This window comes from Mustela nigripes, chromosome 5 (assembly GCF_022355385.1).
Source record: "Mustela nigripes isolate SB6536 chromosome 5, MUSNIG.SB6536, whole genome shotgun sequence".
NCBI lineage: Eukaryota > Metazoa > Chordata > Mammalia > Carnivora > Mustelidae > Mustela > Mustela nigripes.
Genome location: NC_081561.1, coordinates 7,416,627 through 7,484,957, shown reverse-complemented (window position 1 = coordinate 7,484,957; position 68,331 = coordinate 7,416,627). Strand labels below are relative to the sequence as shown.

Sequence of the window (68,331 nt, the reverse complement as noted above, 5' to 3'; positions counted from 1 at the left end):
CCCTCTCAGTTCCTTGTGTCCCCTTACTTTAGCTCCCACCTTACAAACTTATCTGCCAGCTCAAGCTCGACTTGACAGGAACCCTTTGAGTGCAGGAATTATCTCATATTCATTTTGGTATTCCCAAGCACCTACCCCAGAATAGGTATGAAATAGGAGGGAGTGTTAGGCAGACTCAGGACCCATTACCAATGCTACCCATGCTGGAGTAATTCTTAATAGAAGTTACAGCCACTGTTGCCCTTGTCCCACCCTGGGTCGAGCGCATGTATTCATGAAAACCCATGATTTATATCTGGCATAGCTTTGTAGAAGAGGGTACAATCCAAGGGTATGTCTCTATATGCCCCCCTGAGCCCCAGCTGTTCTAATAGTTGAGTTATGAGAATACCTTAACACTACCAGCTCTCCGTTATATTGTACTGATGAGTCACTTCCTGAATCACATAGATTCTTGGTTCTGTTCCTTTGTCTTCGTTCTGCCAACTGGCAACCAAACTAAGGAAGAGGAAATTCAACCATCCTTGTTCCTTGTCATGTTCCTTAATGGAAAAAAGGTTGAAACAAACAAAAATCCTTATTAAAATATAGTATTGGTATTATCTGAGAAGTTCATCTATCTATAGGTTGTACCCCTTTTCCATGTGTTTAAGAATTAGCTGTTTATGGAATAAGAATTGTATGTATAATCAAGAGTTCCACATGGAATCAAGAATCAGCTGTTCTATCACTGAATGCCTGTGTTTCCTAAAAATTAAAGATATACTTTTTTCCTTTCATTTTTAGATGCCAGTTGTTTTAGAAGAAAATATAAATTATTTAGATTAAACAGGACTGAAGATTAAACATTAATCATTTTTGTCAACCAATCCAGGAACAGAGTCATTATTACCAAGTATAGAACCCAGGTCCATCATATAAATAATACATTAAAATCTACATAAATGATAAAAATTTTACATTCCAAAAAATGTGATTACTTTTCTTCTAATTTATTCCCATGAACAACAAAACATATTCTACTTTAGCACAAACAGGGGAATATGGTGGCTTCTTTTCCAAATGTCTATTTTCATTCACACAGAATAGCACTTCCATATTATCAATTCTCGGATGACACATAAAAATAGTAATTTATCTCATTTCAACTGTTTGTTTCCCCGTGGAGGAGATCCTTTTTCCCTCTAGGCAGGCAGGCTCTTCCTACTACCAACCAAATTTTAAGACACCAATCCTGAAATCCTCTGGAATTAAAACCCAGATGAAAGGAGAGGACTGGTCTAAGATGTAACCCTCATAATTCTCCTTTAACACAGTTTTTACGAATTAGTTCTGAATTTAAACAAAGGAACTAGCAGCAACTGATTTTGTGAGATGTATCAGAAAAACAAATATACATGCATGTGTATTATTCTTTTGATAAATCTTAAAGCCAGGATGGCGAGGTAGCTGTTGAATCAACTATTGGAAGGGAAGAGATGATTATAGCTTGCTGAAATTAGTTTTGCACTTAAATTACTCAGGTAAGTACAAGAGGAAAATATACAGAGAATATATATCTGGCCCTAAAGGAAGTACTGAATAAATAAAAGCTATTATTATTATTATTATCATTTTTGCTGAGGAATTCTGTAAGACAAATCTTAAATGTGAACTTCACAAAATTCAGCAAATTGCAACACCTTTTAAGATGAACGATGAGAAATGCATAGCCCATCTCAACTGCGACAGTGCTGTGTTTCAGAACATTAAGCACTGAAAGTTTTGGAAGTGATTCAAGTTTAAAAAAGATACACTATTGGGGCATCTGGGTGGCTCAGAGGGTTAAAGTCTCTGCCTTCAGCTTGGGTCATGATCCTGGGGTCCTGGAATCAAGCCCCACATTGGGCTCTCTGCTTGGTGGGGAGCCTGCTGCCCCCCCCCTCTCTGCCTGCCTCTCTGCCTACTTGTGATCTCTGCCTGTCAAATAAATAAATAAAATCTTTTTTAAAAAGATACATTATTATTAATAGTTTTAGGAGATCCTCTAAGAAAAATTAAAATACGATAGGAGAAGGGCAAATATTAACGTAAGGATGGCTAAGGCAGTTCTGGGATCCACACACAAATGTGATGAAGCACTTGGAAAGGAAGGATTAAGATCGGTCGTCTGCAAACGAGCGCATGCATAAGCTTTACATTTGCCGTGTACATTATTCGACATTTATGATCTTTTACCCACAGGTTGTCTCAACATGAATGTACCTCCTTTGGTACCTGACTGAAGGACACAGAGTCTAATTCTGTGCTTCTTTCAATAAACATTTAGAGACTTTCAATAAATGATGTGACAGCATCAGTGTTAGATGCCAAGGACACAACATAACCAGGCAAAGATACTCAAGGAGTACGTCATCTACTGAGGGAGACAGACTCTATTCTAGAGTGGGGTGCAGGCGTACCTGCCCAGGGTGCTCTAGAAGCATAAATGAAATGGCTCAGGACTATGTATGGGAAACTCAGAAAGATTTTCCAGAGAGGGTGACACATGAGCCAGATCTATCGTGACTGGATAGCCCCCAGTCACGAAGAGGAAAGCCACAGCACACTCAAAACACAGAGGCACACTCAGAGCACGCTGTGTTACATCCCCTGAACCACAAGTCGTGTCTAAAACCCAGGTTTGGGACACCTGGGTGGCTCAGTAGGTTAAGCGTCTGCCTTTGGCTCAGGTCATGATCCCGGGGTCTGGGGATGGAACCAAGCATCAGGGTCCCTACTCAGTGGGAGCCTGCTTCTCACACTTCCTCTGCCTGACGCTCCCCCTGTGTGTTCTTTCTCTCTCTCTGACAAGTAAATAAAATCTTAAAAAAATAACAAATAAAACTCACGTTCTTCATGTGGCAGGAGATGAAGATGATGATGAATAGCATTGTATGCCTTGCCAAGAAATGTGAACTTTATCCTTATGAGAAGCTCTGAAAGATTTTAAGTCAAGGAGTGATGTGGTCAGATATGCCTTTTGAAAGTTCACCCTAAAAGTGGGGTGAAGGGTAGGGTGGTGACGGATGATGCCAGAACCGGGAGCACCTGTTGAGAGACATCTACAGGGCTCCAGGCAAGGAAAACAGATACCAGAAACTAAACTCATGACGGTGAAAATCAAGAGGAATATATGGATGCCCGGTGATGTCAAAGGTAAAGTGAAAAGGATTTGGTAATTGGTAAGCTGCAGAGCTAACAGACAGAGGATCCTGGGAAGCCTAGCAGGGTTCTGGTTGTGTTGTCCTAACTGAAGTAGAGAACCCAAGAGGGACAGCTGATTTGCAGGGAAAGATAGCACGCGTGTGAGGTTGCCGTGAAACATGTAGGAGAAGGATCCAGAGGTCAGAGACGGGACTGAAGATAAAGGGGAGAGCAGGGTTAATTGAGTCAAGTTTTAGGAGCGGAAAGAGAGAGACTCAGTTCACCAGCACCTCAGAAACAGGGACATCTCTTCTGCTGAGCATGGAAGAAAGAAAATCAGGATAGGCATACGCAGGGCAGCCAGGGGCTGTGCTGTCGTTAAGTGGGAGCTCATGGCTGAAAGCTTCACTCTCTTCTTGCAGCTGGAGGCTCAAAAGAGGAGGCGAAGTTTTGAAATAGGCACAGCCTCTACCTTCACAGAGCACAGCTTTGGGTCTCATCACAGGATATGACAAGGAGGTACAATTTCCTCTCTGCCTGACAATTTCTGTTTTTCTCTCCACTTGGTTCTCCTTCCCTCTAGTTCCTTGTTCCTGTGATTTGGACCCATTGCATCTTCTTCAGGACTTGCCTCGTCCACTGTTTTGATTCTCTCCCACCTTTAGTTTGTAACTCGTCACTAAATTCTTGCTCTCACCTGAAAAACATCCTGCCTGCAGTCCTCTAACCATGTCGTGGTTGCTCTTTTCATGCCCTGTTATACCTTCTGAGAAATGATTGACAGTTTACAAGGCACCTGATTTTAGCCAACCAGGCATCTCGACTCATCGTGTTTCTGGATGAATGTTCTTTTATATTGGCTCTCTCAATATGCCAGTCTCAATTTTAAAGGCTGTATAATATTTCATGGAGTGTGTGTGTGTGTGTGTGTCGTGTGTACCATAATTTACTGAATTATATTTTAAGGACGCAGTTTCAAATTCTTACTTTGTAATCCCACACCTATTGCTTTACGTGCTCTTGCCCCATCCTCCTTGTGTGCCTTCGCCCATCTTGTTACCTTTTCTGGGAATGCCCTTCCCTGCCCTAACTCAGCGAAACTTCCTCCGTTCCCCACCCCCACCAACCAGTTCCTCGTAGTTAACACATTTGTACCCTTCAATGCCTAATTTAAATATCACCCTCATCCTTATCTGAAAGCAATCAGTGTATTTATTTGTTTGTTTATTAAAGGTTTTATTTTTAAGTAATCTCTACACCCAATGTAGGGCTCGAACTCACAACCCCAAGATCAAGAGTCGCATGCTCCACCGACTGAACCAGCCAGGTGCCTCTCCTCTATTTGATCTGAGACCCTCTTCTCTAAACCACAGCACATGGAAGACCGTGTGCTTCAGGAAAAAGAGCCCTCACCACGGAATCATAAGATCTAGTTTCAAGACCCAGCCTCCCCGTAATAGCTGTTGTAAGAAAGGAGTTCATAGTGACATTATGTTAAGAACAATTATAAGACTGTGTTAATATTATTGCAAAAATGTAAATATTTTGTATATTATATCTATCTTTAAAAGATATTGATATTTGCCTATAGAAACAAAACTCTGGGTAGGAGCCAGTGATGTGTGTAATTCAAACCTAGCAGCTCCACTCTGAAATACTTACAAAGGACTCTGAGAGTCAGTATGAATTCATGATGGTACCTCAGGTAAGCTGTGAAACTAAACACAGATCCTCTTGTATTTAGCAAGGCCAAGCTTGCACAAAGAACAATTAGAATATATATATTTTAAAGGTTTTTAAAAAAAGATTTCATTTGTTTATTTATTGAAGGGAGTGGGCTGGGACAGAGGGAGAGAGAGAATCCCAAGCAGAGTCTGGTCTGAGCACAGAACCCAACGAAAGAATATACAAAAGTTTCCGGTGCTTTCTGCCAGAAACCAGGGCAGAGGCCAGTATATATAGTCTCTATTATTTCACAAGTAAGTATAAAAACTACAGTGCATAAATGTACAAGGAATTACTACAACTAATAAATATATCTTTTCAAATATACTCTCCCTGGGATGCCTGGTTGGCTTAGTCCGTTAAGCATCTGCCTTCAGCTCAAGTCATGATCCCAGGGTCTGGGGATCAAGTCCTGCATCAGGCTCCTTGCTCTGTAGGAGCCTACTTCTCCCTCTGCTTGTGTTCTCTCACTGACAAATAAATAAAATCTTTAAATATACTCTTCCTTTTATTGAAGGATGATTTACATACTGTAAAAATTCTCTGTCGTTAAGTGTAAAATTCAGTGATTGACGAAGTAAATTTAAGGTCATGCAGTAAACACCATAAACTAGTTTTAGAATATTTCCATCACACGCCGCCCCCCCTCCACAAAGCTCCTCGAGCCTATTTGCAGTCAGTCACTGCTTATGGCTCCTTTTCCTCAGGATTCTGGTCAATCTTATTCTTGGGGAACATACAAGAGAAGGGTTAATAGGACAAACTATGATCAGCTGCGGAGCTAAAGCATGAGGCCCTGGGGCAGCTACTTGGTGACTTCTGTACTTCACTGTTACCTGCCACAATCCATCTAGTTCTCGGAGCGGCCAGCTGGCAAACTAAATTGGAACTTGACAGAGCCCACCACCACTATGGGAGTGGCACACACCTTCCCCTTCCCCTGGGATTGGATGTGCCTTTTTTTTTTAATATACATATGTGTTGTATATTTTCAATCAGTGTAACCACAGTTTAGCATAAACTTTTGCATTTTTACCTTGTTTCTATAATTATTTTTTTAAATTACATTTATTTTCAGCATAACTATTCATTATTTTTTCACCACATTGGGTGTGCTTTTAATTTACTATCTCTGTTGGAAAGGGAAGTGGTAGTGTCAGTTTGAGAAGCTTCCACTTAGCTTCTCCTACTCATTATACTCTTTTTTTTTCCTAAAAAAAAAAGATACAGCATGCATGAATGGGGGAGCAGCCAAGGGAGAGGGATCTCAAGCAGATTCCACACTCATCATGAGCTTGACTCGGGGCTCGAATTGATCTGAAACCAAGAGTCGGACAATTAACCGACTGAGCCACCCAGACACCTATCCCAATACTTTTGATGACTCCCCTAGGAACCAATGGAAGGGTTCTTTCAACCACTAAGTATGCCCATTCCATTTGTACTTTGAGGGACCAAATATGGGTGGGTCTGAGAACCTAAAGGACCCACTGTTGGCTGGACTCAGGCTGGGAATCCATTTACTGCCTGGCTCCCTTATACTTCTACCCTAAAATGGGGCTGTGTTGGTTCTAGATATAAGATCAGTTCAGACTGTATGTCCAACAATCCTCCAAAGGTCTGGGTGTTCCCCTTTACTCCATGCACGATTACTGTGAGCAAATGTCCATAGGCCCCCTTGAAGAAAGATGGCGCATTCACTAAATTGTGGTGTTTCAGGGCTCCTCATCATAGCACCCTGGCTTCTCTTCAGTTACAGGATTCTGGAACTGAAAATTGGCTCATGCCCTGGTGAGGAGGGGATCGTGACTTTACTGGGCAACTGCCCTCAGCCTCCTCTTTATCTTTCTTGATTTCTTCAATGGTATAAGTTAACATGAAGTTGGGTAGTATTATTGATCTTAGTAACCACTGTCTTTCTCCAGATTACTCCTCCTGCCTGTTCTCCACTCTTCTCCCCTGTTCAGACTTTGCAGCTCCTGGTGATTACTGAGCCCACCTTGTTTCTGATGGTCAAGGGGGGGTCCCACTTGGCCTCCATTCATTTTCATTCTCTCGTCCTCATTGTAATCAGCCCCATTCTGTAACAGCGTCTCTAACCCTCAGTTGGGCCCCAGAGGTCAGCCCACCACTCATCTCAGTGAGGCTGGAGCCCTTCTCACCTGTGCATTCCCTCTTTCTTTGGTAGACGGAGTGTCTTCCAGGCCCTCTCAGAGAATGGGAGCTGATAAGTTTTCCAGCCTTACACAGTATATCCGTTCCAACAAGCCTACATTTAGGGGGCAGGCAGAGGAGAAGGAGGGCCCGGTGAAGTGGGAAGAAAACTGGGGAGAGTAAGTTTGCACTGCACCTAGAAAAACAAGCGTGAAAGACGGCAGGGCTCAGATGAAGACTTTGGGGTTTAGCAAGATGGAGACGTTTTAGCGGTGAAAATAAAAGCCTAATTGGAAAAGTGGAGGAGAAGATTGAAAGGTGAGATAGTGATGTTTTACTGAAACAGAAAGCAGAGAAATGAGGCTGTTGCTGAAGGGGAACAGGGGCCACAGAGAGTTTTGTTTAAGATGGGTATGTTTGGATGTTGACCGGAACAATGAATTGGAGAAATAGAAATTTATTATGAGGTAAAGAAGAGAGAGCTAGTCTTAGAATCACACATTTCTGAGCAGGAGATAGGACAAAGACTACAGATGGTGGGTGCCCTTTGTGGGACTATAAACATTTCTAATCTTAACAGAATGGAGGTCAGAGGCCAAGTGTACAAATGGAGGTAAGTGGCGGGTTTTGTGGACGGTGATCAGGTGACTCAGCTTTTGTCCATCCGTTCTTTTCAAGGAAATCTGATCTGGGGAGGTCTGTGAATTGTGTAGAAAGAGAACCAGATGGGACGAATGCCTGAGAGGCCAGAGAGGGAATACAAGCCGGGCTGGAGAGCCAGGACTCCTTTGAAAGTCTTCCTTATTTTCTATTTCTTTTTCCTGTAGTGTCCTTTTTGCATGAGGATTTTCTTTCAGGGATAAAGGATAGCACAAAAAAGCCAATTCTTTTCTTCAGCCCTTGCTAGGTGAAAGAACACTTAAGTCTTTGCTACCATGCAATAAACATAACTTTTTTTTTCCTTGATTTTTTTTTTTTTCATTTCCTATTAAGCCTTCAACTAAACTCAGTTTGTAAATTTGTGGAGAAAAGATGTCACTTGTTGCAATACAACAAAGTCAACAAATATTTTCTGAGTTACTACAGAGAGAGCACTCTTCTGTAACATTGACTCAAAGGCACAAAGATCCCTGGTCTCAAGATGTTTACAAACAGGACACATAACCAACTGTATATATTGTGTGAGAAATTAACAAGTGCTATGAATGAAGGAGAATAGAAAGAAGGGAATAGAGAGTGTGGGGGAGGAAAGGTTGGAGAGCTGTGATTTTAAATTAGGCAGTGAAGGTAAGTCCCACTAACAAGGTAACAGATGAGCAGAAGTTTATGGGGCATGAGAAAGTTCCTCAGCTATGTGGTGATCTGGAGGAATATAACAGAACAAAAACTGGTGCTTAATGATCCATTTGCCAAAGATGCTGAGGGAAACTCTTAAGTAATCAGGGGAAAAGATGGCTCTGCTTCTACAAATTCCAAGGGAATAAAATGCCAAAACTGGAAAATCAACTGTAGATCTGCCTAAGCCATAGGAATGAGAATAACCAGGATGTGGTATATTCCCAGAAAATGAAGATCTTTAGAGAGGTAGGTGCAGAGGTGAAAGAGCGGGAGAGCATGGGAAAATATTTGGAAAGATCTAAATAACTTAGTAGAATTTTTTTAAATTTTATTTTTAATTAATCTCTATACCCAACATGGGGCTCAAACTCACAACCCTGAGATCAAGAGTCACATGCTCTACTGGCTGAGCCAGCCAGATGCCCCTTACATTAGTGGAGAGATTCTTAATTCCACGAATCAAGGATTGGAACCAACTAAGTGGGAGAGCTCTGGGTGGGTACCAAGGGAATGCTTATTATAGGGAGACTGAAGATCATAATACAAGGTTTTTGAGCATGCAGATAAGGGTATTTTACTTCCCTGATGCACAGGCAACTACTTTTTATTTTTATACCAATTGGATAGTCACATATGTTTGTTTTCTGTTTGTATGTTTTTATTTTCCTTAAATTCTGCATGTCTATCACATCCGGAATAGGCACATTTTATTTGTCCCTGATGATCATTTAGCAGATGGTTATCTAAAATTCAAGTCCCAAATGAAGTCCATTAGTAATCATTTAATACCTGGTGTGGCAGTCCCAGTTTAAGCCTGAACTGGATTATCCTTACGGGTTCGGGCTCTGTCTAAACACGTCCTGAGAACTGGGGAGACAGACCTACTAGGAATCTCGTTTTAATTATAATGAGAATCCTCCCCACTGGAAATAAGTCCACTGAAGGGAAAGGAGTCAGTGAGCTATCCTTGGTCCAGAAAGGAGAGAAGAGGTAATTCTGAGTACTGTATAATGTCTATTTTCTGGAGACAGCAGCAAGTTAAATAGAAGGCTGTCAGACATCAGGCACTCAGAAAAGGCCTGATCTGAAACTCATGAAACAGAAAGCTGAGGAGGGAGGGTCTTCCCTTGCCTGTTGAGTACTCGGCAAGGTTCAGCACAAAGTAATGGCCGAGGCCTTCGTGGCTTTGGCACAGAGTGGCAGCTTCGGCAGCCGAGCATAGAAATGGAAGCAGCAGCCGAGTTGGGAGGGTGCCCTCCGCTTCTGCCAGCTGCCTTAGCCATGTTAAAAAATCAAAGCTGAACTAAGGAAATTCGAAGATCTACTTGGCTTTATTGTGATTCATGAATTGGGCAGCATTCCATCTAGAAATAGAGGGTAGCTCTGAGGAGGAATTATTCAAAATGGAAGGTTTTTATAGGAAGGAGGGTGGAGCAAGAAGCTACTAGCAAAAGAAAAGAAAGGATTATTTCAGGCACAGTCTCTGGCTCCTTAGGGGGAAGGACAGGCCCTCTTATTAGGTTGATTATCTTCCCTTCTTTTGGAGGTTGGAGAAGGGCCCAGGTTGACAACATTCCTTATTGTTGCTGATCAGAAAATTCCTGACTGGTTAAGACTCCATTTCTGGGGGAAATTGAAACTGCAATTAAGTTGCTAATCAAATCTACATTTGGTGATTTGGCCTAAGTGATGCCATTTGGAGCCTGTGATTTTTTCTTTTTAACAGCAGCAGGGGCAGGTCAGTGGCACTGGTGGCCTGGTGGAGTGGCGTGGAGCTGAGTTGGTTCAGCCCAGCACGGTCAGGTTGTGGTTTTAGTCAACAGAATTAGTGGCAACAGCAGCCACAAGCTGCTTTTACAGGGTCCCCAGGCCAATGAGCAGAGCCCGTGCAGGAGAAGAACAGCAGATGGTTGTAGGCCACGCAGTAGGAATCTCGAACCAGACTGCTACATTCAAATCTTGCATCTGCCTTCGACTAGCCTTTAAGCTTGGATAAATTACAGTGTCTGTTTTCTTCTCAGCAAATAATATCCAGCTCATAGGGATTATATAGATTATACATGAAAGCACAGCTCTAAGAGTGATTGACAAGAGGAAGCATGCAATCAAGGTTTATTTATTCCATTATCCGTATGACATCTCACACTGGCACAGTCCAATAGTACTTGGTTCACATTGCTTAGTGGCATGAAATGCTAGAGTAGCAACCTAAGGCCCAACCAGATGAGAAGGAAAGTGAAGGACAATGAACAACCATTGTTACCTCTATTATATATTTGCCAAATGTTTACCATATGCCAGGCACTGTTCTAGGTGATTTATAGTTCTGGAATGTCAAGAATTTAAGTACTAACTGTTTAACTGTGGGTGTGAGTGTGGGCAGATAGGAGTCAAAATTTTCCTCTGTTTTTTATGCTTTCTGCGTTTTTTGAACAATTCTATATTACAAAACATTTTTGCTTTTCAATGTCACATACGGTAGTTCACGTTCCTCTTACCACTTGAAATTATACAAAGACTACCGCCGCCAGGAACCAGGCGCATCGTCATTCAAGTAAAGTAACGGGCAAGCGGGGTGGGCCAAGCAACAAACCTCAGGTTGCCAGCCCGCGTGTACCGCAGGAGGCGGACTTTCGGGGGAATGTCGGAAGAGCGCGGCGGCCGGTCACGTGACTCCTGGTGCCGCCCGCGCTCCCCACCCCTCCGACCAAGCAGCCACGTTGGCGGCGTTCCTCGGCCAGAGGAGGGGGCGTGGCAAGGACCCGTGCGTGATGCGTGCCCCGCCCCCTCCCGGAGCCCGGATGAAGAGTAACGCCATTACCGCCGGAGCCGCGGAGAGCACTGGCGGGCGGTGACTGGACACCGGACCGGCCGCGCCATGAGACTCCTCTCCCGCCTGCTTCTGCTGCTCTTGCTCGTATTCCCCGCTACGGTCCTGCTCCGCAGTGGCCCTGGAGGTAAGGCGAGGGGGGTGGGCAGCGGGTCTTGGCCGGGAAGAAGCCAGCGACAGCCAAGTTTGAAGCCGGAGGCGGCAACGGATCCTGGGTCCGTCATCCGCTCCGCCGGCCTCTCCCCACCCCTTCCCCGACCCCCGGCTTGCAGTTGGGGGGTCCCAGCGCGCGCGGGGCGAATCCCCGCTGGGGCCTCCGCCCCTTTCACGCGGAGCGCGGGGCAGTGCCGGGCGACCTTGCTTGGTGGCCGCCCGTAGCCTTGCGTTTCTCTGTCCCGGGACCCGCGCCTGCTGCTGTGGCCGGAGTTGGGGGGTCTTGGGCACAGGGAAGGAGGCGAGTGGGCAGTGGGCACAGCTGCACCCGTGCGCGCCGCAGCCGTTGTATTTCTTCTGGCCGCCTCCGCTCCACCCCCTCCGCTCTGGGCTGACGTGTCTTTAGCTTCCACGTTGGGAGCCCTCCTTCATTCATTTGCTGAACCCGTGGTTTCTACACACCTAAACTCCTAGAGCATCTCTTCCCGCTCCCCCTTCGTGGTCCTCTCCCTGCTTATCAGCCCCTGCACCCTGTGTGTTACCAGGAGGCTTCATTTCAGAAAAACTCCCCATCTTCGCCTGCACTGTCCACCCCTACTCCCAGGCCAACTGAGGAATTCCTGTTACTTGAGCCCTCGTTTTCCTCCCCCCGCCCTTTATTTCCTGTAACTGTTTTTTGTTTTGGGGAAGCATCACATTTCCCTGGGGAAGAAACGTCGAATTCGACATTATACGTTTGTTTGTTCTTTCCAGCAGTTAATCTGGTGTGAAAATAACTTAACCCGACGTTAAAGATGGGGAACCTTGTCTTTTTGTCCTGGTTCTGTTACGAACTTCAGCTTTCTAATCTGTAAAAGTCAGTCTGACTAAACGATCACTAGAATTCCTTTCAATCTGTAAGTTTAAGCAAACTGTGTGAGAATGATACGATATGAATGATCATGGCAGGTATCCACCAGTGCTTTTGCAAAGAAGAGTGAAGGGACTGGTTGCTCTTTAGTGGATAAAAAACCAAGTGAGAGAATTAATCAAATCTCTTAATGAATTCATTTGCAGGCTTAAAGAGGGATTCTTTTTCTTTATGAGTTGCTTGCTGGTTTGTTCTTATTGGCTTTTTAAAAAATACTGGGGGCTCTTGGGTGGCTCAGGTCATGATCCCAGGGTCCTGGGATTGAGCCCCGCATTGAGCTCCCTGTCTGGCAGGAAGTCTGCTTCTCCCTCTCCCACTCTCTCTGCTTGTGTTCCCTGTGTCTCTCTCTGTCAAATAAATAAATCAAATCTTTAAAAAAAAAAAAAAGTAAAGAAAATTTAACAATTGTACTTAGAATCTAGAATATGTTTTTTCAGTTTTGAAAACCTTTTTTTTTTTTTTTTTTAAGAAATGTCAATTGTATCTAAACCTAACTGGATAGCTTTAAACATTTTTTTGTGAGGAATGGTCTTTCTTTCAAAGGATATTTTTAATTTTTGAGAATTGCTAAACTTTCTAGGCACAGAATTGTTACTGATTAATATTAGTATCTACTGAAATGCAGGGTGAAAAGCCGTTGTACATATTGAGAACTCCTGAAATTTAAGTCCAACTTAAAATTATTATGTCAGGATAGGTATTTTTCTTATTGGTTTTACAAAGTGACTTGTAAATTATGAATGCGCTGTCTTTGTGCAGCAAACAGTAGAGGCTGTTTTTCAGTTCATGATGTGTGGTTCAGTGTTCTTTAATGTTTTACATAAATCTTAACAGCCGGTAAAAATTCAAGGAACTGGAAAAGGCTTAAAATGCAGAGTCCTTAATATATACTGTTTTTCCTGGGTATTGTAGCATGTACACATGCTTCCTTTCCCACATTTTTTTTCCCCATCTGAATTGCCACATCATCATTCTTTCTGAGAAATGTTGGAAGAGTTAGTAGAACTTTGAAATTTCTTTAAGTGACTCTCTTGTCTGAAATAGATTTAATATGACTTATTTAGAGAACTTGTGCCTATAAAATTGTTTCTTGGCCTTAATTATGCTTAATTTTTCAATGTAAGAGAAATTTTAAAAAGTACTTAAGACATGTTTGGGGGCACCTGCATGGCTCAGTGGGTTAAGCCTCTGCCTTGGGCTCAGGTCATGATCTCAGGGTCCTGGGATCGAGCCCCACATCAGGCTCTCTGCTCAGCAGGGAGCCTGCTTCCCCCCTCTCTCTCTGCCTGCCTCTCTGCCTACTTGTGATCTCTCTCTGTCAAATAACTAAATAAAATCTTAAAAAAAAAAAATGTTTGAAACCATATGCAAAAATAAGTGCATGCTTTCAGTGCTTTCAACCCTGAAGTTACCAGTATAGCTTTTATTTTACTAAATGTGCTTTATGCAAGCTAGTTTTTACCGTGGATGCCACACAAATATTTGTTCCTTGGACTTACATTGCTATCAAGTTCTAAGAGTTTGAGCTGTAGTTAACTTTAATAACAAATGTTTCTTGCCTAGTTACCGAGATTGCTGTTTTCCTTTAGACCCGAACAGGGTTTTGTTTCTTGTATGGTTAATAACAGGGATTAAATTCTGGAGCTTCTTTCTTTTATTTTTTTGTGAAATTTTATCTTTTGACAGAGAGCATGCCTGTGTGCACATACAGGCATGTGCGTCCAAGCAGATGGAGGGGCAGAGGGATTGGGAGAAATTAGGCTCCCCTCGCAGTAAGGAGCCTGCTCGGGGGAGGGGTAGCTAGGTACATGGATGTGGGCCTTGATCCCAGGACCCTAGGACCATGACCTGAGCTGAAGGCAGATTCTCAACCAGTTGAGCCAGCCAGGTGCCCCTGGAGTGTCTTAGTTTTAAAACAAACTTACTTGAGGCTTTTTATTCGAGCTTCAAGGCATTTTTAGTTTCAGCAGTTCATTTTCCCCAACAAGTAAGTGCTTTTGAAAATTAAACAGCATTTCCCATGAAAGTTAACATACAGTTTATAAGACTATTTTTTAAAAAAGTTTATTTATTTATTTGAGAGAGACAGAGAGAGAGAATACACACAAGCAGGGAGGGCAGAGGGTGAGGCAGGCTCCTTACTGAGCAGGGAGCCTGATGTGGGAGTTGAATCCAGGACCCTGAGATCAAGACCTGAGCTGAAGGCAGATGCTTAACTTAAGACTGAGCCACCCAGGTGTCCCTGGTAAGACTATTGCTAAGATAAAATCATGAATATTCTAGATGCATTGTAATTTGGCATCTTTCAAGGGAACTGGGAGATTGAATTACTCCAAGGGGAAAGGTGTATTGCCTATACCGGGGACTGAAAAACATCAGTATGCCAGCGGTAAAGCTTAACTTCTAATTTGTGTTTTATTGTTAGGCTCATTAGCTGCAGCTCAGGATCTCACAGAAGATGAAGAAACGGTAGAAGATTCAATAATTGAAGATGAGGATGATGAAGCAGAGGTGGAAGAAGATGAACCCACAGATTTGGTTAGTGTTCTATACAGTGTTCTATACAGTGTAATTCATGTTTATATCACTTCTACAATTTATCTTTTTTTTTAAAAAAAAAAAAAAGATTTTATATATTAGGGAGAGGGAGAAGCAGACTCCCTGCTAAGCAGGGAGCCTGATATGGGGCTTGATCCCAGGACGCAGGGACCATAACCTGAGCAGAAGGCAGGCGCTTAACCAACTGAGCCACCCAGATGCCCCTAGAATTTATCTTTTTATAGACCAATTTGGGATTAAAAGTCTTGCGTTTAGAGGTTTGTTACTGTGATCAGAGTGGATTGAAGTTGGGAGAAACAGGCCAGTGACTGAGGATGGATCATGAATATTTTCTTGCACAAGGAGGAAGGCATGATACAAAGAACAATTAAAGATCATATAGACATGAACGTGAGAGGGTAACAGTGGGAATGGCACTGAACCAGTGTTGATAGATTTGGGTAGCATGCTACTTAGTTTTTTTGAGTAGCTTCTCGCTCTAGATCTCATCTTCCTCCTCATTTTTTCCTTCATTCAGTAAGAATATATTTACTGGGTCCCTACTATGTGCTAGGCACTGTTCTTAGTTCTGCAGTAAACAAGCTAGGTATTCTCTCTGCTCTCATGAAGTTTCTGTTCTTAGGGCGGTATATATGTGTTTTGGTGGCAGACAGTGAGGAGCAAGGAGTAAACAGTGTATAAAATGTGCCCTGTGAAGAGGAAGGGGCTTAGAGAAGATCTCTTAAAAAGTCCAGTTCTGAAATTTTTACTATAAAATTACAGTAAAACAGTAAGAATGTTGGGCTAAAATCAAGATCATTGCAGCATGCTTCTAGCTCATTTTATTTCCTCTCTTGGACTACTATAATTTATCCTGCACAAATTTTTACTCCAGAATCAGTCCTCTTCATGGAATTAGCAACACATTGCCTTCAGTGTCCGAAAACGAAGGGCATCGAGTATGAACTGTATCAAATTTCTACTTCTGAATATATTATTCATTCATCCTTTTTACGTTTTCTTCTTTAAAAAAATAGTGAGTTGTCTGTCTTTACTCTTTCTAAGGCTAGGCCTACCACCTGTGTTCTTGTCCCCATCTCGTCCTGTGGGATTTTGTATTATTTCCTTCTGTAACTTTATTGTTCTTCTCAGTGACTTGATTCTGATAAGCTATGCGTGTATTTCCCTATGCCACTTCATATTCCTCCACTTTAAGTTGCTACACGTTTTTTCGTTACCAGCACGTTGAAAAGAATAAATTGTACCACTTCACATTTGTAGTGTGGTTTCATCTGATGTAACCAGTAAAACTGTTCTTGCTAAATCACCATTGACCTAATTGCGAAATTCCTGGCCTGTTTTTCGTTGTTATCTTGTTTGAGCTCTTGGTAGCATTTGCGGAGTACCCCTTCCTTGAGTTCCTTCGTGTTGGTTTCTGTCCCCCTGCCCCTTTAGTTTCCTCTGCCCAGTTGCTGCTGCGTGGTCTCGCTACCACCTTTTCTCCCTCTGCTTGGCTCCTTCATGTTAATGACACCGTGGTGTCAACCAGCACCACCTTTTCTCGATTACCTTCAGATCCTATCTCTCTAGGTATTTACCTTCCTGAGCTCCATACCTTTATTTCCAGCTCTCCGCCAAATAGCACCATCTGGATACTCCATTCGTACCTGAAATTTTATATGTTCAAAATGGAATTCAGCTTTTACCATCCATCCCACCTCCGTAACTATTTTCTGTTTTGATACGGCTCTAGTGATTCAAGCTCTTGCCTCATGACTTTCTTTTTATCCCACACCCCATTAATCAAATCTTCAGGGTGATTTCTCTGAACCATTTCTCAAGTGTACTCCTTTCTCCTTATTACAGTTTATGATTCCTGCCTTCTTGTCTCTGGTCTCTTTCTATTTGTGGGTCTCTTTTCTCAAAAGTAGAAATTCACTAACTCTTACTAAATGAATAGTATCATTAAGGATATTTAATATATAACATCAAACAATTGCCCAGTCATCAAACAAATGTTTGTGTGTCTTCTCTTAAGTATACGACCTGGGTTTGAAGAATGTTTAAAGTATAAGACAGTCTTTGCCCTTGAGAAGTCTGTCTATTGAGGGAGAGAGTGTTTTACATAAGTGAGAGAAGCAAAATGCCAGTAAACAGTGGTGCCCTTAAGCATCTCAATTTGTTAAAGACCCGAACACTTCAAGTATATGACTATCTCTGTAATCCTGATTGATGAGTAGAGAAGTGCTGCACCAAGGATTAAAATTTTAAAAAAATTTTAAGGTAATTTTTTTTTTTTAACATTTTATTTATTTGACAGAATGATTTGGGGAAAGAGGCAGAGGGAGGAGGGGAAGCAGGCTCCCCACTGAGCAAATAGCCAGATGCTGGTCTTGTAAGCAGGACCGTGGGATCATGACTAGAGCTGAAGGCAGACGCTTAACCAACTGAGCACCCAGGCGCCCTAAGGGTTAAATTTTACATTAAAGTTTGTTCATATTTTTTAACTACTGTATGAAGATAGAATTTACATATCATACCATTAACCTGTTTTAAACATAAAATTCAATCTACAGTAAATGTACCAAGTTGAGCAGCTCTGAATTTTAGGACCTTTCCATCATCCCAATGTGATCCTGCTCACTTTTTTTTTAAACCACTTCTTCCAGGGCGCCTGGATGGCTCAGTTGGTTAAGTGGCTGCCTTTGGCTCTGGTCATGATCCCAGGGTCTGGGATGGAGCCCCACATTGAGCTCCCTGCTCAGCGGAGAGCCTGCTTCTCCTTCTCCCTCTGCCTGTTGCTCTGCCTACTTGTGCTATCTCTCTGTCATCTAAATAAATAAAATCTTTAACAAAAAAATAATAATAATAAAACCACTTCTTCCAAGTTGTGACATCTTCTCACAGGAAAATTGTTTTATTAATTTGGGATGATGACAAGGTTGTCTAGAACAAAAGTCAGCAAAATGGCTGCAGGCTGTGTCTAGTTGTTCTTATTGTTGTACATACGGTCTGTGGTTGCTTTCATACTGAAGCCTCAGAGTTGACCAGAGGGACCTCGTGGTTCCCAGAGCCAAAAATATTTGATATCTGGGCCCTTGGGTTGGTGCTGCTTTCAGAGTCCTATTTCCTTCACCCTTGTGGGAAGATGGGGGGGGGGGGGGGGGGAGACTGAGTTTGAGACTTTTTCCTATGAGGAGCTATTCCTGGCATTTAAACTGAGAGGGAAAATAAATACTGTTTAACTTGTGAATTAAGTGTTCCTCTGAAAGATGCTGTTTTTAAAATTTTTTCAAACTTGACAGATAAAGTTTACCAACCCATGTTCAAGAACCTTATAGTTCTGAAGTGTGGTTTGAGTACCTGCAGCCTTGGTATTTCCTGGGTGCTTTTAGAAATAGGGTTTCAGGCTTTCCCTGGAACTGAATCAGAGCTGCATAAAAGCCCCAGGGGACTGGTATGCATATTATTCTTAGAAATGACGACTATGGAAGTTTTTATGCTAACTGATAAGATACACTGAAATCCATACCACTCCTAATCCCTAATCCCAGCAAAGCTTGGGAGAAGCAATATTTTGTCCCAAATCTAGTGAAGTCGTTACTTTTAAATGATGTATTTTCCTCCAAAATTATCTTTTTAATGTTGTTTTTGTTAGGCTGAAGATAAAGAGGAAGAAGATGTATCTGGTGAACCTGAAGCTTCACCAAGTGCAGATACAACTATCCTGTTTGTGAAAGGAGAAGGTAATAGGGAAATGTTAGTTTTAACTCAGACATGGGAATTTTTCAGATGACAAGCTCACTTTTTGGGGGAAGCATTAGTACTGTTTAAAATCTTTATTCATTTTCCTCTTTCTTACAAGTATGGTATAAATACATATTTGAAAAAAATCCTCTTACATGTGTGATTACCCATATCCATAAGGTAGTATTCCTGGCATTTAAACTAAGGGGGAAATTAAATAGTATCTCTTTTAATTAGAAGTTAAATATTCTTTTGGAAGATACTGTTTTTAAACTTTTTCAAACTGCCACAGTAAACTGACTCATATCTTGAGTGTATAAATATTAGTGAAATATTAAATCTGTATAGTTAGACCTGGATTAGAGCCTAGTTTCATTAAAAGAAAACATAATGTCTTATATTTTTGGGGAGCTATAAACCAATACTGTTCTCAATATTTTGTGTGCATTCACTTTATCTTAACAGAAACTGTATCAGGATAGTTACTGTTAAATTGAGATTTAGAGAGATGTAGAACAGGTCCAGAGTTACTGCTCTGTTAAATAGATTATAAAGATGGATTCAGATGTGTCTGTCCCAAAGCCTCTGCTAACTGGGTAAAACTCAGTTCTGTAGGCCACATATAATTATTGAAGAATTTTCTTTTTGATGTTATTATCTTGGTCTTCTCAAGTTTTGTTTTATTCCCACATATATTCAAATTTTATGCCTACAAAAAGTATGATTTGATTAAGAGATTTCCCCTCTTTTTTATAGCTTCCTCATTGGGTTGTTACTTCAAATTTTGTGTTTTGATTGATTGCTTAAAATGGTATGGGTTACCTGGTTAATTTTATTTTTTCAATATTTTAAAAGATACTACAGTTTTCAGGTGGACCTCTTAGACTTACCTTTCTGTCATTCTTTTCTTGTCTGCACAGATAACAGATATAAGTTGGAGGTGACTTCAAGACAAGTAGTCCCACTGCAAGTTAATCTGACTGCTAAAAATACACAGCTCTTTCTTTGACCACATAGCGTGGAAGTGATGTAGTCTAACATATAGATTCTGTGTTCAGTTATGAAGTTGGAGTGCTAGAGTACAGAGAAGCGTTCCAGTTTATACACCAACTGTAATCAGTTACTAGTTAGTAGGAAACTGGGGTGCTCTACTGAAAAGGTTCTGAAACCACGTCCATTTGTAGGAAAGTTTGCTCAGATCCTTAGTTATGTCTACTTATTTTGTGTGCTTTGAACGTTTTCTAATCTTCTGGTTTCCTTTTTTTGTTTCTTAGATTTTCCAGCAAATAACATTGTGAAGTTCCTAGTAGGCTTTACAAACAAGGGTACAGAAGATTTTATTGTTGAATCCTTAGATGCCTCATTCCGTTATCCTCAGGACTACCAGTTTTATATCCAGAATTTCACAGCTCTTCCTCTGAACACTGTAGTGCCACCCCAGAGACAGGCAACTTTTGAATACTCCTTCATTCCTGCAGAGCCCATGGGTGGACGACCCTTTGGTTTAGTCATCAATCTGAACTACAAAGATTTGAATGTAAGACCTGCTAAACATTTTTTTTTTTTTTTTAAGTTACAGATGGATGAGAACAATTGACATTGTTAAATGAATACTCTTATATTTATTCATTCAGGCACCTATTTATGGTTGGAGCTGAGATGGACAACAGGGAGGCAAAAATAATTTGGTCATAGTTGTCTGCAGGTCTAGAATTCAGCAAGGCAGATAGATATGAACAGGTGATAGCCCAGCATAACTGAATCAGACTAGAGATAGGTAGTAGCCTATAGTAGCAAAGAGGGTGTGACTTGAGCTTGAGCTTAACAGGACAGTAAGCCACGCAGTGGAGTCTACTTCTTACTAAGATGGTAAAATATATAGAGTAATTTGTTTTGTACCTCCGTTCATTGCTTCTATTTTTCCCATTTTACTGCTTTAATTTTAAGTCTTAAGGGCTTTCTGTAAATTTTTCCATCATTTTATATACTCGTAGATAAAAATATAATTAAATATTTTTAGGATAGAACAGTGAGGTTTATGGTTTATGAGAACCAAATAGTCTTATACAAGCTCTGTTGTCTTTTTTGTGGTTTTTAATATATATATAGTATGTCCAATGAATGAATGAGAGAATCCCACTAGAATTTTACTGCTGGGAGTTGACCTCTAGGTGCCAGCTATTACATCCTTCAGATGAGAGCACATTTAAACCATTCCCTTCTCAAAAAGTTCTCAGAGAAGGAAATTCATTCTCTCTTGGAAGTTTACTCAACCTTTTTCTTCACGTAGTGTTAACATGTCTAGTCATGTCTAAGGTAAATCTCTCATGTTGCAATTAAGTTTTCTTTTGTTTTTAAATTAGTGGGTTTTTCATCCTTCAAAATAATATATTATTCTTCCTCAACATTATAGTTATGCATTTGAATAATTATATATTTTATCTTGTTTTCAAGCAGAATTAAGCTTAATCCAACAGACACGTTGCAGTTTTAGTACCATTTTGAATGTTAGTTTATATCAATGTATTCTGATTCTTGGAATTGTCATTGGAGCAATGCAGGTAGAAAGATTTTGAAGTAAAACTTATATTATTACAGTTTAGCAGTAAGTGACAGTTCTGAAGAGTACTGCCTTTGTGTGAAGCATCAAACACTGGAAATAGCTATCTATGTATTATCCCACTGATTCTTGTATTTGAAAACAAGTTCTGCTGAACTGACAAATTGTTCCAAGACTGCCACAGAAAAATATTTTGATACTGAAAATTACATTTATTGTAAATTGATTTCCAGTCCATTATAAATTTAGAGCATGGATTTGACTTCTGTTCAAGTCTAGTTCTTAAAATCTGCTACTGCAGCTGCTACTATATACGTTTTCATACTCTTCCCTTCTTTTGTGGAGGATTATACTCAGCAGAAGTTATGGTTTCTAGTTTATGGGTATTTATGGGCTTTGTTTCTATCTGTGCATTTTATCCCCTTTTTATTTTAGTTCCCTGGTTTCACACACATTTCCCCTTTCCCACCTTCACAAAAGCAGAGGACAACTTTAGCAAAGAAGGAGGCATTTTTTATTTTGTGGAAGAAAGTAATATTATAATGTTGAGTCTGAATTACTTGTATAGTGCAATTACATGTGACTTTTGAGTCCTACTGACCTAAGTGATGAGAAGGCTGTTTTATATCTATTAGGGTAACAGTTTTCAGAAATCTTATAATCTTCTATTTTTTTTCAATGCCGTTGACATTTTTGTGATTTATTAATAGGGCAATGTATTCCAAGATGCTGTCTTCAATCAAACAGTTACAATTATTGAAAGAGAGGATGGGTTGGATGGAGAAACGTAAGTGAAATTTGCAGTTTGTAGATCTTGATCTCACAGGGCAGGCCTGGAAGGCTTGCTCCTATCAACTTTTGTTTTAATAATGAAAATAGACCAAACTAAGATTCCTGTGAAATCCTGCTTATGTAAATCTGTATTTTAGGATTTTATATTTTATAACTATTAATAATGAGTTAAGAAAGATAATAGAAAATGACCAAAATTGTTTTAAAAAGGTAGTTGGCTTTCTGAATGTCCCTTCTTTCTAAATTCCTATCTACCTCATGCTCATGAGCTGATCACCAGCATCATCTAAGTTACATACCTCTTCAATTGCTGTTAAAAATATAAACTAGATGTTCTCTTAGAAACTGTGTTCTTGAAGGATAATGAGTCATTTGTCACTGTATACCCAAATACGTAGTTGACCAAAAGCAGTTTTTTAAGTTAAATTATGCAAAATAATTTAATATTTGAGGGAGACAAAACCTAATGCAGTTATTTTAACTGAGCTTGAGCTTGAGTGTAATAAATTGTAATTTTATTTATTTTAGATCATATAATTGCTTTTTTTGACCAATTGTTCTTAAAGATAAATCTGTGAAACTTACTACCTAGACTTAAGTAGAATATAAAATATTTTTTTCCTTTGCTCTACAGTTATTTGGAAAGCATATATTGTGTTAGAATTTTAGTTGTGATTACAGCTATGGTATTGTTTGAGTTAAAGCAGGATTGTAGTTTTAATTAGTTGTGATGTTTCTTAAGAATTAAAGCCAGTTTGCTTTTTCCTTTTATATCAGAATCTTTATGTATATGTTCCTTGCTGGTCTTGGGCTCTTGGTTGTTGTTGGCCTTCATCAACTCCTGGAATCTAGAAAGGTAATTCTAGATGAGTGACTCTTACAGCCATACTTTAAAAGTTGTTACCATACTAAGTATAATCTGGTTATTTGTGGCTTTTTGCTCTCAACTGTGGGTTTGTGCATTTACAGGTTTATTGCACCTTTTTTAAAATAAAACCTAAATATGAGATCTTGGATATGTGACTTGTGTCTGTTCAGACTTCCATACACAAATGTATTAGGGTCTTTTGGCTACATCTTCCAGAATAATCTTTACTTTCATATTGTAATTCTAAATTATGTTAGAATTTTCATTCCTTAAACTCAGACATAAGATTTCATTGTTCTATTTGCTTTTTCATGGATGCTTCTATACCTTTAAGCAGCACAGCTTTTACATTTGCCTTAATACTATTAACTCTAGGAATAATTTCCAGTTAGCAATTAATTGAGGCTTTTCATTTGAAAAAGAAAGAATGAATTTGGCCGTATTCCATCAAACTTCTGCTTTCTTGTTAGGGTAGTAAAGTGGCAGCACTAATGGACCTGCCATAATCCTGGTTTCTCTTTCACTGTGTCTTTATCTGTCCTCCCTCTAAAGAAAACAGAATAGCCCATGTTCCTCTCAATGGAAACTATAACAAGATTTGTTTCAAAATTTGTATTAAGTACTTTAAAAGAGAAATACTTAGTGCTCAAGTATTACTTTCCATAACTTTCTTTACCTCATTTTCATAGTAGCATTTTTGCTATAAATTCGTGTTAGATACAAGGACATCTCCAGTTTTTTTGTTTGTTTGTTTGTTTTAGGGGGGTTTTTTGTTTGTTTTCATTTGAATGAAGCCAGTTTTTAGTTACTTTTCATGTATTCATGTAGTCCAGTTTTGGATGATATACCTAATACTCTTACATAAATGATTAGGTTTGTTGTTTAAGAGCAAGACTGAAGAAGGAATTGAATCACTTTCTCCCTAGTAGTTTTTTGTTTGTTTGTTTTTTTAAGTTTTATTTATTTATATGACAGCCAGAGATCACAGGTAGGCAAAGAGGGAAGCAGAGAGAGAGGGGAAAGCAGGCTCCCTGCTGAGCAGAGAGCCTGATGCGGGGCTCCATCCCAGGACCCTGGGATGCAGACCTGAGCCGAAGGCAGAGGCTTTAACCCACTGAGCCACCCAGGTGCCCCATCTCCCTAGTAGTTTTGATGCAAATACTCCAGGAACAAAGTTTGAGGTTGTTAGCTTAAATGAGATTTAAAATTTTTTTTTTATCTGTGCCAATTGTTTGTGTTTAGTTAGCTAACAGTGCAGAAATCTACCTGCCTGCGTGCAGCATTCCAGTAATTATCTTGAATTTTGTTGGATGTTAAGATAAATTTATGATTTGATTCCTAAAGGGAGAAAAAAATCACTGTATAAGTAGAAGTTCTTAGTCGGTCCACCAGCCCACAGACATACAAAGTTTTATAGCAGAGGAAATGTCCTTTAAAACCTGAAAATAAATCATTGTTATGAAGTTTTATTCCTTATCATCTATTCTTTATAATTGGAGTTAGGCATGAATTTATCCTTCTAATTAATAAAATACTTGACTAGGAATATGTTTTGAAGAGGACATATTTGTTAAGATATTTAAATTAGGTAACAATACACTTTCTTAAAAATTATAGTGACCATTATAATAGAACTCCTTTAAAATGTTTTTATGCTCTTTTAGCGCAAGAGACCCTTACAGAAGGTAGAGATGGGTACATCGAGTCAGAATGATGTTGACATGAGTTGGATTCCTCAGGAAACTTTGAATCAGATCAGTAAGTACTCAAAACTTAGCTGGAAAAATTTTCTCTTAAATGCAAATTAAGTATTTTAGGTATCAAAATGCTTGGTCAATGCTACTTAACACTCATCTTTTTCATTACTTGTGTAGAATCAAGTGTAATATTAATAAACACTTTAAAATTTTATTCTGAGTAGTATTTTTAAGCTTTAATTTAGAATGCTTCCAAATCAGCAGTTTTATATACAAATGTGTGAATTGTATGTATTCCTAATCCTTTCCTATCTCTTTTTTTCTGTTGCTTCAGTGCAGAGTAGAAGAGGTGAGGCAATTAAATTTTTTAATGGTGTTTGCTACGTATAGTACTGGATTTTGTAGAGCATATGAATACTTTACAGGACGTTTAATGAGTAATAGAAGAGTTTTCTAGCACTGTATTTATTAGAAAAACTAACTACTAACTGCCCACTGTAGTTTGAAAGAATAAAACTGAAACATAACTTGGTAGTTTATCTAACATATATTTCAGTTTCATTATGTATGTGATTACTTAAAATACTAATGTTTATGAAAGAATGAAAGACTTTTTTCCTCCAATTGTCAGTGGACTGTTGTTGTTTTATAAGATTTCTTTATTTACGTTAGAGAGTGAGCAAGTAAGCTAGTGCAAGAAGGGGCAGAGGGAGAGAGAATCTCAAGCCGACTCTGTGCTGACATGGAGCCTGATGTGGGGCTCAGTCTCACGACCCTGAGATCATGACCTGAGCTGAAACCAAGAGTCTGTTGCTCATCTGACGATGCCACCCAGGGGCCCTGTAAATGGACTTCTAAGAAACATTCATTATAAGAGTACTATGGCCTCGTATTAAAAACATTAATAAATAGTACAGAAATGAAAAACTGAGATCACCTCCTGTCTACACTAATTGCATTTTCTATAAATAATAGGTGTTCATTATTCTAAGTATTTTCTCTATACCAGTACGTATGTCCGTTGTTTGTGAATATTTTATACAAATGACATTGTATTGCAAACACTGTTCTACTTTCTGAGTTTTCATGTCTTGGATTTTTTTTTTTTTTTTTAAGATTTTATTTATTTATTAGACAGAGATCACAAGTAGGCAGAGGGGCATGCGGGGGGGGGTGGGGTCAGGCTCCCCGCTGAGCAGAGAGCCCAGTGCGTGGGGCTTAATCCCAGGATCCTGGGATCATGACCCAAGCCGAAGGCAGAGCTTTAACCCACTGAGCCACCCAGGCGCCCCTTGGATTTTTTTTTTTGGTAGTGCTTTATTTACCTCATTCTTTTTAATAACTGGATAGTATTCCTTTATCTAAATGTGTCATGATAAGTTAAACCTATTCTGTATTGAAGGATATTTAGTATTTCCAGTTTTTCTTTCTTAAATTAAAACTATAATGAACATTTTTATATAAAAATTTATGGGATAATTTATCATTTTTTAATTGAGTTGGTTGACATATAACAGATTCACATGCACAGTGTAATGATTCAGTATTTGTATATATTGTAAAATAATCACAGTAAGTCTGTTACCACACATAGTTAAAAAACTTTTTTTTTAGAATTTACTTGAATGCATGCTCACAGGCAGGGGGAGGGGCAGAGAGAGTGGGAGAAGCCGACTCACCACTGAACAGGGTCTCCAACTCGGGCCTCTATCACAGGATCTGGGATCATGACCCTTAACTGATTGAGCCACGTGGGCACCCCAAATCTTTTTTTTTTTTCTTGTAACAAGAACTTTTAAGATCTACCCTCTTAGCAAACTTTCAAATACATAGTGCAGTATTAAAAACTATAGACGTCATGATATCCATTACACCCCCATGACTTAGTTATTTTATAGCAGGAAGTTTTGTACCTTTTGACCTCCTTCTCCCCTTTCACCCACCCCTGTACCTGGGATACATAATTCCTTGAAAGTAAAATGGTTGGGTCTAAGGTTACATACATTTTTATTTTTATTTTAATGAAAAGTCCTATTTCCCTTTCAAAAGATAGTTTATATTCTCAGCAGTGCACAATATTGCCTGTTTCTTTTTCATTCTCACCAATCTTAAGTATTTGTTTTTAAAGATTTTATTTATTCATTTGAGGGAGAAAGTAAGAGGGGATAAGGTCAGAGGGAGAAGCAGACTCCCCGTGGAGCAGGGAGCCCAGTGCAGGACACGATCCCGGGATTCTGGGATCATGACCTGAGCCAAAGGCAGTCGATTGATCAACTGAGCCACCCAGTTGCCCACCAGGCTTAGGTATTAAGTATTATCAAATGTTTTAATTTGGCAGTATGGTATGGTACGAAATGTTGTCTTTCATACAGTTAATAAGGTTTGACTTCTTTACACATATATATTGGCCACTTAGTATCTGTTTTCTTGTGAATGGGCAGTTCATGTCCTCTCCAGGGTTATGAAGTGAATTGTTTTATTGTTCCTTTCAGGGAGCTTTCTCTGTTGAAACATAATTATGATATGGTAGTTCCTTTTTTAGAAGTGGGTACAAAACAGTAACAGCATAGGAGGGAGGGGCCTTCGTTCTCTAGGAGAGAGTAGGGGAGTCATTCATGAAAATGGACTTTTGACCAGAGTCTTAAGAAGTTAGGTGAGGGGCGCCTGGGTGGCTCAGTGGGTTAAGCCGCTGCCTTCGGCTCAGGTCATGATCTCAGAGTCCTGGGATCGAGTCCCACATCGGGCTCTCTGCTCAGCAGGGAGCCTGCTTCTCTCTCTCTCTCTCTCTGCCTGCCTCTCCATCTACTTGTGATTTCTCTCTGTCAAATTAATAAAAAAAAAAATCTTTAAAATAAAAAAAAAAAAAAAGAAGTTAGGTGAGAAGGAGTCTTCAGTTTTATGTACCAGGCTAAGGACTTGGCTTTTCTTCTTGATAAAAGGGAGCCATCAGATACTTTGAAGCAGAGAATTAAATTCATATTTTTTTAAAAAAATTATCATAGTTTTGTGGTGTATGGTTTAGCAAGCATAGCAAGCAGGAGCCACTAAAAGTTGGGATACCAGTTAGATGATTTCAATATAGCATCTGAGAAATCTTTAGGGCCTAAGCTAAAGCAGTAGTGATGTGGAGGAAAAGAAACTAGAAAGGTTTTTCAGGATTGGAGCAGATTGGGCTTTGGGTGGCTTTTTGGATGTTTGAGGGAGGAAGGAGGGAAGAGTTAGAGTTTTAGGCATCTGGATGGAAGATGATCCTGTTAGGGAATACAAGAAGAGTGGCACAGTGCATGAGGGGAGAGGAATTAGAACTAGGTCTTTTGATCGTGAGGAGCCCTGATAAGGATGTCCAGTAAGCATTTGAAAGTTGTATTTAGAGCAGAGGTGTATCAGGATTTGGAGACATTGATGGGGCACCTGGCTGGCTTAGTCTGTGGAGTGGGATTGTAAATTCAAACCCCGCTTTGGGTGTAGAGACTATTTAAAATTAAATTAAAAGATTTGGAGACATTGGGACATACAGCGTAAGTGGTAGCTGAGATCCCATGAAATAATTTATCTTCAAATTTAAATCTTTGCTGTTTAAGGACAAGTTTTCCATATTATCCTGATACGAATAGCAAAATATGGAATCGGGTTGTAGGGTAAACTGTGGTCTCTTTATAATGCATCAGAATTCCTTATGTAGTCTGGTATGTTTAAAATAAGGGTTCTTCATGAATAACTAAATTTTAAATATCTTACACAGAATTGTTTGAAATGTTGAAAAGCATTAAAAGTCACAATTGAAAAGTAAAGTCACTATAAGCTGTGGAGCCATCCCTCCCAAAGAATTTCTGCATGACAAATAGATTGTGGGTAGGGGAGTGGTTTTATAGTATCTTTCTCCCTGACATTGTTGTTCATGAACTTAAAGCTGAGAATTATTACACTTACAGAGTGTTTGTATTTATGATGGTATTTTCATTAGCAGGTATCAGGTGTTTAGTCTGTCATAATACTATGCTGTGTTCTCAGTGGGCATGTTGAAAAGAAGAATATTACTGTTTTTTTCAGAGTTTACATTTCCACCTGAGGAAAATAAAGCACATTTATGAAATATTTGAGTAATCAGAGATGGTATCTGATATGTGATAGAGTGAATTATATGGACAACTTCTAAGTTAGGAAAGGGGACCATACTAGGATCTAGGGAGGCCTTGTTGAAGGACTGTTTAGCACCTCCTTATACTGGGCATTCTAGAACACTCTGCAAGGTGAGGTGCTGTCTCTATTTACTGATGAGAAATTGCTACTGAGAAAAAATAACCTGCTAAGATCCTCAGCTGGATTGTCACATTCTGAAGCCCATGTGCTTTCCCAGGAAGACTTAAGACTCAAAGAAGGATAGCGTTAAAGTCCCTAAATGTTTTTTAATGGTACTGGTCTTTCTTGCTCAAAATCTGATTTTGTTTTAGGTCCATGTCTTAACCACCAAAGATACTTGTATTATTCCTTTTTCCATTTACATGAAACCCCTCATTTTGGAAAAACTTCATAAACAACAGTGAAACTTCTGAACAGCATTGATATAATCTGATTTTCCAGTTAGGAAGATGAAAGTTTTTATCAAAATCAGGGTTGTGATTCATTGCCGTCTACAGACTTATTGAGAGGCATGTTATCTATAAATTGTTACTAGAATTTGAAAATAGGTGGAAAGCATGTCACACTCTCATACATAATCAGTCCTTTTTCACCATTACTATTAGCAAAGCCTGGGAGCTAAGAGGTGCTAGTTGGAGCCTCATCCTGTGAAATCAAAGGAGTCCTGAGACCATTTCAGAAATTGGGTGCACAGTGACTCTTAATGATAAAAAACAAACGGAGGGTTGATGAAGGGCGGTGGTGAGGGACAGGTTAGATGGCAGATGGCCATTAAGGAGGGCACTTGTGATGAGCCCTGGGTGTTCTATGTAAGTAATGAATCACTGAACTCTACTCCAGGAGCCAGTATTGTTCTATATGTTAACTACCTAAAATTTAGGTTTAAAATATACATATATATTACTTTGAATAAAAGAAAAAAATCTTCAAAATTGGGAACACAAAAGTTAAGAAGGAAGAAGGGTATAAAAAAATACATGTGATTAATAAAAACATGATTATTTACCCCCCCTTTTAAAGTAGTCTCTACACCCAACATGGGGGTTGAACTCACAACCCTGAGATCAAGAGTCCAATGCCTTATTTATTTATTTATTTATTTGACAGAGCAGGCAGAGAAGCAGGCAGAGAGAGAGGAGGAAGCAGGCTCCCCACTGAGCAGAGAGCCCGATGCGGGACTCGATCCCAGGACCCTGGGATCCTGGCCTGAGCCACAGACAGAGGCCTTAACCCACCAAGCCACCCAGGCGCCCCGAGTCCAGTGCTCTTTTTGCTCAGTCAGTCAGGCATTCTAATTATTTGCTCTCTTAGAGTTAATTTTTTTTTTTTTTTTACAGTGCCACACTACTTCCAAAAAAATTCTGATTTGCAAAGAAATAACTCCCTTCCTGGTAGAAATAACATCACATTTAAAGAGTAATTAATTATTTTATATATTAATAAATAATCATGTCAAAATATCTTCAGTGGTTTCATAAATATCATTTACAATATGTAATTGTTTTTCCAATATGGGACAATGCATTGCACCTGGTAGCTCTGTCTTAAGTACCCCCCCCAACCTTTTTTTTAAGTCCCTTTTAATTTATAACAGTTCAAAAAGGTTGGCTTTTCGACCTGTGGAAAGTGGCTTTTCATACTTTAATATGTGTAAAGATCATTTGAAAATCCTGCTGTGATGCAGGTTCAGGTAAAGTTTCAGATTGGTGCAACACCGAATGGTGTTTCTAACAGGCTCCCAGATGGTGCCAGTGCTGCTGGACCCAGTTATCACCCTGAAGGATGAGACTCGAGAAAGTCCCATGTTCCCGATTTCTCTGATTGTTTTCTCTTGATGCCTTTTAGTTAAAATTTCTTTAACTTGGAAGATAAATCTATAGGTTTGATTAGATTGAATCATTTTTGTTTCATAGCATATATCATGAGTACTTCTCCCTGATCACATCAAGAGACAGTCTTTGATTGTTCCACCATTAATGATCCTGAATTGAGCACTAGATTAGGGTAGGAGCCACATGACGTTCCCATGTAACCAGGAAAGGGTAGTGGTTTTGCTTGTAACCTTGAAGTTTTCTCTGTGGCATTACTTTGGAATCACACAGATCCCCAGTTCAAACCATTCACCAGCTTAAATCCTTTCATGAATCAGTGTTTCAGAAGTTGTGTTGATTTTTTAATGAAATTTCTTTAATTTTTACTAACTGCCATTCTTTTGTGAAGTAGAGCTCTCCATCAACTGGGGCTTTTTGGTTACATTATAGAAAGTAATTACTGTTAGAAGAGGAGGATAAGTGCTTAATTTCCCTTTACTTTCCAATTTTCAAAGAGTTAACTTAAAAACCACCCAATGTGACAAAAGAGTTTTTCTAATTTTCTCTTGTTTTTTGATTATCATGTACCAACTCAGCTTTATACTTTTTTTCATGCTCAGATTGTTACAGTTTTGACTGCTGGCTGCCTTTCTATGCTTTATCTCAACCAAAGGGCTGAGATGGGTTTACCAGTTGCCTTTTTTGAACCACCTTCATTCTCACCCTTTGGATCTTTGAATGATCCCTTCCTTGCTGGCTCATCAAGATAATCCAGACATTTTGTGTTCCATGCTCTAGGCATGGAACAAGCTGTTTCTCCAAGGACTCCTAGATGATACTAGAAATGAAAATCTAGGCTTTAGGAATGTCACTGATACTGGGTGACATTTTTTCTAGGCCTGTTCTGTGAACTGAGCTAGAAAATACATATTTTTTCAAACCCTGAAATCATACTGATATTTGCAGTTCAACTTAAAAAATACTTTTACTTAATTTTGTATGCTTGTATTTTGTTTCTCTTAACACTTGATTCCTTACAGCAGTAGTTCTCAAAACTGTAGCACTCAAGAACCACCTGGCCAGCTTCTTACCCTTGCTAGGCCTCACCCCCTAGAATTTCCAGTCAAGTAGGTCTGGGTGAGGCCCAAGGATTTGCATATCTATTTTCTCAGGTGATTTTTGAGGCTGCTGGTCCAGACCATACTTTGAGAACCACCTTCGAACATGGTTTTCTCAGAGTAAAGGGGTTGAGCCAAATTAAAGATAATTTAGGAAAAAATAGCCCTATCTTTCAAAGATAAGACATGTGCTTTTCATATTTGAGGACAGAATGGAGAAAACCAAGAGAAAATTTAAAGATAATGAAACAGGAGGTGTGCATGGTAGTGGAAGTCTCTCAGGCTTCCAGGAATATTGGAGGGGGGCGGGTAGTGTGAGAACAGACAGGTTTCAGGGGCCAGTGTTTAATTTGGCAAGAGATTTTTCTCGTCTCCGTCTCACTCATCAGAATGTAAAGAAAGGAGGGGTGGTTTGAAACGATTTGAGCCTGCTACAAATACATTTTCTCCTGATATGTTGTGCATTTCAGATTAGGGTGCTTCTGTTTCCCTCAAGTCTTTTTAACTGTAAATGACAGGTTAGGTGCTATTAATAGAAAATTATAGGTCCTTTGTTTAATACTAGTGTTTTAAATGTATACGTAAGGCAACCTGATCAGAAACTTAGAAAGATGAAGTCTTTCATGTAATTTGACTTTCTTTTAATTTGGGGATCCATTAGAAAGCTTGTAATTTTTATATCATTAATTTAAGAAATTGATCTGACAGCTATTTATGTAATATGACTCCCCCAGGTGTAGTAGGAAATGGGATAGATTGTGCAGTCTGAGAAGGGGTTGGTGAGGGCAGGTTTAGGTTTCTGCTGACATTTTGCCTTTGTCTTTTTAAAAAAGAAAAAAGTTGCAGCTTTGCCACAATTAGGTGGTTTTCTATAACACCTTTCTTTTTAAATAAGGACAGCTGGGGCGTTTTCAGATCTGCCCCATTTACTGAATCTCATTAACATCATTTCCAGTGTTTTTTGTTCTTTCAGTTAAGTGATTTCTTATTTCATATAGTTTTAATCTTTGCTCTTAAAAGTTGAAGTATTTTGACCTTAAATAATATATTAGGTTTTTGGGTTTTTTAAGTATTTTTTTAAGGTTTTTGGTGGGGCAGGTGGTAAGAGGGGGTTGTTTTTTTTCTTGGGCTGAAAAGCATTACACACATCAGTTACTGTTTTTTGCTGAAGTAAGATAAAATGCTGCTTTCTAGGCCCTTGAGGAATTTGGAGCCATTATCCCAAAAGCCGAATGACTCTAGAATGCTGTCTTACTCTGTTGCTCATGTATCTGCTTCTTAACTTGGCTGTGCTGGGCTGGTGGAGGTTTTTAGATTTCTTGTTAAGGTAGGCAGAGTTGGCTGCCTTACTAGAGTCCAGTTGGGGTGTTGAAACAGGCATTAAAGGTCCTTTGTGGCACTTTTTCATGTGTTCTATTGAAAACCCTGCCGCAGATGGTTGAAATTGTTGTGAAGTGCTGATTACTGACTTAAGTTTGCATAGTAACCACTACATTCACACAGAGGGCTGTTTGATTCCAAAGTCCTTTTTTGGGGCATCTGGGTGTCTCAGTCAGTTAAGCATCCGCTTTTGACTTGGGTCATGATCTCAGGGTCCTGGGATCGAGCCCCACATCAGGCTTCCTGCTCACCGGGGAGTCTTGCTTCTCACTCTCCCTCTGCTGCTCCCCTGCTTGTGCTCTTGCTCTCTCAAAGACATAATTAATCTTAAAAAAATAAAGAACATTTTGAGGAGTGCCTGAGTTGGTTAAGCGTCCAGCTGTTGATCTCAGCTCAAGTCTTGATCTCAGGGTCCAGAGTTTGAGCCCCACATGGAGCCTACTTAAATAAATAAAGCTCAAAGATAATATTCAGCATATTGTTTATCTTAAAATATTATCTAATAATTGGTCAGTTGCATAAAGGCAGTAGTTTTAGTCTAATCTTTCTGAAATCTGATGAAAGTTGCAGGCTTTTTCCATCAGAAAAATGCTTCTGTGCTCAGTTTTGGGTGAGTTGAGACCGCCCCCAAACACTTCATTAACTAACCTATCTTAATAAAGTATCGGGGTCAGTTTTCCTATGATTTGCAGACTCAGTATTTCATAGTCATTAAAGCATATTTTTGAAAAGGAATTTAGCTGCTAAGTATTCTTGATAGACATTTACTATATATTTTTATATTACAGTTTTGGGATCTGGCAATTTTAGAAAAATTAAGATTCTCTAGGTAAATTTCTTTTCATACCATTGTTCATGAAATGCTTACAAAACAAACCCCATACTTTGGTGTTAAATATTTTTTCCAGCCCTTCATTTTTTTTTTTTTTTTAAGCTGGAAAAATAATTTTAGTTTGTAACTTGTACCACGAAGGGTCTTACTTCCTAATATATAAAGTGCTACTAGAAATTAAAAAAGTAGTGGTCAGAGAAGAAGATAGCCTTACTTAAAGAAACATACAGGTGACTCCTCTTACTGGATCAAAGTAAAAACTCACCACCAATTTTAGCTTTTGTTTAATAGAACCCACTAGGAAGATAATGTAAGGAGATAAAGAGAAAAAAGTGTATATACAAAGAAGGCTTACGTTTGCAGGATGGTTTTGATACTGATCTTCTAAAAATTTCCTTTAACCTGCTGTTTGTTGCAGCTAAATTTGTGGAATTGCCAAAAATTAGCAAACTGCATGGCTTAATTTGTAGGCAGTATAAGTGTTTTTAAGCTGCAAATTTCGTACCTTTGACACTATCTCTAAAGCACTTACTTACACATGTATAAACATTAAATTGTTGAATTTAAGATTTTGCTTGGTTGCTTAAATATTCCAGTAACCAAGAGGAGACCTTTTCCTACCCTGGTCACAAAAAAGTTTTGTTTGAATTGAGTTACTTCTTGAAGGATTATTTTAAAAGTTAGTTTAACAACCTGTACTACACAAGAGGCATTTATACTAGGGTGTTTTTGCATGTGTGTTCTTTTGTTTCTTTGTAAACTTAGTGGTAAAGTTGAAGGAAAATGCTTTTTAAAGGTCTTTTGCATCCATCATATTTACAATAAGCAAGTTAAAACTTTCTCTTTTCTTCCAGATAAAGCTTCACCAAGAAGGTTGCCCAGGAAACGGGCACAGAAGAGATCAGTGGGATCTGATGAGTAAATGTTCCTTTGTGCAACAATTCAGTCTTTACTTAACCTGCCCTAATGTTTTTCGGCCTGATGGGAATTAGTGCAGAGAAGCCATATCACCATAGAAGGCAACTACTACTTATGTGTGGACTGAGCAATCAGAGTCTGTGGCGATAATATTACTGAAAATGCACTGCATTCATTTTTCTAAAGTAACAAATTTGGTTTTTTTTAAGCCATTAAAATCTATGTGTGTGCGTGTGTATGTATGTGAGCAGTTGGTGTTACCAGAATCATTGTTGAACTACCTGAAGCCTGCCTTTAGAATACTAAATATAATGCTATTGTGTCTCTTTTTGACATTTTCTGGTACTCCCCCCCCCCCCGCCAAAACTCAATGAATATTTGTCCAATATGATTGTAAATGTCCTGCCTTAGATTGTTTTAAAGAAAATAGTTTGTTTCTCTTTGAGAATTGCTCAAATCCAGTTGATGGAGCAAATTAGTATTCTTGTTGTTGCTGTTTTACAACTAGTATTCTAAAGGCACAAACAGGAGTAGCTGCTTTTTAGCAATAGAATTGTTTTGGTATTTTGCTGCTGTTTACCATAATGCGCACCTTCAGAAAACTTCCCAAATGAGTCCAAGGAATTTGGGGATTTCTAGCAACAAAATTGTGAAGCATGAGAATTCTGCTGATTTTGATATATAAAATCCACCCCTTTTTCTTTTTTTACTTTTTTTTTTTTTTTAAGAAAATGGTACATTTGTGGGACCTGAGTTGTGTTATCCATTGTTTTTTTTTCTGATCCACTTAGGTTTTTTTTGTTTTTTTAAGAGATCATATTTTTCCCTTAATAGGAGTATCTTGCTTGAAAAAAAATTGCCTTGGTCTATAGACTAAGCAAAAAGTCAGTTTATAGGGGCAGAGATATATTACAAGTAATACTAATCTGTAAAAAAAAAAAAAAAAAAGGAATTGGATATTTTTTTAAGTAGTTAACCATTTGGTTTTTATCTAATATTTTTGGGTAATTTGTTCAGAAAACCTTTTTTAAATAAATCTGAAGAATTCCAAAATTTTAAGCACTTAAGATCTCAGTACCAAAATTAGATTGGACTTTGTAAAATCCTATTAGAGTCACTCTTGTCCCAGGTAGTAAATGAAGTTTGGCATTATTGTCAGACTGGATAAAGAGTAAAGTAAAATAGTGTGAACAGATAAGAGGCTTTTCCCCTCTGTCTTTAAGCCATATTCTCCCACATATATTTTGTAAAGAAATGGTAAATGAAATTCTAGTGGCTGTTTAATTCCTGATCTGTCTTTAATACAATGGATTTACCCCTCCTGCCCTCTTCTTTATAATCCCCGCCCATTCCCACACGAAACAACAGCAAAACAAGACACACAAACAAAAAAATCTTACCAAGTTCTTTAAGTATTTAAAAATCTGAGCCAAAGCCTATGACAATAGAATAGAAGTTATTGTTGTATAGTTGTTAATCACTTCGCAAGTAGGGGCTAAGGTGTCAAATTCTCTATATTGGCATTGCTGAACTATAAACTTTCTATATCTGTAATATAAAGTGTTTTGAGTTTTTAATTGGGCTGTATGATCAGTAGCTTATTTTGAAAAAGCTCTATGAGCTGTAAAAACTGCATGTTTTTTTGTTTAATGTAATATAGGAGACCCTCCACCTTCTCAAGGAATATATTTCAAAACATTGTTTTGTGAATTCCTAAGTTTTTGAAACTCCTAGAACCATAATGCAGTGAGGTGTAATTACAAAATTTAAATGGTTTCTGGACAGTTTCATTGACTACTTGGTGGTACTTAGGCAGTGGCAAAGCCACCGAGGTACAGGTGCCAGCCCTTCTGATTCCTAAGTAATTTGCCTTACATGCTAGCCTTTCCGCTGCTGAGGTTCAGATTAGTACCTCAGAAGTTATTTGTCATGTTGTTTCGTTTTTTAGCATTGATTGGGAACAGTTGAAAACTCTTAAATCCTCAGCTGCCAGGGTCTTCTATAGTATCAGTATGTGTTTAGCAGAAAACTAACTCCATAATGAATGGAATTCAATTCCACACATGGTTTGTTCAAGCACACTTAATAAGTAGCCTATTTTTTAAATGTCTTTTTTAAATGTAAATATTTGGATGAAGTTTTTAAAGTTTGTTTTGATATATTCATTTGCTACACCAACCATGGTTTCAGAACTTACCTTTTGAGCAAATTGGTTTCAGAATCTGTAAAATGAACCAAGAATCTTGTGTACCAAACCTGTCACTCAGACATGTGAGAATAATGTGTTCATAAAGCATGGATCTTGCTTTGGTTGTATAGCTTCATCATTCATTTCACGGTCTTACGTAGTGAGTGAGTTTTCAGAGCACCCCTGCCCTCTGAAGTGTTGTCTGAACAGTGGGGTGGAGCCGGAATGGGACCTGCGAGGTCCTGAGGAAGAGAGAAGTCAGAAGAAGAGGAAGGTGGGCTTGACTTTGGTAGTTTTTAATATTAAGTCAGTTTCAGGAAATAGTGACTTTGATAGGAGGGAAAGGCAGATTTAGCTCTTAAAAAAAGAACAACAACATTGAAATCCACTGCCTTAAAGGTATATTTGCAGTGCATTAGCCTCTAATTGTATTTGTCTCCGTTGAGGAGTAGTCAGTGGTGGTAATGTGACCTTGAAATCTTTATTTAATGACTTAACATTATTTTGGAGGTACAGTAATAGGTAAATGTAATATGTCAGTCTCATATAACATTCATCTTTTTTGGTAGAATGATTTCCATACCCTTGGTTGGAAGAAAAAAGAAACTTGGTTAGTGAATTTAAATAATGAAGTAATTTTTCTTTTTTTTTTTAAATCTTGAACTTGGCAATACACATCGTCTCTCACTGGGGTTTTGATCGGTTACAATTCTTGGTCTTTCATTTTTTATTTTAGTTCCAAAATTAGATGTTAGCTTAAATTTAAAAATTATAATCTGTATATCCAGCTACACTTGAAATATTCACCACATTTTTGGACGGCATGATTTATAGCTGTAACATCAATACATTTATTCTAGTTTTACTAAATAAAATCCTACTTTGAACTAATCTCTCCAGCTTAGTGAAGAGCAACCTTCAACTCCTCACTGCTAGCATAAGCAGCATTTTAGTGTAGTACGGGGCAAGAACAGAGCTGACCTGCAAACTTTCCAGCAATTTTAGGCCTCTTACAGAACTTTACCAGTTAATATTTGTATGCTTTTATTCTTTGTTTACACAAAAGCCTAGACTTTTATAGTAATTAATTCTATATATAACCTGAAGTTCTGGAGATTTTCCCTTTTTCAGACTTTGGATTTATTTAGGAGTATGGCTCTGAAGTTCAGGTACCAATAGCTGCCTTTTTAAAGGCAATAGAAAAGGAACTCATTTATTAAACATCAGCCGTGGACTGTTCTCTTGGGCCTCTCCTTTCATCATCTAATAAAGCTTCACAACAACTCCCTAAAGGAAGGTGATTCTCACTTTACAGAAGGGGAAAAAAAGGTTACAATTTGATTTTAGATTCAGAGCTTTTTCTAAAACTCCCACATTCTTTCCCCTGCACCATGTTTAAGATGGAAATTTTATAAAACCAAGCATTTGGGCAGCTTACTAATACTTGGTTTTCCAGAATTCAGCAGCCGAAAAGCTCTAATAAACTCAACATTACTATATCTCTACTTATACTATACAGTAGTATATAAATGCCACTCAACTCCAGAATACTAAAAAATAACCCCAAAGAGACTCTGAGCTATTACAAATTGATTTTTGTGTTAGTTTGTGGTGTATCCATGTAATTCAAAATTTATATATGATAATTGAGTCATCCACAGAAACCAACTTAATCTCAATAATGACACCTCTTTACACTTGATTAACAAAACATGGTCTTTAAAAACTTTTTTTTTAAGATTGATACACTAGTTTGGCTGGATTTTTAAGTTTTAAAAGGTTGAAGATTCATCTTCATGTTAAAAGAGGAATGTGAAGTCCAGGTGACCTCTGAACAATGGGTTTGAACTGCTTGGGTCCACTTATATGTGGATTTTTTTTTTTTTTTTTTTCAATAAACCCAGTTCTGTAAATGTATTACCTCTAACGATTTCAATCTTTTTTCTAGCTTTATTATGGGGGGTCGTATATAATACACATACAAAATATCTGTTGATCACCTGTATTATTGATGAGGGTTCTGGCCAGCAATAGGCTAGTAGTAGTGACATTTTTGAGAAGTCATAGGTAGTGGATTTTTGACTGCAGGAGAATCAGTACCCTGAAGCCTGCATTCGGGGGTCGGCTGTACTCGTGCTTTGGTTATACAACTACACAAAACTGGGATTGTAGGTTAAGCTTCTGTCTTCTTTCTGTTCAAGTGTGGATTTCCCTTAATGGGCACCATGGAGCATCAGAAAGAAAATCCAGTATTCTCTAGAAAACGTGAAGAACAACCATTACGTAGATTTTTCTAGTGCCTGTGATGATCTGTCCCTTCGGTTCTCTCTCTGTTTCTCTGCGGGCTGTGAATTCTGCATCTTATTTGACTTTTATCCCCGGTTTCTTGCTTGCAGTTTTCATGTGGAAACCTAATCACAAATGTTTAAAGAAAGAACGAGAAAATGTGGGCTGGTTTTCTTTTGTCATTCTTCCGTGGAATTGTGTTCAGAAGTGTTCTTAGTGATAACCCGGGATCATTGGCCATTCTGTGAGGCTGAACAGAGAGAGGTGGTTTGGTGTGCTAGCCTTTGAACTGGGACTGTAGTCCACCCTGGCCTCTAAGCCGTGTGAACCTGAGAAGGCAGCTCATCTGTGGAGTCTTAAAGTCTTTGTTCTTTTTAAATTGAGAGATACTTGAAGTGTCCAAATTGATTCTGTTACCTATAAACCCTTAATACAGTGTTACTAAATGATTCTTGAATTTAGTTAGCAAAACCAGAACTAAGGTATGGAATGGACTCCTCTATGGCTGCCTGGGTTCAAATTCAGCTCTTATTTAAACTCAAGTTACATCATCTCGTTGGCTTCCATTTTGGGTGCCTACCTTTTAGAGTTGGTAGCTGTTCAGAACTTTGCCTAGTGCCTCAGAAGCTACGTCAGTGATCGCTTCTGCTAGTATAAAGCGCCATATTGTAACATCCTGTGAAACGTGTCACTGGGAGGTGTACATGGTACTTTTTGGACTTCAACATGGACAGTAGTTAAATTCTACTGTAGAGGAAAGCTAAATAGTGGTATTTTCTTTCTTTCTTTCTTTCTTTCTTTCTTTCTTTTTTTTTTAAGCTAGAGAGCGAGCGTCTTAAGTTGGATGTGTAATGGAGCTCACGCTCTGGATGTAATGAGGAACCAGAGCAGTAGGGCCTCCAAGGGGAGTTTTATTATCATCTGTTAGAGCTTGCCCATCAAACTGAGAATTCTCTTTTTCAGAACACTTGGAGCAGCTGCCATGTTTTCCAGTGATGGCATTGCTGTTCAAAACACTTTATACATTCTCCTCATAATTTCTTTGAGCTTCACACAGAGCTACCCATAGAGAATCAGTCTTAGCTGTGTATTTTCAGAAATCTATTTGTCTGGTCATCTTACATTTGTCAAAATAGGCGCTGAGGTTCTAAAAGCATGTGAGAAAGGAGTATGAAATATTTTCATCAAGAATAGTGTTCAGATCGAGCAGGTGTATGTATATCAAACATGTGCTCTGTGTTCCACATACATTCCTATTCAGTCCTCACAACTGCCCTAGATAACTCCATTATCCATCAGGCAGCTGCTTCAGGGAGCCCAGAGGCATCCATGGTGCAGATCGGGTCCATTGCTGCCTCCAGCTTTGCTGGAACGGGACCTGTGACGACTCGGAGCACCTTCGCATTCACGCACAGAATCTACTTACCTATGCTCTAGCTGCTCAGAGTCTAGTTGGATTGCTCGATACTTCCCCTGAAGCAGATACCTTCTTCTGTCTTTCTGTGTTATCACAGCCAAAAGTCAAGGTAGATTTATCAATACTCTGGACAGTGGCTTTTTTAAAGAGGACCTGTTGCCATCATCCAAGGTAGAAAATGTAAAGTCGTCGGTCCTCAGTATGCATGAAAACAGGACTTCGTCCCTTGAACTCTCCTGGATGGTTTATTATTATTAGAGTCACGTGTGTTTTAAGGTCTTGTATTTAATACCTCAGACTGTTCATGATTGAGTGAGCTTTTCGTGGCTAAAAATATTGGTTATGTATTTCAGTTTACCCCTGCAAGTTGCTGGCATTCTGTGTCTCCACTCAGCAGGAAGCAGGATCTAGAGCAGGCTGTGGTCTGCCTGTCCTGAAGCCGCCTGCAGAGAAGGTAGTGGCCGAGGAAGGACTCCGAGGTGGTCTGAAAGTACTCTAGCTTGACGCATTAGTTGCATTCCACCTGGGTAACCCACATCTGGTTTAGACTGAAGCCCCTGCCTGGCAGTCATCTCATTTTGGGAACCACAGGTAATATCCTGTGACCCTGTGGTCCCTGTGGTGACTTCACATGCCTGATGGCCTGATACTGGTTTCAAGGAAAAATCCTGGTTGGGTGCCATCTTGGTCTGTGCAGTGAGACTGCAGTGAGACCAGCACCTTGTCTTGGTCTGAACAAGGTGTTCAGAGCTGTTACTGGGCCTTCTTCATTGTCACCAGTCCCGTCTTTCAGATTCCTGAGACCTTCTGACCCCAGATGTGCACCTCCTTTCCCTTCGTCCTCACCGTCTATGACTTTTTCCCTTTTGTGCACACCTATACGAAAACCCTCCTGTCTTTTGCATGATTCTCTTGTCCCTCTAACTGCGTTCCTGTTTTGTTTTCTCTCTTTGTCCAAGTATCTCTTAAACTACTGGATTATTTTTCTTCACTAGGCTTTCAGGCTCTTAAATTTCTTTTGATTTAGCTTCTGCCCAAAAAAAACCCCTTCTCAGGATCTCATGGTTCCCTATTTACCAGCCTTCTGCACTCTGAATTCTCTGGCCTCAGCTTGTGTGATTAAGCCGCTGACCACCAGCGTACCCCCAACCCCTGGCCCCGCGCCAAATTTCCTCTTCGCTTCTGTGATGCTCTTGCCTCCTTTTCTTATCTCTAACCCCAAACTCAACCTCATTGTCCTTCTCTCTGTACTAGGTCTGGAGAGCTTTATCAACTGTTCATTACCTCAGTCCTTGCTGCTTTTCCTGGTGCCATTCTAACCACCTGTGATTGGTTTTCACTTAAACTTTCTATTCTAACCTGGAACAAACAAGTCACAGATGTTCTTTCCTTCTGTGAATCTCCCCATCTGACTTCTCACCAGTCTCCAGTAACATGGCTCCCATTTGTCCAACATGAAATCTAAGTACAGTCATTTGCACATAAGCATTTAACAAATTCTTACTAATTTTAGCTCTGCTATGAAGTAAATTAGATTGTAATTCTCTCTACTTCATAATCTAACAATTTCAGAACTTCAAAGACATCTGAACTCATTCATTATAGGCAAAATACCTCTCGTTCCAAATATTTCTTTTTTTATTTCCTAATTCATTGCAGGAGGTCTTGAGTTTGCTCTTTTAATTCTAGTGCTTTCAGACTCAGAATGTGATTCCTGGCATATTTTCATCAGATTACTTAGGACAGCTTTCTTCTTCAGGTTTTATTTGATGACTGTCGGGGATGTTCTCTGGCTGTCACTCAGGACTGCTTAATGAAAGTGGGCCTGATTAACCCATAACTTCCTTGTGCGCCTTTGAGAAATGTTGCTGCTCCATGAGTATCTGGAAATCACAGTTTTTCAGTTTGGTAAACCCAAGAGCAGCCGTTTTCTTTGCTATTTCCAGTGGTCTAGCCTGCCACCTAAATGGGTCTGCTGTCCTGTAAAATGCATTTTAAAATACACATACACCTCAATTAAAACTGGTCTTGAAAGTATTTGTACGCAGTACAGAATGTTTCCAGAATTGCTACTGCGTATTAAAGATGAGAAGCTCAAAGTGAATCTGAAATGCTAAGCAAAAAAAAGAGAAGTACAATATTGATATTAATTTCCCCCTGGAATTTGTAAAAAGAAAAAAAGCCTCCCACATTTTCTGCTTTTAAAATTCTGACGTTTTAAGCAACAGAGTCTTGCTTTAGAATAAAAACAATTTAGGATCACTTTCACTTGTGCTGTTTGTCAGCTAGTTGACTTTTCACTTGATGGTCCTAAGTCACGCCCCCATCCCAACCCCCACCCCTGTCCAGTACACATTGAGAGTTTGGGTTCCCAGTAGTTGTACAGACTGCATATCCTGAGCTCGTGAACATTTTTAAGCAAGCAGAGAGGCATCTTTCAAATTCCTCATCTATGTTGATGAGTCCGTACCTAGAATTTACTTTTCAAGGTTTTTTTTTTTTTTTTTAAGATTTTATTTATTCATTTGACAGAGATCACAAGCAGGCACAGAGAGAGGGGGAAGCAGGCTCCCCGCTGAGCAGAGAGCCCGATGCCGGGCTCAATCTCAGGACCCTGGGATCATGACCTGAGCCGAAGGCAGAGGCTTTAACCCACTGAGCCACCCAGGCACCCCTACTTTTCAAGGTTTTATGGTAAGCAATAGAGCTGAATGAATGTGTTCTTCATAGAAAAAGTATGGAGGTCTCCAAAAAACTTTGAAGATGCAGTGTTTATAGCTATGTAACATTTTTAGTCTTTCCTAAAGGAAAAAATGAGGTATCAAAAAGTATTAGGACAAAAAAAAAAGTATTAGGACAGTAAGAACCAGCATTTTAAAATTTCTTGTCCACAGTGCTTAAAACACTCAGTATTAAGTAAATGTCGGATTAGTCCAAAGTCCGAAGACCAGTATACATACAAGATGCTAAAGCAGTTTTTGTGGTAGGGTGTTAGATTTTTTTTTGTCCCTTTTCAAAATGTTTTAAAAATGCTTCTATTTTATAATGGAAGAAATAAGTGTTAAATTTATCTGAGCCTCCTACAATGAATATAATAATCACAATAGTTGTGGGCAGCTTTGCTGTAGCTCAGAAAATGAGCCAATTTAAGAAACTTGGATGTATTGTCACTTTACATATTCAGAGAAAATTAAGATTATTGGTGGAAAATCCTTGAGAGTATTTTTCCTTTTTTCCTTAAAGGAACTCCAGCTCCCCCTGCATTGTTTTTTTAAATTAATAAACTACATCTGCAGCTGGCTTTGTGCCAGGCCCTGTGTTGCGTGCTGCCCCTCCTGCCCCACTCTGCCTCCCAGTCCCTGTGCCCACGTTGACCCAGTGAGTCCAGTCCTGCCCCTCTGGCCACTAGTCACACTCCAGTGATCATGGAGACCACTGTCATCCACGGGCGATCTGGTCCTCCCCGACTTGCTCCCCTCGTCCGAGCCATCAAGGTGGCATCTGCATCCCAGCACTGTTTCTGATTGTCTGTCCACCCTCACCACTACCTGAAACTACCTTGTCCTTCCATTATCTGTCACCCCTTTATGAGGAATTGTATTTACCAGATCACCAAGGCTTAAAATAGTATTGTTTAGTATACAAAATACACAAAATAGTATACAAAATACAAATAGGATACAAAATACAAAATAGTATACAAAACATGGTAAATGTTTTAATAAATATGAATTACTATCCCAGCCATACAGTGAAGTATGTATATCCTCATTTAGAAAATGAGGAACCTGAGTACACAAGTAACTTGGTAAAAACCACTCAGCTACTAAGTGACAAAGCTGAAACAGGAGCATGCACATGTCTGTGTCCAGAACCTTCAGGATTCTCCTGCCTTCCTCATGATGTGGAAGGTTTCCAGGTAGGAACCCAGTCACCGTTCCCTGAAAACCCAGAGAAAATAGGTTGAATCATGGTGCCCGCGTCTTGGCATCATCTGTGCACACAGGCCTAAGACTTGCAGGCTCATGTGGCAGACAACAGCACCTGGAGGATTCTAGAGAAGAGGCCAAAATGGCCTCTTGCTTGTACATAGCAGCTCCCACAGGGAGCATTCACCAACACAAACCTCAGCAGACTGCAAGCAAGTGCCCAAGAGTTGCTGGAAGGGCGGTCATTACACTGTGAAATCCCGTAGGTGAGTTCTAGAAAAGGAAGTGGGACAATAGGGAAATCACAGCTGTAGCTTCAAAATGAAGTCAGTTCCCAAACTGTGAGTGAATCATAACCTTAAATATTTCTTTGTTAAATTTTTTTGTATGACTTAGCAGACAGTTCAGTTAACTATTGTAGGTGCTCAAAAGCTGCCCACCAGCCATTATACAATCACCGTGAGGAAAGACAAGAAAATAGAAGTGCAAGCCCTGTCCAAGTAGTATTTCATGTCAGGAGACCAGCTGTGCTAAGATCTTTTCAATTACTAAGTTTGTAATAAGGGAATGATTCATTACTTCTGCGTTTGGGTTTCATAATTTTGAATCAGTAGTACTCTTCTAGAACTCTCCGAATGATAGGAAAACCCTTGAAAGCCTAACCATTATTCCCCAGGCCAACCTTGGTGCTTGTCTGCCTGAGTGTGTTTTGCTGCCCTCTGCTGCTAACCGTTGGTACAGCAGTGAAGGTCCTTCGCAGGGCTGCCCCTTGGCATTGCTAGAAAGGTGAGGAAGAACTGGGAAGAAGCCAAGTCTGTGTTAGGAATTCTTCTTTCCTAAACAAACTACTGCTCCAGCCCATGCAACCCAGCCAGCCTCTGCATGCCCGTGCCCCACCCCAAAACAAACATCAAAGTGAAAAACTGCTTTTGCTAAGATGTCAACGGGATGATTCGGATTTTTAAGTTACTTGAATGATCGTGTCCGTGATGAATACTATAGCCCTGTGCGTCACCTGTGGTGCTGGCCAGCCACCGCTCTGCTCTGCCTCTATAATGTACACACACACATACACACACACACACATTTACTTCAGATGAACTAACCAAATATTTTTACTTGGACATCAGTGCAATATGATGGTTAAGAACTATTGGAATTAGATTTTGTTTGACTCAAGGCTCACCCATTCAGTGGCTGGATAACCTTAGATGAGCCACTTACCTGGCCGCAGCCCGCTTCTGTAAAATGGGATGATAGTACTGAAGTTATTAGTTACTAATATTCAGTGAATATTTATATAGCCCTCACTGTATGTCACGTGTCCAGCTTTTTGCCCAGTGTAGCCCTCTCTTCTGTATCCCCCTCTATGGACACCTCCACTGGGCCAGGACCCCACTCCCATCCTTGGACAGCTCAACTCAGACAATTCTTTCTTCAACCCAAATCGGCCTCCTCGTGCTATGTCACAGTTCCACTTTCCAGATCATCTTAGAAAAAAGATGCTTTCCCTTGGGACAGCCCCATGCATTTGAAAAGACCTGTCACTCCTTCCTCTATTGAAACGCACCCTTTAACCGGGTTAAAGTAAAAAGTAATAATCACTTCAACCTACCTGGATTATTATTTTTTTTTTTTCTAAAATCGTCCCGTAATTTTTTTTTCAAGGGAGCACTGTCTTTATTAAGATGATGGGAAATAACGTAGCCACTTAAAATCTTACGTTTGTTATTGAATAATGCAAGGGTCCAAAGTAAAGATTTGTAGGAATTAAGGATGGAAAAAATTCCCTATGTTCTCTCCCTCCGAAATGCATCACCTCAACAGTTACTTGCCCTCAGGCAGCGTTCACGAAAGCAGTTGCCCAGAAGATCGCCCCAGGGAGACTGGCTTACAGCTCAGAGTTCCGGGCTCCGTCCCCAGAGCCTCTGACTCTTGCTCTGGGCCGGGGCCCAGGAATCTGTATGTTTGATAATAAGCCTACCCAGGGCTCCCACGGACTGCAGCGTGCCCCAGGAGAGCCGGGAGTCCCACGTGAAGACACTGCCGAGTGCAGAGTCGCAAGCCCATCTGCCCTGCTGCCTTTGGGAGCCTCTGACTCGCCCAGTGGCAGGATGACATTTGTACCACAGATGGCCATGGTTTGCGGGCCCTGACCACTCTGCTGGGGCTGCTTCCCTTGCTCCTTCCTGTGGCTCCTGCCCTCTTGCTGGATGCCGCGGGGGTGGGGGCAGGTGGGGGCAGCTGAAGGCGGCGGCGGTGGTGGCTGACCCTTGGAGCACTTCCTGTGATCCAGGGACTCTTCTAAGCATTTTACTGGTGTTTACGTGTGTCATTGTCAGGACCCCCCCCCTCCCCCTGCCATGAGAAGCGTTCTAATCCCATCGTGTTGCAGCCCAGTAAAGGGAGGCAGAGATGGAGAAAACAAATGGATCTGTCACCCGGCTTTTGAGCTAGGCCACCCAGGATTCAGACCTGGCAGTGTGACTCCAAGCCCTGCCCCGGCACCCAACCTCTCCTGGGGCCATCAGACCCACCGGCCAATTTGCACATAAGCATTTAACCAGTGCTTTGGGACCAGTGTCCCAAAGGCACCTCAAACTCAGCACAGAAACTGGTCATTTTCCTCTCTCAACCACTTTCTCCTCCGGTCTTTCCTGTCTCAGTTGGTGCGGTCACCGCCACAGGAAACTCCCTTTGCACAGGTTACCACCCCCCTTCCTACCTCTTACCACTCTCCTCTCCCCTCAGTTCCTGCACTTGACAAGCACAATTGCCCCATATGGGGGGTGGGGGTGCTGGCCTTGCCTGCAGTGCTGGGACAGCTCTGACCAGTGTCCTGCCGGGCTTAGTCCCTTCAAGCCGGCCACCCACGCACTGCGCCGGGCCGCCTGACCCCGTCACTCTGTCCTGCGTAAAACTTTGCTGCAGTTCCCCACAGCCCGCAGGACCAAGACCCTCTACTGTTTGTCTAACCTGACCTTCAAACCTGATCTCTCACTAGTCCTGACCTTGAACTTGGACCCCCATTGAACTGTCTGTTCCCTGCGTACACAGCACCCTTGCCACCTCCTGGCCCTGTCCCCAGATGGATGTGCCGACGCCAGGCCCCTACCTGCTGGCTGAGTGTCTAGCTGGGGTAACCTTTCATTCTGATATTTCAAACCTATGGAAAAGTTGCAAAATACTGTAGATTCCCTGTAGCCTTAACCCTCACCCTGATCATTACTCTTGAACATTTTGCCACATATATATACATGCACACACTGTACACCTGTTTGAGAGTGAATTGCAGACACGCCCCTTTGCCCCTGAACACTCCAGTGTTTATGTCCTAACTACAAACACATGCTCTTAGACAACCAAATGGCAGTTCTCCACGTCAGGAGAGAAACAATGGTTTTAGGAACTGTCTCAGGGATGCTCATAGATCACGGGTAGCATTTGTTATGTCTCCTTAATTTTTTTTTAAATTTTATTTACTTATTTGACAGAGAGAGGGAGAGAGGAAGCGTGCACATGAGCTGGGGCAGAGGGAGAGGGGGAAGCAGGCTCCCCGCTGAGCAAGGAGCCCGACACGGCTCGATCCCAGGACCCCGGGATCACGACCTGAGCCGAAGGCAGAGGCTTTAACCCACCGAGCCACCCAGGCGCCCTGTCATGTCATGTCTCCTTAATTTCTTTTCACCTGAAACCCCTCAGTCTCTCTGGGCTTTTAAAGCATTCTTAAGGAGCACAGGCACGCCGCTTTGCAGACTGTCCCCCAGCCCGAGCCCGCACACTATTTCCTTGCGAACAGGTTCAGATTATGCCTTCCTGGTGGGAATGGCACGGCAGCGATGTGGAACCTTCTCAGTGCAGTGAGGCAGGAGGCCCCTGGGGCTGCTGGCTTGTCCCGTTACTGCCACGATGATACTGATGGTTTGGGAAAGGTGGGGTCTTGGTAGTTTTTCAACCTCGGTTTTCAGGTCCCCTCTTCAAAGGAAGCTTCCCCCCCCCCCCCTCCCCGCCCCCCCCCCCCCCCCCGCCCCCGTTAGTTCTGGGCTCACTGTCCCCATGAGGCCGTTCAGTGCCATCTGATGGAACACTGGTGGCGGCGTGCCTGTCCTCCCCCTTCCCCTGCGCGCTCGGGGCTCCGGGAGAGCGGGGACCACCTCTCGCTCCGCTGCGGGGGCGCGGCCCAGCGCAGGTGCTCCACATGCTGCTGCGTGAGTGGAAGGATGAATGAAAGGATCCGGGAGCCCGCTCACTTACAGAGCAAAAACCCCAGCTCTCTCCGCGGCAGGCTTCGTGGCTTTTTCTGCTTTACTTGTGGAGCATGGCTAAGCTAAGTGCTTTATTTCTGTGTCCGCCGGGTTCTCACCGAAACCATGGGAGTCTCACTAAATTCCCGTCAACGTGTTGATCCTTCCTTTGTGGGACACACAGGATGGACCAATTTTAGAAACCTCGAACCCCACTTATAGATGCTCCCACTTGTTTCTTCCTGGAAGGCTGGGCAAGGGGAGGAGGGAGATTCTCCGGGTCTCTGATCTGGTGAAATATTCGTACCCGAACGAGTGGGAAGCGTCTTTGGGTGGGGGAAGGCGGGCGCACAGCCCCGTCCCCTCTGTCCGGCCCCTCACTGCACTGTGGGGAGGGGCGTGATTCCGGGCTGTCCTGAAGCCTCTCAGGTCACTCTCTCCCTTTGTTGTTGCAGACGCAGGAGGAAGGAGACGCACTGATGCTGTCATCAGACCTCTCCTGCAGCCTCCGCCCTCTCCCGGTGTCCAGGTGCCCAGGCTGCGCACTCTGCAGAGGCTGCCGCAGGAAACCCCCCCGGACGTGCGGGTCCTGGAGACTGGCCATCCTTTCTGCACCGTTTTGCTCTCTCTGACACCTAGGACCGCACCGACCGCTCAGCAGGATCCTCCCCCGGCTCCCGCTGAAAAGTCACCCCCGGGAATGGCTGTGGGACCAGGGCTCTGTGGCTTCTGATTGACAGCTGTTGTGCGTTGTTTCTGGGTGGAGAGTTCCCAGGAAATTGGGCCTCCCCTGCCAGCAGGTAGGATGAGGGTGTGCGGACCCGCCGGCGAGGACCGGGAGAACCGGAGGACCCAAGCAGTAGATTCCTTTAGCTCAGCTTGCTCTTACCCCATTACATAGACAGCGGCCAACGTCAGGAGACCAGCGGCTCTGGGTGAAGGGACCTCACCAGCCCCTGGGACACGATGGTTGTGACACATACCTTAGCAGCTTCCGGTTTCATCTTAGGGACATGGTCAAAGATGAGCTGGGCCCAGAGGGGCCTCGGTTGGGGTTGGGCAACCGCAGCTTGCGGCTGGGCCTCGGGAGTGGGAAGAGCTGAGTAAGGCTTCCCGGGAAGGCAAGTCCCCAAGCCTTATCAGTGAGCGGCGTCCCTCCACCCCCGCCCCCAGGCCTGCTTTCCGTGTGCTGGGGCTCTTCCTAGGCTCCCCCGGGCTCTCTCATGACGCTGACACGAATTAAGTTGAATGGCTTTGAGTTGCATTGGACTGAGCTGAATTGGACTGAAAGGCCTTACAGCCAAGTGTGCCTCTTGCTGAATGCCAGGCCCTGGGGAACTGCAGGCTCGTGGTACGGTCCCGTCCACACCCGCGGGGGCCTCTATAGCGATAAGACTCCAGACTCGTGGCAAGAATATGGGATGAGAAGGGGCAGGGAGGGCCTGGGAGGCTCCAAGAGGACACGCTCTTTGGGCTGAGCTTTCAAGGACGGAGTGGGAGCTTTGGAGAGAAGAATATGAAGGCAAGAAGGACGGAACAGACCGGGGGGAGCCACGCAGAGGGTGTTTGGGGAACAGAGGGGAGATGGCAGAGAAGCCGATGACCGCAGTTCCCCTGACAGATGATACCGACATGCACGCGCATAGACAGAGTCACCCAGAGAAGATGCCTCACGACCGCCCAGAACATCCCCCACACCTAAAGCAGAATCCCAGGAAGTTAGCCCAGGAATCTGCATTTTAAAACGAGCGCTACAAGCGAAATCCGTGTTGGAGACTCACGGTCAGGGCCTGGGGGTGAGCCTCTGCTAGGTGACCAGTTCTGGTGTCAAGTAGGTAACTGTCACCCTTGGAGCAGGTCAGAAACAGACAGCTGGCCCCAGCCTGAGGGGACCTGGGTATTTGCCTTGTTGGGCATATGTACCCAGGTGGGGGATGGGGTGCTGCTGGACAGCCAGTCAGAGGGAGACCCTGCTGACATGAGTTCCAAGAACTCAGCCCACGGGTCCTTCTGAGGCTCCAGTCCTAAGATTTGAAGCATTCACATTTGATCAGCTGCGTCGTTGTCATCTTTTTTTTTTTAAAGATTCATTGATTAGAGAGAGGGAGGGAGTCCCAAGCCGACTCCTCAACGAAGCGTGGAGCCCGACGCTGGGCTCTAGCTCATGACCCTGAGATCATGACCCGAGTCGAAACAAAGAGGAGCTCAACGAGACTGCACCACCCAGGCGCCCCGAAAACCTTATTTAAACGAACTAAGGGTCCCACCCACCCGGAAGAGAACTAAAGTCACAGGCATCTAGTCCTAGGCCGTGGGAACCCTTTGCTTTTCCAAACAAAAAGAAACACAAAAAAGCAAGACACTTTTCTTATGTCTCCAAATTCTAGAAAGATACGTGTAATGAGAGGTGAGGGAAAGACAGTGAGACCGCGGCCGACCGAGCTTGGCACCGCAGGAGCCCAGCAAACAGGCCCACGTGGCCCAGAACTCACGGGGCCCAGTCTTGGGAACGCGGGTCTTGTGCTCTCCTGAACATCAAGGGAACGCTTCTCCCAGGAATGCTGGTGGGAATCCCTCATGCTTCTGGGGAGCTTCCCCCGTGCCTGACCCTCTGCTGCCTGCTTCGCAAGCAGGAGCGCCTCCGCGCCATGTTCTTCCCTCCCCCGGGACCCTATCACGACCCGCATGTCGGTGGTGTCAGACACAGAAAAGTGATCAAGGGCAGCATACTGGCCTCCTCAGGTGGCCACCACAAATACCACAGCCCGGGTGGCTTCAGTGACAGAAGTTTATCTGCTCACGGCTCTGGAGGCTGGACGTCCGAGATCAGCCATCAAGGTTGGTTTGTCCCAAGGCTTCTCTCCTTGGCTTGCGGATGATCACCTTCTCCCTGGGTCCTCGAGAGGCCTATCCCTCCCGCCTGAGTGTCCAAATTTCCTCTTCGGGTAAGGACACCGGTCAGATTGGATTAGGAACCCACTTAGGGCCTCATTTTACTCTTCGAAGGCCCCGTCACCATAGGCAGTCACGGGCTGAGGTACGAGGGGGACATGACTGAACGAGCGAATCTGAGGGACACAATTCAGCTCACAGCAGGCCGGATTTCCTTTACTATAATCTTGCATATACGTGTGTGTGTGTGTGTGTGTGTGTGTGTGGTTAAGAGCTTTGAATGACGTAAGAAGCTCCATTCGTCAAGCTTAAGCTGTCCTTTACCTCACGACGCAGCTTATCGTCAGATAAATGTTATATTTGCAGCCTCCTGAAAATGTGTGAAGCCCCTTCCATTTTTAGGATTCGAAGCAGCTTCCTGGTGAGCCTCTCTCTAGTAGAATTAAAAACTGAATTCTGGGCCCCGAATTTCCTGGCTGTCGCCACCACTGTGATGCCATAGAATGTGGAGGACCTTTTCCAACAACACTCAGGACACGAGACCATGACTCCCATTGGCAAATGTTCATCGCACACCCACGGGGCCTCAGGAACCCATGCCTCCCACGGGCAGTTTGTGGGAAGGAGAAGGGCTCCCAGCACCTCCCAGAGAGCCGACGGGATGTCTGGCAAGGGCATGACCTTTCTTGGGGTTTGGGTGGGGGGCACCACCGGAAGCTGCCAGCAGAGCGACTGCACCCCCAATGGCAGTCCCGCTCCCCAACACAGGGTCCTTGCTCCCTTTAGAGCATGGGCAACCCTAAAATGAATAGATAATAGAGGATTTTGTATAACATGTAGAAAGAGGCATTGAGGTCAATTTAGAGGAAACATGAATCCTTTTCTCTCTAATCAGAAGTAAAATTAAGTCCTCCCCCAGGCCCCAGCTCTGTGAAACAACTATGGCTCCCATTGTCCTCACCGGGAACCCCTTTAAGGGGCTTCATTGTCCCCACATAATCTTGGATATGGGAGACTATGGGTCTATCTCCAGGAAGGCCTTAAGTAGTCAAAGAGGCCTGGGGAGTATCATTCTAGGGGGCTTGTACTTGTTTGAAGCTCTGTATGCACCTTACATTCTGAGTAAGAGGCCAGTTATACCCATTTTCAAGATAAGACATCAAGGTCCAGAGGATCTCAATCAAATGCAGGTAGCAGGGCTAGGATTTGAACCCAGGGCTGTTTGGCTCCAAGTCCCTTAAGCTTTGCGCTGTATCTCACTGCAGGATACCGGGAGAGGGGTGAGCGCCAGCCTTCTGCACATCAGGAAGTCCCAGGGAGCTTTTAAGATGCCCAGTGTTGGGCTGCCCGGGTGGCTCAATCGGTTGAGCGGCAGCCTTTGGCTCAGGTCATGATCTCAGGATCTTGGGATCGAGCCCCCCGTCTGTCTCTGTGCTCAGTGGGGAGTCTGCTTCTCTCTGTGCTTTCTCTCGCGCGCTGTCAAATAAATAAAAAAAAAAAATTCTTAAAAAAAAAAAAGAGATTCCCAGTGTTTAGTACCACTCACAGAGACTGATTCAGCCTGTGTGGGTCACCCAGAGTCTAACAGTCCCGAGGAGATTTGAATGAGTAGCCCAGACAGAGGACAAATGTCTTCCAAGAAAAGCAGGAGGGAAGGTCAAAGCTATAAAATGTGCAGTCAGCGAGCTGAGCAGGAAGTTGTTAATTGAAAACGTGCCTATCTACCTGGCCTGGGCAGCAATGCCCGTCCTGGCACTGGCCTGCATGAGAGATGAGACCAGACCCTATGTCCCCCGCCACAGCCCAGACCACACAGCTCCTCGAGACCGCATATTAGGGCTTAGCTTCCATCTCTGAAAGTACAGCCGTGGACTAGCTCACATGTGCAGGGTGCTGGGCTAAATTTTGGTAGGGACACACACATACACGATACTTGTCCCTGCCCTGTTCTTTAGCCTGGTTGAGGAGGCAGAGCTCAGCTAAAGAAAAGAAGAGAAAGTATTAAAAAAAAAAAAAAAGCAAATATATTCCATTTTGTAAGAACCAAGTGAGTGATCTTCCCAGAAGGGCTGGGCAGTCTGGGAGGGCCTCCAGGAGGAGGTGAGACTGAGGAGTGGAGCCCCACTGCAAGTGGTCTGGGGGTATGCTCATTTCAAGGCCTGGTGGTGCAGGAGACGGCTGGGTGGGTTGGGCCGGCCGGTTTGGGAAGTGAATTCGGGGTGTCATTCTCCCAGCTCCTGGGGCCATCGGAGGCATGGGGCGGGGAAGCTGCTAGAGAAAGATTTGCTGGGTGTGTCCAGCTTCACTGGGTCGGAGGGTCCCCTCGGGAGGGCCCTCCAGAGCCCCACGCTGGGCGGAAGTGACGGGTGGGGCCTGGGAAGGAAGAGACAGGTGTCGCTATCGAGGGCAGGTGATGCTGAGCCCCGTCTGAGCACGCCACTCCCGGGCACTCACACTCGCCAAGGCTTCAGCGCGATGTGGCCTCGTCCAGCCACGAAGAGTGCAGTTTCCCGGCAGGCCCAGGATGAGACTCAAGGCTTCTCTGCTCCCGGGCTAAACTGGCACTTCAAACACCCCCTTTTCCACCTGCAGGCAGGGCTGGAGCTGGAGCACACCAGTCCGCCCCCTGCCCCTCCAGGTTTGGCCCTGACCGGGGGAGGGGCTGGCTGGCCTCTGCTTCCCCAAGGCCTGTCTTGGGTTATGGGGCTGCCCACCCCTTCCCGACAGCTTGAGATCTGCTGCCCTCCTCTTCCCCGCCCTCCCTTGCCGTCTCCCAGTGGGGAAGACCTTCCTGAGGCCGGCTTTCTCCTGCTGACTCTCCCTTCTCTGAAAATATGCAAGTAAATACCCAGGGGCTGGCCGGGTTCTGGCTTGAATCCCTGGCCCTGACCCTGCCAGGCCAGTAATCAGATCTGCTTGCCTGGGAATTCCAGAGGTGGCAGGGAGAGACCCAGAGTCCCCAGGGGCGCCCTGCACAGGCCCTGCCCGGACTCCCGTGGCAAGGCCAGCCACAGTCCTTTCCCGCTGGTGTCCGTTTAAGAGACTCAGCTACTCCTACTGGTCCTTCCCCACCAGACCATCTCTCCCTTTTGGGCTCACCTGCCTCCTGGCCTGGCCTGGCCTGGCCTCCAGACTCAGCCCTTCCAGCCCTGGGTGAAGGCAGTCAGCAGCTTCGGTCACTGCACTGAGTGCCCCCGTTCTGGACACTCCAAGAGGGGTAGAGGGCTGTGGGATTTGCCTCGAACTGAGCCACATTCTGTGTTGTAAAGCCAAGCAGCGGGCCAAGCAGCGGGCTTCGTGTTCGCCGGAGTCTCTGCGGATCGGCCCTCCCTCTCCTTGGGCCCTGTCACCTGGTCTCCCCGGGGCTGCTTGGCCCCTCCCTGCCCCCTGCCCCATTCCCACATCACCCCTGCCCCTCACTTTGCTCTTTGCAGACAGTCTCTGGCTTCCCGGAAACAAGGAGGCCTTCTAACCAGAATATCCCAACTTCCTCCTCTCCCCGGTGGGGTCGGTGGTCTGCATTTTCCTCTCTCCCGGGTTCCCGTCTGTTCTTTAGAGCTCGGTCATCTGGCCTGTCTGTGCTTGAATCCGTCCCTTTGCCCCTCCTCCTGGGCCTTGGTCAACCACTACTACTTTCTTGCCTTATCCGCGATACTAACCCCCCACTACCTCCAAACACAGACGTCTTCTTCTTTTATCCTTAAGTCTCCCCAGACCCCTGCCATCCCCTCTGGGGACAGTCTTAGGTCACTCCTTCCCTGGTCCCCAGACTCCCTGTCTTCACACCGCATCGCTACTGGGTCCCGGCTCCCTCCACGCGTGATGCCAAGTTTCATCTCTGCATTGTTCCGGTAGTTTCCTGGCTGGCTTCCCGGTCTCCATCCAACCCTCCGCTTTGCAGCACAGCCCTGAGACGCCAGCCGCCTTCACCAACCTGCCTTTGCCTGGAATCTAGGTCCCTTATCCAAACTCCGCTCATCCCCTCATTCATCCGCTGTGCGGGTTTCACTGTCCTCGCCGTGGGTCAGGGAGCGTCGCCACCTACCCATCAGCCAGTAGCCCACCCCACTCTGGCGGGTTCCGCAGCCTGCCTGCAGGGCTCCCTTCCCTGTCCCGGGGCCTCCCTGGCTGCCGCCTCACCCACCACCACACCCTGCCGGCTGAAACCCTCCCAAGTGCCACCTGCGGGGCATCAGGGTCCCCAACCAGAAGTGTGCCCTGCCTCTGAGCACCCACAGTGGCCTGCGCTCCTGCTCCATTTGACAACACCGCTCTTTTCCGAGGGTCGCTTGCCTGCGTCTCTCTCTCCTAGACTTTTGGAGAGCAGGGTCGGGGTCTCCCTCGTCTTGGGACCTCCTCCAAGTACCTGCCCCTTCTGGGTGCTCACAGATGCTTGCTGAGTGAACGAAGGAATGGCCAGGGCTGAACATGATCCGTCCTGAGCTCCGGCTCCCCTCCCCACGCTTGACCAGGCCTCCTTCCAGGTCGTGGGCCAGGAAACCCTGGTTTTCATCTGCTGGGCCAGGCTCCCCACCAGACCTCTTTGGGAGATCATTGCAAAACTCACTTCCACCAAGCCTATCTGCAGACAGTTTTTGCTCTTTTCTTCCCCCCCCACCCCGAAGGAAATACGAAAGTTTGAAACTACCCTGGATGGTGCCATCATGGCGGACATACGTCCTCATACATTCGCCCACACGCACCGAATGTACAACCCCAGGAGTGAGTTTTAGGGTGAACGACGGAATCTGGGTCACGATGACCTGTCGGGTAGGTTCATCCTCTGTAACAGCTTCCAGCTCTGGAATGCCTGCGTTAAGCATCTGTCATCAGCTCAGGTCATGATCCCAGGGTCCCGGGATCGAGTCCTGCATTGGGCTCCCTGCTCAGCAGGGGGTCTGCTCCCCCTGCTTGTGCTCTCTCTCTGACAAATAAATAAATAAAATATTTTAAGAAAACAAAACAAAACAACCCAACCTCCAGCTCTGGCTGGGTGTAGATGCTGCGGGAGGCTGGGGGTGTGGGGACAGAGGGCATATGGGAAATCTCGGCACCTTCCTCTGTTTGGTTGTGAAACTAAAAGTGCGTTAAAAAAGAAGTCTTTTAAAAAAATTTAGTGATTCATCATTTACATATAACACCCCGTGTTCATCATAACAAGTGCCCTCCTAAAAAAAAAATAACAATAAGGTCTTAAAAAAAGATAGTATATTACAGGGAACATCAGCGTGGTGTAATTCAGTTTCAGTAACAAATTCATAGGGGTTTTCCTCCTGTGTATTTACTCCCATATCCTCTTGCGTCCATGTCTGCTCCCTCTCTCCCTGGCTTTCGCTTTCACTGTTCCTCTCGTGCTGACAGGGCCCCTCTCCAACTCAGAGGCAAAGCCTCCTCTTCTCCCTTCCCTCACCTCACAGACCAGCCCTGCCTCTCCCCTGCAGCATCCAATCTCTGGCCGTCAGCACTTACCTCAGGTGAAGGAGGGCTGGGCTGCCGCTCTCGTGCCAGTGAGCTGAGAAAGAAAGGCCGGTGGGAACGGTCTGGAAGATTCTGGAAGGATGTGTGCAAGGTGGGGGCGGGGCAGGTCTGCTGGTTCATAAGGTCCCTTGTGGGTCCTAGAGCTGGGTACACACTGCACAAGTCAGAGTTCTGTGCTTTCACCAAGAGCTCGGGGCAGGGTTTGGCACGGACCTGGTGCGGTGAGCATGGGAAGGCCAACCCACCATTAGTGCTGGCTTGACGGAACCTCACTGGTTCTGATCGTGAAACTCGATGCCACTCTCAGAAGAGCAGCGAATACAACTGTGTACAGACCAGGATGAGTGACCCAGTCCTGGCCTTGAGGTCAGTGGGGGGACGGCAGCCCTCAGGAACTCAGCCACCGAGCCTGAGACACCAAGGGGGTGCTGGGACCCATGGAAACACCCAGGCTGGGTTCTAGACCTCCAAGACAGGAGAATGGAACAGTGTTCCCTTAACCAGCAGGGCCACTAGTCTGTACTTAGGAACTTAGGACTGGGCTGAGGGGCTGAGGCCGGAGCGCGTCCTGGGAGTGCATCCAGCCCCGTCACACAGCTCAGTGTTCAGGGCTCTGAGGCGCCATCTTGAAATTCTTTATGATTGTGTATTTGAACTGGGCTTTGGGAATGAAGTCCGATGGGACAATGGAGCATGCCCTAGGGCTTGGGGGCTTGGAGGCTTGGTTCATGTGTGGTCCTGCTTTCCTCTGCCTCCTTCCTTCTTGGAATGGAGTCTTGGTTGTCTGCCTCCCCCACTTCCCAGGTGGAGGCCTGGGAGCAGACACAGGGAAGGTCGGTGTGTTGGTGTGTTTGCTCCTCACTGGGGGGTGGGGGTGCTGGGGTGTGGGGGCAGTCTCAGCCTCCTGTGGGCATCTCCCCACAGGATCCTGCCCACTGTGTTTAAGACACAGTGTGGTCTTAAACAGCAAATAAGAAACACCATGGAGGGGGCAGCTGGAAGAGAGAAGGAAAGGTTCTTTCCTGCCTCCTGAGCAAGCGCTCTACATTTTCATTTACACTGGATCCCACAGATGCTGCCGCCAGCCCCAGCTGAGGGAGAGGCAGGTACCAGAAGACGGGGGGCGGGGGGCCTGAGGTTCCAGGCGGGTGAGTCAGGCAGAGGCACCCATTCCTATGACAGGGAGCCAAGGCTGAGCCCTGGCACAGCTTCTTAGAGGTTTCCTCCCTGGGGCCCGGGTATGGCCCCAGGCTGGGGTGGGGTCCCTGGGCTGGTACTGGCCCCTGAGCCGCTACACAGGCTAGAAAAACAGGCCCCACAGGGTGCTCCGAGGAAGGTTCTGGTGCATTTCCTAGATTCTGAGAGCACCTTATGTGCAAACGGTTTGCCCTGCTGTGAGCCGGAGGGGCAGCCCTAGGAGCCTGGGACCGCCTTTAGTTTCCGGAGCCCTGATTTTCAAACTTCCCTAGGCTTCAGAATTCTCTGGGGATTTGCTGAAGATGCCTATGGCCGGGTTCCACCCCCTGAGATCCTGAATCAGTAGGTCTGGCATTGGGTTTTTAACAAGCAATCCAGAAATTTCTCTTCAGTGGTTGGGTAACGCAGGTGGGGAGACCCATGGTGAGGTTCCTGGCAGGAGGGAGAAGAATGCACCGGTCCTGGAGGGCCTGCCTAAGCACACACCACGTGGGGCCGAGAACAGCCGTCCCTGCAGAGCCCAGCCCAAAGGGCCTGACCCCGACCCTACGTCCTGGTGGCTTTTGCCTTGTGGCGAAAGATCTGGAAGAGGTGGGAATGCACAGAGTGACCGTGACAACACAAGGAAGGCACGACGTCCCACCTGCGCTCCCAGTGTTCAGCAGACAACGCGCACCCTCATAGACACCCCACGCCTCCCGCGATCTGTCTCAGGGTTTCTCTGGCGGGTGATGGCATCCGAACAAGGTCGCCCATGAGCTGGCCGGCGCGGGCACATCATTGCCCATTGCCCATCGGCTCTGGGACTGTTTTTCCTTCCCCGTTCCCTGGATGGGGGTGAAGACGAGGGAGCAAACCACAGGGTCTCTGCAGTGTGCACACGGCTGCATAAACACATCCCAGATGAGGAAGGGGGAAAAAAGTAGCTCTCCCACCGCCAAACAGCACTATTCAATGAATAAAAATAGCATCTGAGGGGGGCCTGGGTGGCTCAGTCGTTAAGCATTTGCCTTCTTCTCAGGTCATGGTGCCAGGGTCCTGGGATCGAGCCCCACATCGGGCTCCTGCTCCATGGGAAGACTGCATCTCCCTCTCCCACTCCCCCTGCTTGTGTTCCCTCTCTATCAGATAACAAATAAAATCTTTTTTTTTTTTTTTAAAGGCATCTGAGCAGCGAGCTGACTGCTTTAATTTTTTCTTCCTATTTTCCAGTGGCTCCCCAATTTGTTCCACTGAAGCAGCTATGGGTTTGATTTAAAAGCCCCATCTGAGAGATGCCTGGGGGGTGTGGGGGCGGCAGGCTGAGCTGGAGAGCAGCCAGCAGCCCCCGACCTGGCCTCCTGGGCCCACAGCTTCAATTCCTGCCCTGACAGCCAGGCCGGCCCCGGGGAAGGGGACAGCGAGGACCAGACACGTCACCGCCACGTTTGGCTGTGGCTTCCTTCAAAGTAAAACGGGAAAGGCAAGCCCACTGGTTTCTTATTTGGGACCTTGGCAGCCTAGAATCTGAGGGGACTGTTCTGTTTTTGCTAAAGAGCAACCTTCAATTTTCAGTTTAAAATAAACTTGGTCGCCCTTCCCAGCTCGCAGCCTCCCAGCGAATTTGTGGAACTGGGGGGCCCCCGGGCCGCTTGGCGCCCAGGCTGGGGAGTGGGGAGCTGGCTGGCCGGGGCACCTTGGAGTCTCCTTCTTGCTTCTCGGCCCCTTCAAGGAGCCTTGGGCTCCCATGAGCCGGGCAGAAATGCAGAAACTGCAGAGGACCCAGAAATCCACACACTCTAACCCTGTCTGGGCTTCACTCCCTCCTCCTGAGATGGTTTCTCTCTCTGGAGGGCGAGTCTCCAGCTGTGTCGGCAGCGGCTGGTACCGGCCTTCTCCAGGAGGGGCTGAATCAGAGAACATACGAGAGAGTGACCAGCATCACGGGGCGAGCGATGTGTTCACGGGCGTCTGGTACCACGTACTCACGCTCTCCCCGGAGAATAGCGGTCAGAATGCAAGGGCATGGCCATTGGGACTAGTGTCCACTCGGCCCTCCGAAGCTGGTTCTGCTCAGGCAGGGCTACAGGGCTACCGTCTGGGCTTGACATCCTAAGGCTTTCCCGCTCCCCGTCGGAGGAACGTCCCATCCAGCGCAGCGTGTCTGGTGACCGAGCCTCCTGTTCTTTGCTTGCTCAGGACCGCGGGGGCCATGGGGAGAATGGGCAGGCAGGGCACCGAGTTGGGGAAGAGTGAGTGGCGGCTGTCCGGGTGCTGGGGGCACACCTGGAAATCACGCCGGCGACCCACGGCAGAAAGACTTGTGTGCTCCGGGTCCCAGGGACGCGAGCGGCTGCTTTCTAGAAACGAGGTGCTTATGCGGGGTGGACAGAAAAGACTGAGGTCTCTTCTTTTTCTTTTTTTCCATTGACGACATATCCTCTACCAAGGTTAATTCTCAGGACTGAAGCCCCTTCTTTTTATTTATTTATTTATTTATTTATTTATTTAATTTATTTGACAGAGATCTCAAGCAGGCAGAGAGGCAGGCAGAGAGAGAAAGAGAGAGAGAGGAGGAAGCAGGGCTCCCCACAGAGCAGAGAGCCTGATGCGGGGCTCGATCCCAGGACCCTGGGACCATGACCTGAGCCGAAGGCAGAGGTTTAACCCTCTGAGCCACCCAGTTGTCCCTTTTTATTTGTATAATTAAATTTTTATTCAATTCCAGTATAGTTAATATACAGTGTTATACGTAGTATTAGTTCCAGGTGTACAATATAGTGGTTCAGCACTTCCATCCGTCACCCGGTGCCCATCACAACAAGTGGGGCCCAAATCCCCACCCCACCTACTTCCCTCTGATAACCATCTGGTTGTTCTCTGTAGTTAAGAGCTTGGTTTGCCTCCATCTCTCTCTCTCTCTCTCTCTCTCTGTCCCTCTCCTTTTTCCTTTGCTTTGTTTCTTAAATTCCACATATGAGTGAAATTGTAGGATAATTGTCTTTCTCTGACTGACTTATTTTACTTAGTATGATACTCTCTAGTTCCATTCATGTTGTAAATGGCAAGGTTTCGTACTTTTTATGGTTGAATAATATTCCATTATATGTTATTTATTATGTATTATACATATTACCTATATATATAATATATATACACACACACATACATCTTCCTTATCAATTTATCTGTTGATGGATGCTTGTGAAGCCCCCTCTTCTAAAGGTGAATTCTGGGGGACACTGGTGGTTGAATCGGTTAAGCCTCTGCCTTCGGCTCCGGTCAGGATCTGTGGGTCCTGGGATTGAGCCCAGCACCGGGCTCTCTGCTCAGTGGGGAGGCTGCTTCTTTCTTTCCCTCTGCACCCCCCCCCCCACTCCTGCTCTCTCTCAAATAAATAAATGACATCTCAGTTAAGCATGTGCCTTTGGCTCTGGTCACGATCCCAGGGTCCTGGGATGGAGCCCCATATTGGGCTCCCTGCTCCGCGGGAAGCCTGTATCTCCCTCTCCCACTCCCCCTGCTTGTATTCCCTCTCTTACTGTGTTTCTGTCAAATAAATAAAATCTTTAAAAAAAAATGAATTCTGGACACCTGGACATCACAGCCAAGCTGTGAGCCCTTGTGTTCTGGGGGGACTCTCCAAGCTTCGACTTCTCTGTAGCTCCTGCATCTGATGGGTCATCCAATGCTGGTAGCAACCCTTGAAAATACACCCTGACCCCAACCTCTTCTCAGTGTCTCTACCTCACCGCTTTGCTCCAAGCTGCTACCATGTCCGACCTACATCACTCTGGCTGCCTCCTGATGGCCTCCCTGTGTCCACCCCGGTCCCGTCAACCCCCAGTCCACACGTAGCCAGCAAGCCTCGCAACCCTTGTCCCCCGCTGCCCCACCCCTTGCCACCCCACACCGGTCACATGGCTTCTGCAGGGCCGGGTAACACCCACCCCCCAAAGGCCTTTCTCTCTGGGGCCCTCCCCAGACCCTCGTATGAACTCTGCACTGTCCTCGGCCAGTCTGTATTGTCTGCCACTGTCAAGACCCAAGTTCCACCAAGAAATGTGTTTTGTTCCTGCTGTATTCTTCGTGCCCAGGACAGTGCCGGGCATACACTGCCTGCCCAGGAACAGCTTTGTTGACCAAATGCATCGTCAATGTTAACCAGGTTCCGGCAAGGGATGAACAACTAAAACATGTCCCCAAGCTCAGGGTAGCTTGTAGACCTCTGCCACGTAGGGACAACTACAAAAGTGAAGCTGATTTTATTTTCAAAGAAAATTAATTATTTGAGAGACAGTGACAGCACGACTCGTGTTCCCGGTCGTGGGTAGGGAGCCCAGTGCAGGCCCGCGCAGCCCATGTCCCGGGTGGGGGCCAGGTTTCCAGGCCGCTATTCTGGAAAAGCAAGTGAGTTACCACTTGTACCCTGGACATTTTTTTACAGAATTTATTTTGGGGCTTCCAAAGAAATCTATATGAGCTTCTTTAACAGTAGTCTGTTTATTAGGGAAGAAGTTGGGTGTGGGTTTTTTCTTTCATTGTGCCTTCAAAGAACTCTGGGCCAGCACAGGTAGCCCTCAGGTACATGCCAAGGGCTGTCTTAGCCAGAGGCCGAGCACCCCGTGTGGCTTACTCCCTTTCAACCGTCTTCTGGATGTTTACTTTCCCTAGTTGAAGGGGGAATGAAAGGAACTGAGTTTCAGAGGGACGCCGGGGCGGCTCGGTGGGTTGGGCTCAGCGTGGAGGTGAGGGAGTCCTTACAGACCAGAGCACTGTAACTCATTCTGCCGTGACCTGGGGCTTAGACCCACAGCGCAGTCAGTGCATTTGAAGTCCCGTCTACAGTTACCTCGCCCCAAACACAGCTCCCTCCGGAGCTGCTGAGTCCCGGCTTTGAAGTTTCGAGCCCTTGCCCATTTGTGACTTTACAACGACAGACCTCCCATCTGCGTGGGTTCTCCTGCGCCCGGGGGCAATGCAACCCCTTCTACCTGGTGTGGACACCCCAGGAGGTGCGGCCCAGAAGACCCATTTCCTGGCTTTAGCCGTCGCTAAAGCAGCAGTCTCGTCACCTCCTGGGTCAGGGAGCAGGCACGCGGTTCCCCTGATGGCCCCAGAGGTCAGTGGCCTGTCCCGCACGGGCAAGGGGCAAGGACACGCTGGCAGGGTGACAGCAAATCACAGGACGGCCATGTGACCGGCAATCTGCCATTTTTAAAATATAACATTTATTGCTTAGATGGTTTGATACAGAACAGCTTTTCTTCTCATTCTGAATTTGGAAGTACTATACAACTGAATACAGAGAGGAACAAAAAGTACCAAAACCAAACTTGTGATTCTGTTCCTGTGGCATAAACCGGTTTTGTACATAACACGGAGCAGCAGTTAAGTTCCCTTTAGAAAAATATGAATTCTACACATTTATTATTGTTTCCTGTTTAATGCATGGGCTGAAATCACTGGGATCAACTTCCTTCTTGAGGAAAGAGAGGACAGAGACGGGACAGGTGGAAGGGATGGTGCATCTTTCTGAAACCGGCCCCCGACTGTCGCATAGCTTCCCCCCGGGGCCGTGTGGGAAACAGCCCTAGGTTTTATATTCTGTTTTCACAGCCGGGAGTTTCATGTAGTGATTGAATCTCAGCATTGTGTCCATAAATCAAAGAGAAAAACAAGAGAAAAACTTGCACCTCAAAAAACTTTTCAGAAGATCCATATATATATATGGAGATATATATATATATATATATATATATACTATTTTTTTTTTTTGTAAAAGCCCTGAGAGAAGGAGAAAGAGAATCAAACAAATTGTATAGAAACAAATTAACTGGACATGCAAACTAAACTATGATTCACCCAGAGTTTAAACAAATCACAAATTTCACAGTTTAATATTGGGGGAGGGGAGAGCAAAACAAACAAATAATACACTTCTCAATCTCACTAATAAAATGTGGCAAGACCTTATCGACTACGAGGGTACAGATGGAGGCTAAATAAAGCTTTAAATCAATAGTGATTATTGCGAGCTGTGGCCCCCGGCTGCGCGGCCGGGCCCATTCCTGCTACATCTCACCGCAGCGTAGCGCTCAGTCATGGCTTCCCTCCACAGAGTCGCGAGTTTTAGTGTGGAGAGTTGCAGAGAGAAACAAAACACGAGATACCCCAAATAGTGACAACAACGGTAACAATAACAATGGTCATTTAAAAAAAAAAAAAAATGAAGGGATGCGTGAACAGGCATTGGAACTACGCAAACCACACTGGGTGTGAAGGGGTAACGGGAGATCCTTGGTTCTGATCTGTGGCCCTCTAGAGTCAGTCACACCTCGGGTTCAGGCATCCCCCGTACAGTTACAAGTCATAGATACCTCGACCTTTTTCCTTTCACATGCAAAGAGATCACAAGTAATAATCCCAAGAGAAAAATAGCTTCCTTTGAAGTCTGGGCAGTTGGGATTTTGGCCCCCAAAAATGGAGGAGTTGGGAAGGAAGCGGGGGAGATAAAGGTGTGGGTGTCTGCGCTGGTGAGTGGAAGCGGAGGGGGAAGACTCCTCGGGGGCCAGAAGGGGCTGGGGTGCGGGGGCAGGGGTGGCCAGGGGAGGGCTAGTGGGTCGGGCGCCCTAGAGGTCTTGGCGGAGGGGCAGGACGCTGAACACAAAATCAGCTACAGTAGGGAAACGTCTCTCATCACTGCTGGCGGCTACAGTGAGGGAATTCTATGGCCCGCATGGGATGCTCGTGGAAAAAAAAAAAAAAAAATCCTGCCTTTTCGCACCCAGGGTTCACGCTATTTCAGGAACACCAGAAATAGCATGTTTCGCTTCAAGCACCAACCCCACGTCACAGGAAGGTAAATACAAATCTATTTTTCATCTTCCAATCTTGCACGTGCAGTTTTATTACCAGTAGTAGTAGAAGTACTTCCTCGCTTTGCAAACGACAGTAGCACAGGCGGGTAAGGCTTCGGCCCAGTTTGGCAGGGAGACCGGGGAGGGACGGGTCTCCTTGCTGCCTGGCTTCCTTGGAAGCCCCGGGCACGTGCCCCCTCGCTCTCCCCTCTCCGAGCTGCTCTCCGGCCGGCCCGTGCGGGAGGACCGCTCCCGGCCCCCGCTGGACTCTGCAGTCACGGAAGAAAGGCTTGTCTAAGTACAGTAGAAGAGCTACCACCCGGGGGCGGGGGGCAAGGAAAGCTGCGGGCAGATGCCCACACCGGGACCCAGGGGCAGCCCAGGTCTCCCCGGACAAATATTGCCCATTTGTTTCTGCTGACTGCAGAGACCAGCAAACTGATGAAATAATAATAATAATAATAATAATATTAATAATACATATACCAAACATGGGGGAAATCAGATACAGGACATCTGTGCACGTTCTCCATAGGTTAAAGTTGCCAGCGTAACTCTCCTCTGGAAGTTAAGAACAGAGGTCTTGAAACTTGAACAGTAATACCATGTCTAACGCTGAAAACACGTACAAGGTTGAGGCTAGAATCTTCCCCGGTTCTGGCTGGCGCTCAACTGGAAACCTTCATCAACCACATCCCGCCATATGGAGGCCCAAATTACAGCTCCACCATGTAGCAAACAGAACGAGAAAAAGGTCTATTTGAGAAAAAAGGAACATCTTATCCACATATCCTCTGGCAATTTACATGAAATTCACATCATCTTCTTCCAGTTATTGGTTATGGGTATCCAAGGACAAATTTTTTTTCTTCTGTTTCCAGCTCACAGAACGTACGTTACTATCACAGATTTGCAAGAACAAGCTCACACACACCAATACAGAAGGTAACGTTAATGCTTAAATGAAAAGGTCCTCTCCAAGAAATTCATTAAAATATATGCTTTGTTTCAAAAAGTCATTTTGGAGACACACACGCCCAGGCTGACACTGAAGGACTGGTGAGTACTTAAGGCACCGGAAGTGTGCGTGCGGAGTCTCTTGCACGGAGATGTAAGGCTATGGCACCGGCCAAGACGGCCCACTCCCTCTCGTCCGTCTGTCTGTCTCTCTCTCTCTTTCTCTCTCTCACTCCCCGACAGCTGAAGGGCACTGAGGAAACCTCATGAAATACAGATTCAGGACACTTTGCTCTGCTGGCTTTCGTCTGTGTGCTGGTGGGGGGACGTGATGGGCTGTCATTCTATCCCCAGGAGTGGCGAGGCACCGTCCGCGGCCAGGATGGGGTGGGCGGGCCCCTTGCCTTGTAGCTCTGGCAGGGCCTCCACGAGGGCCGCCGGGCTCTCTGGGTCAGGGTCACCCAGAGACGCTTGCCCCTTGGGGCTGCCCCCTGGAGCGGCCTTGGGAGCACTCCTGCCAGCTTCAGCCTGGCAGGCACCTGCCGTCCGACCTGCTGCCCGTTCCTCCCTGCGGCTGGGATCCTTGGTGGCACTGGCCAGACTCTCCTTTCGGCTCCGGGTGACAGCCACGTGGTTGCTGGCCGGTGGACCCGAGTCAGCCTCGTTTTCTGAGACGGGGTTGTTGCCGCTGTGGGTGGACTCGCTCTCACTGTCCTCCTCACCCCGCTCCTCCTTGTCGCTGTCCTTCCCGTGCTGCTTGGCGTGCCTGGCTTTCTGGTGGACCCGCTGATGGCGAACCAGGCTATGCTTCAGGGTGAAGGTTCGCTCACAGGTCTGACACTTGTATGGCCTTTCTCCTGGAGCGGTGGGAGAAAGAAGTGGTGTCTGTTAATAGTAAGGCTAGCAGAATCCAGCTCTCTGTCCTGCATGAGAGCAGCAGCCATGTAAGCAGGCACGGGAGCAGCGGGCAGCAGGAGGCACGACCACCCCTCACCCCCTGGCCCAGGGGAAACCATTCTCTTTTTCTGAACTGGAAAATAAGGAAGCAGAAATGCAAGGGGCCACCCTCAGCTTCTCTCTCCCTTCCACCTTTTCCACTAGGTTTAGATTTTTTTTTTTTTTTATTTTTTAAGATTTTATTTATTTGACAGAAAGAAACACAGCAAGAAAGGAAATACAAGCAGGGAAAGTAAGAGAGGGAGAAGCAGGCTTCCCACTGAGCAGGGAGCCTGAGGCTGGGCTGGATCCCAGGACTCTGGGATCATGACCTGAGCCAAAGGCAGACGCTTAACAATTGAGCCACCCAGGTGCTCCATCTAACTAGGTCATTAACACACTGATGCAGGAACCAAGGTCCCCAGGGGGAAGCCTGCCTCCTGGACACCCAGACTGGCCTGAAAAGAATCTCGGGGGAGGACAGCAGCGGGGTCCCTCTTGCGGGGAGAGGGCACCACTTCTGTGGCTTGCACATGACAGCGGCACCTCCCCAGTCAAAGGCACCAGATACTCTGTGTTCTGATCTAGAGCAGCTGGGGCTTTCCCTCTTGCTCACAAATACTGCGCTGAGAGCAGCTGAGAGTACCACCTGCCAGGGGCCCAAGAATATCTCTCCGCTAGGAGCCAAGCACGGAGCCCTCCAAATCCCCCAGCGGCGGCTGGAGCAGCGAGCCGGAAGAATGTGCGCACCGTGGCTGCCTGGGGGAGGGGCAGGAGGAAAGCCCAGACCAGGGTGCAGGCTCTAGGGGCTTCTTTTTGGAGGGGGCGGGTGGGATAGGTTTAAATCTTTTGGTTTTGTTAGTAATATCCAGGTCTTGTCCTATCTACCAAAAAAATGGCCCCACTTCAGGGACTGTAGACGGCGAGCTCCAGAAGGGGCGAGGACACGCGTGGAACACGGCCGCCCTGACACGCCCGTGTAGCTCCAGTTCAGTGACGTCAGTCAGACCGGCTGCCGCACAGCCGGGAAAGGCGAAGGCCCTTGCTGTGCGCATGCGCAGCCAACTTCCACCTGCTGAGAGCCAAGCCCGGGAGCCTCCCGCACAGCACCGCTGAGCCCCGGTCCCCACTGCCCACTCCCCAGGCCACACCCCCAGTCCTTCCCAGCATGGGCCCCAAACGCCCAACGCCCATGTTCTTCTAGATGCTTCTATGGGACAGGGCAACCCTCATCCCCGGTCCAGAGCTAGGAAGATGGCTTAAAGGACTGCCCAAAACGCTCTCAAACGACC

At 44.4% G+C, this 68,331-nt stretch overlaps 2 protein-coding genes across 10 annotated transcripts in view; one reads left to right on the top strand and one right to left on the bottom strand.

Moving 5' to 3' along the window:
- The first annotated feature begins 11,157 nt into the window (after positions 1 to 11,157).
- Positions 11,158 to 36,982, top strand: SSR1 (signal sequence receptor subunit 1). Its single transcript, XM_059399399.1, has 8 exons — positions 11,158 to 11,339; positions 14,701 to 14,813; positions 18,472 to 18,559; positions 19,835 to 20,097; positions 21,831 to 21,907; positions 22,690 to 22,768; positions 24,445 to 24,538; positions 34,613 to 36,982. The coding sequence occupies exons 1-8, from the start codon at positions 11,261 to 11,263 to the stop codon at positions 34,678 to 34,680; spliced, it is 861 nt and encodes a 286-aa protein (XP_059255382.1). The 5' UTR covers positions 11,158 to 11,260; the 3' UTR covers positions 34,681 to 36,982.
- A 27,175-nt stretch (positions 36,983 to 64,157) lies between these two features.
- Positions 64,158 to 68,331, bottom strand: part of RREB1 (ras responsive element binding protein 1) — a 174,061-nt gene continuing 169,887 nt past the window's right edge. For all 9 annotated transcript variants that reach the window (XM_059399391.1, XM_059399395.1, XM_059399390.1 and 6 more), the window contains one exon: positions 64,158 to 66,960. In XM_059399391.1, the coding sequence (XP_059255374.1) occupies positions 66,443 to 66,960 (518 nt within the window). In that variant the 3' untranslated portion in view covers positions 64,158 to 66,442. The remainder of the gene's footprint in view (positions 66,961 to 68,331) is intronic.

Bases quoted from the DNA above. Each gene is read 5' to 3' on its own strand.
- SSR1 (XM_059399399.1), top strand. From the start codon at position 11,261: ATGAGACTCCTCTCCCGCCTGCTTCTGCTGCTCTTGCTCGTATTCCCC. The intron at 14,814-18,471 runs GTTAGTGTTCTA...TGTTTTTGTTAG, and splicing joins AAGATGAACCCACAGATTTG to GCTGAAGATAAAGAGGAAGA. The intron at 20,098-21,830 runs GTAAGACCTGCT...ATTTATTAATAG, and splicing joins TGAACTACAAAGATTTGAAT to GGCAATGTATTCCAAGATGC.